The sequence below is a fragment of the Thalassophryne amazonica genome, chromosome 4 (assembly GCF_902500255.1).
Source record: "Thalassophryne amazonica chromosome 4, fThaAma1.1, whole genome shotgun sequence".
In the NCBI taxonomy this organism is placed as follows: domain Eukaryota; kingdom Metazoa; phylum Chordata; class Actinopteri; order Batrachoidiformes; family Batrachoididae; genus Thalassophryne; species Thalassophryne amazonica.
Window position 1 is genome coordinate 10264248 of NC_047106.1, and position 72089 is coordinate 10336336.

Here is a 72089-nt window from a genome sequence, read left to right on the forward strand (position 1 = left end):
TTTAAGACTAAAATATCCAAATGGAAACAGTTTGAAGCACATTAGAACAATTTGTGTTTTATGTCAAAAAGAGATTATTTTCCCAACTTAAATATTAGAAGTCAATTTAAACGATATTTATTCATTTATGGAAAGAGGATCATTTGAAGAGTTCATTCAAACTTATTGCAGATCCAAGCAATACTCATTTCTGTCATTCTTGCCTTATAACATGAAACTTAGTTTTTACGTTTTAAAAAAATTGACAATGTGTGCATGCGGTCCGTGTAGCGCACACACACGCACTCATCATGTCACAGAGAGCAGCCAGACCACAGGAATCAAAAACACTGCAAAAAAGCTGCAAAGAAGTTTCTTTAATGAAAAAAAAAACAATTAAATAATTCCATCACAAATGGTTCAGATCTCATTGATAAAACCTCCAAACATCTCGCGGAGAGCTGCAGGTTCTCTGCACTTTGGTTGATTATGTTAATTTTGGCGTTGATTGCGAAAGTTGATGGGTGGAGTAAGAATGTTGCAGCAATTACTGTGCTGATAGTAACCTGCCTGGACATGGTAATATGAAGGGCTTCATATTACCATGTCCAGAAAAAAAGTCTTTCTCTGGAAGAGATGTTACATTTGTAGTGTTTTTATTAATAAAGTCTAAAGGTTTTAAGGTTAAAACATTCATAGTTCTCAGTAAAAATGTCAACATACATGCAACAAAGTATTTTTTCAACATTAGAGGCTTCTTCTTCTTCATCTACAGAATCAAATCAAATCAAATCAAATCAATTTTATTTATACAGCGCCAAATCACAACAAACAGTTGCCCCAAGGCGCCTTATATTGTAAGGCAAGGCCATACAATAATTACGGAAAAATCCCAGCGGTCAAAACGACCCCCTGTGAGCAAGCACTTGGCGACAGTGGGAAGGAAAAACTCCCTTTTAACAGGAAGAAACCTCCAGCAGAACCAGGCTCAGGGAGGGGCAGTCTTCTGCTGGGACTGGTTGGGGCTGAGGGAGAGAACCAGGAAAAAGACATGCTGTGGAGGGGAGCAGAGATCAATCACTAATGATTAAATGCAGAGTGGTGCATACAGAGCAAAAAGAGAAAGAAACACTCAGTGCATCATGGGAACCCCCCAGCAGTCTAAGTCTATAGCAGCATAACTAAGGGATGGTTCAGGGTCACCTGATCCAGCCCTAACTATAAGCTTTAGCAAAAAGGAAAGTTTTAAGCCTAATCTTAAAAGTAGAGAGGGTGTCTGTCTCCCTGATCTGAATTGGGAGCTGGTTCCACAGGAGATGAGCCTGAAAGCTGAAGGCTCTGCCTCCCATTCTACTCTTACAAACCCTAGGAACTACAAGTAAGCCTGCAGTCTGAGAGCGAAGTGCTCTATTGGGGTGATATGATACTATGAGGTCCCTAAGATAAGATGGGACCTGATTATTCAAAACCTTATAAGTAAGAAGAAGAATTTTAAATTCTATTCTAGAATTAACAGGAAGCCAATGAAGAGAGGCCAATATGGGTGAGATATGCTCTCTCCTTCTAGTCCCCGTTAGTACTCTAGCTGCAGCATTTTGAATTAAGTGAAGGCTTTTCAGGGAACTTTTAGGACAACCTGATAATAATGAATTACAGTAGTCCAGCCTAGAGGAAATAAATGCAGGAATTAGTTTTTCAGCATCACTCTGAGACAAGACCTTTCTAATTTTAGAGATATTGCGCAAATGCAAAAAAGCAGTCCTACATATTTGTTTAATATGTGCTTTGAATGACATATCCTGATCAAAAATGACTCCAAGATTTCTCACAGTATTACTAGAGGTCAGGGTAATGCCATCCAGAGTAAGGATCTGGTTAGACACCATGTTTCTAAGATTTGTGGGGCCAAGTGCAATAACTTCAGTTTTATCTGAGTTTAAAAGCAGGAAATTAGAGGTCATCCATGTCTTTATGTCTGTAAGACAATCCTGCAGTTTAGCTAATTGGTGTGTGTCCTCTGGCTTCATGGATAGATAAAGCTGGTTATCATCTGCGTAACAATGAAAATTTAAGCAATGCTGTCTAATAATACTGCCTAAGGCAGGGGTGGGCATCGAGGGCCGAGACACTGCAGGTTTTCCATGCAACCATTCACCTCAGCAGGTGCGTTGCTGATGAGTTTCTCCTCTGAACATAAACACCTGGTTGTCAATGAAATCACCTGCTGAGACACCTGATCATTAATGAAATCACCTGCTGAGGTGACTGGTTGCACGGAAAACCTGCAGTGTCTCGGCCCTTTATGGCACATGATTGCCCACCCCTGGCCTAAGGGAAACATGTATAAAGTGAATAAAATTGGTCCTAGCACAGAACCTTGTGGAATTCCATAATTAACCTTAGTCTGTAAAGAAGATTCCCCATTTACATGAACAAATTGTAATCTATTAGATAAATATGATTCAAACCACCGCAGCGCAGTGCCTTTAATACCTATGGCATGCTCTAATCTCTGTAATAAAATTTTATGGTCAACAGTATCAAAAGCAGCACTGAGGTCTAACAGAACAAGCACAGAGATGAGTCCACTGTCTGAGGCCATACGAAGATCATTTGTAACCTTCACTAATGCTGTTTCTGTACTATGATGAATTCTAAAACCTGACTGAAACTCTTCAAATAGACCATTCCTCTGCAGATGATCAGTTAGCTGTTTTACAAGAATTTTTGAGAGAAAAGGAAGGAAGGTTGGAGATTGGCCTATAATTAGCTAAGATAGCTGGGTCAAGTGATGGCTTTTTAAGTAATGGTTTATTTACTGCCACCTTAAAAGCCTGTGGTACATAGCCAACTAATAAAGATAGATTGATCATATTTAAGATCGAAGCATTAAATAATGGTAGGGCTTCCTTGAGCAGCCTGGTAGGAATGGGATCTAATAGACATGTTGATGGTTTGGATGAAGTAACTAATGAAAATAACTCAGACAGAACAATCGGAGAGAAAGAGTCTAACCAAATACCGGCATCACCAGATACGTCTTTGGGATGGTTATGAGTATTTTTTTCTCTAATAGTTAAAATTTTATTAGCAAAGAAAGTCATGAAGTCATTACTAGTTAAAGTTAAAGGAATACTCGGCTCAGTAGAGCTCTGACTCTTTCTCAGCCTGGCTACAGCGCTGAAAAGAAACCTAGGGTTGTTCTTATTTTCTTCAATTAGTGATGAGTAGTAAGATGTCCTAGCTTTACAGAGGGCTTTTTTATAGAGCAACAGACTCTTTTTCCAGGCTAAGTGAAGATCTTCTAAATTAGTGAGATGCCATTTCCTCTCCATCTTACGGGTTATCTGCTTTAAGCTGCGAGTTTGTGAGTTATACCACGGAGTCAGGCACTTCTGATTTAAAGCTCTCTTTTTCAGAGGAGCTACAGCATCCAAAGTTGTCTTCAATGAGGATGTAAAACTATTGATGAGATACTCTATCTCACTTACAGAGTTTAGGTAGCTACTCTGCACTGTGTTGGTATATGGCATTAGAGAACATAAAGAAGGAATCATATCCTTAAACCTAGTTACAGCGCTTTCTGAAAGACTTCTAGTGTAATGAAACTTATTCCCCACTGCTGGGTAGTCCATCAGAGTAAATGTAAATGTTATTAAGAAATGATCAGACAGAAGGGAGTTTTCAGGGAATACTGTTAAGTCTTCAATTTCCATACCATAAGTCAGAACAAGATCTAAGATATGATTAAAGTGGTGGGTGGACTCATTTACATTTTGAACAAAGCCAATTGAGTCTAATAATAGATTAAATTCAGTGTTGAGGCTGTCATTCTCAGCATCTGTGTGGATGTTAAAATCGCCCACTATAATTATCTTATCTGAGCTAAGCACTAAGTCAGACAAAAGGTCTGAAAATTCACAGAGAAACTCACAGTAACGACCAGGTGGACGATAGATAATAACAAATAAAACTGTTTTTTGGGACTTCCAATTTAGATGCACAAGACTAAGAGTCAAGCTTCCAAATGAATTAAAGCTCTGTCTGGGTTTTTGATTAATTAATAAGCTGGAATGGAAGATTGCTGCTAATCCTCCGCCTCGGCCCGTGCTACGAGCATTCTGGCAGTTAGTGTGACTCGGGGGTGTTGACTCATTTAAACTAACATATTCATCCTGCTGTAACCAGGTTTCTGTAAGGCAGAATAAATCAATATGTTGATCAATTATTATATCATTTACTAACAGGGACTTAGAAGAGAGAGACCTAATGTTTAATAGACCACATTTAACTGTTTTAGTCTGTGGTGCAGTTGAAGGTGCTATATTATTTTTTCTTTTTGAATTTTTATGCTTAAATAGATTTTTACTGGTTATTGGTGGTCTGGGAGCAGGCACCGTCTCTACGGGGATGGGGTAATGAGGGGATGGCAGGGGGAGAGAAGCTGCAGAGAGGTGTGTAAGACTACAACTCTGCTTCCTGGTCCCAACCCTGGATAGTCACGGTTTGGAGGATTTAAGAAAATTGGCCATATTTCTAGAAATGAGAGCTGCTCCATCCAAAGTGGGATGGATGCCGTCTCTCCTAACAAGACCAGGTTTTCCCCAGAAGCTTTGCCAATTATCTATGAAGCCCACCTCATTTTTTGGACACCACTCAGACAGCCAGCAATTCAAGGAGAACATGCAGCTAAACATGTCACTCCCGGTCCGATTGGGGAGGGGCCCAGAGAAAACTATAGAGTCCGACATTGTTTTTGCAAAGTTACACACAGATTCAATGTTAATTTTAGTGACCTCCGATTTGCGTAACCGGGTGTCATTACTCCCGACGTGAATTACAATCTTACCACATTTACGCTTAGCCTTAGCCAGCAGTTTCAAATTTCCTTCAGTGTCGCCTGCTCTGGCCCCCGGAAGACAATTGACTATGGTTGCTGGTGTCGCTAACTTCACATTTCTCAAAACAGAGTCGCCAATAACCAGAGTTTGATCCTAGGTGGGTGTGTTGCCGAGTGGGAAAGCTTCTTCCTCACAGTCACCCAGTCGGACTGCTTTCCCGGCTGCTCGGGATCTGCTTGAAGGGAACTAATGGCAGCTAAGCTACCTTGGTCCGCACCGACTACAGGGGCCTGGCTAGCTGTAGAATTTTCCACTGTGTGGAGCCGAGTCTCCAATTCGCCCAGCCTGGCCTCCAAAGCTACGAATAAGCTACACTTATTACAAGTACCATTACTGCTAAAGGAGGCCGAGGAATAACTAAACATTTCACACCCAGAGCAGAAAAGTGCAGGAGAGACAGGAGAAGCCGCCATGCTAAACCAGCTAAGAGCTAGTAGCTGCGCTAAGCTAGCGGATTCCTAAAAACACACAAAGTGAATAATGTGTAAATAATTTAGAGGTGATTCAGCAGAGGGAGTGCTTTAGTTAAGGCACGTGAAGATTACACTGTGAAACAAATTGTTATCTAGTTAACTAGATCAATCTAACTGCGCAGATTAAACAGCTAACAGATACAGAAAAACACCGCTGTGCTCCGGAACAGGAAGTGATGCAATACCGCAGTGAGAGCCAACCACCAGTAGAGGCCAGAACATGGTCTAAAGTATGGACAAGCATTTGGGACGTGTCCACCACATGTCTTCTATTCATACGGCACATGACATGAGTGCAACGTAAGGGACGAGGGTACTAAGGTTTTCTCACCAAGTATGTCATGAGTATGTTTAGGTGTAAACAGTCTGTTATCTGTCATTGTCTTTCAGTTGTGCAGGTAGAAATTGTACATTACTCTGTTTATGACAGAGGTGAGAGGTTTTCTGGCAAGGGAGCAGTTAGACTAGTAGCATCCATACTTGTGTGATCATCTCAACAATTGCACCTTGTTTTGCATTGATTTCCTGATTTCTGTTTCTTCACCTTTTAAAAACCTGTTAAAAACCTTGTAACAGTTCAACTGGCCTAAGCAGTGGGTCACCCCTCTGCGTCTGGTCTGCTTGAGGTTTCTTCATCATGTGAGGGAGTTTTCCCTTACCACTGTCGGCTGTCTGCTTGCTGTCTGTGTTGGTAAGGTTAGACCTTACTTGTGTTAAGTGCTTTGAGGCAGCTTTGTTGTGATTTGGGACTATATAAAATGAAATAAATTGAAAATCCACCACAGCTCCCTGAGATGAAGCAGATGAGTCCTGCAACACCTCGATCCCTCCATTCATTCTGTTTCCTGCACACCCCCGCTCCTGAATGCTCCTGTGTGGAAGGGGGTGATCTCTGTCCCAGTGATCATTGGACAAGAGGCGGAGATCACCCTGGACAGGCTGCCAATCTGTTGCAGGGCCGACACTGAGACAAACACATTCACACCTGTGGCAGTTGAAAACTTCCGTTCACCTAACCTGCCTATTGTTGGAGGTTGAATGAAGCCAGAGCAACTGGAAGGAACCAAGAACATGCAAACTCCACACAGAAAGGACCAGGCAGGAATCGATCACATGATCTTCCAGCTGTGAAACAAGTGTGCTAACCACTAATCCACCATGCAGTGTTAATGCAACTCTGCTAAATCAAAGCTGCAAGACTAATCTGACTGACATCCGCCTGATTTATTCAGACAGAATGATTTGTAAATTAGAAATGAAATTCTTTTGGACAAGAAAATTTGAATGATCATCCTCTCATTGTTATGGCTACTTTTTATGTTGAAACAATATAATTTAGTCTGTCTTTTAAAAAAATGTATTTAGCTGTAACTTGTAGTTACTTTCTCCTCATGTTGATTTGTGTTTTATTGAAGCTGCAGTGTGCAGGGTGGAAGTGTGTGTATTAGCAGAAATGGAGTACTGGATTCATAACTACCTTTTCTTTAGTGTATAATTATCTGCAACTGGTTTTCACAAGGTTATAACGGGTTGAATGTTGTGTGCGGTGACGCCTGTGTGAACATACATCCAGTCAGGCAATGGAAGTCGAAAGGTTGAAAATCCAGCCATGATGAGTCTGCATGACCAGGCCTGTAGGGGGCACCCATAACAGCCACAGATGGCACAGCATCAAGTGCGAGTGCGACGGCATAGTCCTTACAAAGTTTTTGGAACTCCAACCAAAGTGTGGACACTTTGCAAACACTGCTCAAATGCTTGAAGCGGCTTCATCCTGGAAAAGACGCATTTCTTCAGCATGACGATGTTCATCCACACACAAGTTGAGAAACACAGGATGCATTGCAGCAGCCCAAATCTTACCACACCCGGCCTACAGTCTGGATCTCGCTCCATCCAACTTTTTTCCTTTTCCCAAGTTGAAAGAACACCTGAAGGGACACTGCTACACTAAAGCTGCAGAGGTGCAAGCAACTGTGTGTCAATGATGCCAAGAGAAGTCACTCGATTTCTCCACTGGCAGAATAGAAAAACTTGACCAGTGTTGGTGTAAATTGGTAGAAATGGAAGGTGACTACGTAGAAGAGAAATGGCACTGTCTGATAGAGAACATTCATGGATCTTACTTATTATTGAAATACTCATCTAGGAGGCAGAGCTTTTCTGAAGACCCTCATAAATGGAAGATGGCTCCCTCCTGAAGGCCATCATGTTGATACAGTAGCCCAAAAAGGACTTACTACTTCTTTAGCATTTTGCAAGGTGGCCGGAAGACTAAAATGAAAAAGAGGAATAGTAAATGGACTGCATTTATCATGTTTTCCATTGTGTAAGTCACAACTGTCAAAAAATGCCTCTTGAAGTGGAAAAACAAAGACATATCCTCAGCATACTTCTCCATATGTACTAAGACGGTCCCTGAGTCCTTCCTCTGCACAGGCATAAGCCATCTCAATCTCACCTCTCTGACTTTGTCTCCCACCTGAGCTGTCCCACTGACATTATGTTCGTTGCTAATGTTGTCCATCCTCATCACTCCCAAAGACAATCATAACATCTTTAGCTTTGGCTCCTGTCTTTTTCTTAGTGCCACAGTCTCAACATAGCTGGTCTCACTACTGTCTTGTAGACTTTCCCCTTCACTCTTGCCGTTGTCCTTCTATCACAAGTCACTCCAGCCACCTTTCTCCACCAACACGAGTTAAAAAAGGCATTAGTCAAAAAATACCTCCATAATCCCCCCCCCCCCCCAAAAAAAAATGCTTTATCATAATCCCTCACCCAGTAGGCAAAAAAATGTAAATTCAACATCAACTAATCAACATTTTCTGTCATCTAACCCTCAAGCAAACATCAAAGTTTTAATTGGTACGGATCAACAATCTTGAAAGTCACATCAATGACTGGCATCCCCTTAAAAAAAAATATGACAAGCCAACCTCCCGAATCCCTAGACCATGAAGTCCAGTTGTACATCCAGTGATTTGTTACCTGAAGACACCTACCTTTTATATATGCAATTATCAGCCACTGCAAGTATCACTGTCAATGTACATCATGTATATGTTGACCTTTCTGTATCTTTGTCAAAATTTGTTAAGTATACTAAGATTTTTGTTTTTTGTGTACTTGCCAGTCTCAAGTAACCATACTTTAAGTAGAATCTGATAGGTACATAACAAATTAATTGAAAGTAAACTCACGTATGTCTGTTTAAAAGTGCCGGTGAACTTAGGTAAAAATCAGGGTGACTTAAGTTTTCAAGGTCAAATAAAGATCGATTGCAGATATTGTTTCAAACCCAATTCAGTAACACAAATTTTCTTTAAAATTTTAGTAAATGCAAATTCAAGAAATATTTTTATACATCAAAAATCACTCCTCAGTCAAGTCTGTACATTGTAATATCTTTTGACAGTTAAATATGTATCACAACTCCTTGAAATTCTGGAAATTTGAAAGTTGAGGGACCTGAATATTTTCAGTTATTTCCTTTGTGGGAAACCCTGAATATCATTAGCAAGTATATTTTACCATTATTATTTAGTCTTACATTGATGGATGACCATGAACCTGCAGGTATGCTTGAGAACGGTGTAAAAGTTTTACATTTTTACATTCGGAATGCAGCATAAGGAGCTTACCCAAAGGAACTTCATGATTTATTTCATGTTTTATTAATGTTTTGGATTTTGAACCAAGCCCCCTCTCCCCCTGGATACTGTCTACTGGTTGCAATCTAACAAATTTACAAACGCTCATTGTTGTGAAATGAAAGTACGCATATTGCTCATCACAAGAGGAGGCCGGGAAGCACGAATCCCTGTCACCAACAGAACACAATTATCACTGGTGGCTGCATAATGCAGTCTGCAAATTCACCACTAGATGACACTAAATCCCGCACACTGTAGCTTTAAAAATGTTTGGAGAAGATGGGGTGCATCAGTGACTTTCTTTATTCGGTACAACACACAGTTATGTTTATGAAAATAAATCCAATGTTTTTATTATTATTTTTGTCAAAGCAGTATGAAATGGAAGCACATATTGAAATGCAAAATGGATTTTGTCGCCCTGATGAAGTGATATTTACAGTACATCAAAAATGGGGGAAAAAATTAATGCCGTGGTGCCATCATAACACATTATAGCACATCTCTGGAGTCAGATCCCGCCTGAGACAGGAGTCGTCCCCGGCGTAGGGGTAGAGATAGTCTGTGGGGCTGTAGTAAGGCACATACTCGGGGGTGGTGAGGTTCTCCTGCTGGGCCGGCCAGCAGGGCGGCAGGCAGTAAGAGTCCTGAAGCGTGCAGTGCTGATAGTGCAAGTGCTCTGAGGCCACGCCCACACAGCTGGACTCCATCCTGGTGGGCGAGTCATAGTAGGAGGAAGAGGAGGAGGAGAAGGAGTCCTGCGAGGAGTAGCTGTTGTGCTCCATGGGGCTGCAGAGCTTCAGCGAGTCTGGAGAGCAGGGAGCCTGAAAGAGGAGACGGCGTCAGTACGAACATCAAATTACAGCGCCAGCATTCCACGCTCGGCACGCTCTGACTGCTTTACCTGCACGTTTGTGCAACAGTTACAAATATCAGGAATATGCTGAAATAATTTCCTCCAAACCAAGATAAAGGGGCGGAGTCACAACATGAAAATATCTTTGTGTGTCATTGATCTGATATTTCACAGGGGAATTAACTTTTACTAAACTTGTAGAAAATGTTCATCCTGGCTTGCAAGAGATTAAAAAAATGGGAGAGGCGCTAGAATTTTCTGGATATTTCTTTTCTCATATTGTGGAATGGGTTGTTTTTTTTTTGTTTTGTTTTGTTTTTTGTTTTTTTTGCATTGGCACAAGACTGCCCTCTGAGTGCCCCGCTAGTTTCTACAGTACAGACGGCACTTTGGACGCGTTAGTTTCTGTATTTTTGTAATGTTGCGTATGTAATGTAAGTACATCACTTTTGAAGTAACATCCTATGTTTTGTCAGTGATTAGTCGTTGATTTTACATAAACTGAATTTCTAAATTTTGTGAGGGTCGGAGTTAAATTGACTCCGCAGGGAGTGCAAACATTACCATTCAAAACAGTGTTCAGCTCTATTGTGGTGTTAAATCATGTTGATCAACTCCATTAGAGTTGATATGACATTGACAAAACTCATTTACAGTGGTTTGGAGTGGGACCATAAGCACTCACTACAGAGTTAATTCAACTCTGCAAAATTTACAGTGTTGCTGGACAAAATAAGCTATGACAGGAAAAACGGGTCACACTTATTTAATGTCTTGTTTTTTTTTCTTTTTTTTTAACACTGGTGCTGAACAGTCTTGCAAATCTAGTTTTTCAGAATTGATCATATCAGTGTTGATTCAACTCTTTACATGTTATTGAACCCTAACTTGTCGTTTTAACTCTGATCGGGAAATGACTGATATTTCTATGGTGCTGTTTCTTCACAACCAGCAGGTTGTGGGTTCACATCAGTCCTGCTCTTTGTATGTTCCCATCATCAGATCCCAAGGAATTTGGACAGTGTAAAGTACTCTTTATAGTGTTGAAAATTACACTTAGTGGAGTTAAAATGTTGAACATTGAAGAAAAGTGTAGAATATATATGACTTGGATAGTGTTAATTTAACGCTGGAGTCGAACGTGTTCATAGGTTGTATAACACACTTTAACCATGCTGTGAGAGTTAATTTAACACTGAGTAAAGGTTAGTTGTTGAGCCAACATTAAGCTCCAGCTCTGTTGCTGTACTCGGTGCATCTGCAGTTGAAAGTAAAGCAGATTTCCTTGTTATGTTTTGGTTAAAACGATGACTCTGGCCTCGGTGTGAGTGTTCTCTTTAGTGCCCCTCTACTTTACACAACGCTGCATTACGAGACAAACAAATAAAATACAAACAATACAGCCTATCCATCCATCCATCCATCCATCCATCTTCTACCGCTTAGTCCAATTAAGGGTCGCGGGGGGCTGGAGCCTAAAATTGTCTGTAGGTGTGTGTGTCGGTGTGTCTGTGTTTAATTGTCTATTTGTGGCCCTGCGACAGACTAGCATCCTGTCCTGGGTGTACCCCGCCTCGCGCTCTATGACTGCTGGGATAGGCTCCAGCCCCCCCGCAATACAGCCTATTTTCATGAAAAATAAATTAGAGGAAAAGTTGCGAAAAAAAAACTGGTGCACAACATTTTGTACATATTTGTACTGAATAGGGCAGCGCAGTCTCGTTTGGGATGCGGGTGCTAAAAGGGTCAAATATGACGCATATGACAGAATTTCTCTACTTCCGGGGTACTAGCATTTTCAGTAAGGTTTTTAGCAAATTACAAAAAAGTGAAAATTCTAAGAAAAAGTGACGATGCGGTGGGAAAATGGATGTGTGTTGTGGTTTGTTTATGATCCGGAGCACAAACGTGTCGAGGTGGTTTTGCAGGTGCGAGAACGGAGCTACTCTGGTTAGCTGTGTAGGCTAACACTTACCGACACGACCTCTCCTACCTCCTCACCTTTTCTTCTCCACCGGGAACAAACAAGCAAAAAAAATAATAATAATTTTTGCGACTGCTTCGGTGATTGCAGCCAAAAACAAAACCGTACACCATTTATCTGTGTAAAGTTATGTTGTGTATATATTAAATGGAGGTCCCCGTAAGTGGTCAAATCCTATGATATCATGGAGGGTTCAAATGAGACTACAATCTCCAGTTGCATACACATCTCATGTATCCCACGTTTTTTCCACCAGGAGGCAGTGATGATATCATTAACCCAAAGATGGTGGATTATTCCAGCAAAAATAAGAAGTGGCAAGTGCGTTTTACCTTATTATGCTTATTCTAACACCAACCTTCTCCAAAAAGCACCATGAGAATATGTTGAATAGGAATATGTGACTGAAAATGGATTTTAAAATAATGGCTTATACCAAAAACTTTTCTTCCACTAAAATTATACATAATTTTTTTTAAACATATGATTTATTTTAAGAAGTTATATTAAATGGTTTCATGCATATGTTTAGTAACTCTACAGTATTGAGGGACAATTATTATTAAAATGACAAACTGTATTTTGCCTTAAATATTGCGTTGACTCAATGAAAATCCACTGAGTTAATCTGCAAAAACACAATTTCTTTCAAATAACATAACTGACTCAATTACATTTAGGAAAAGCCATTTGTTGAGTAAATCCAACAAAAGAGGATTCTTTAAAATCAGAAATTTAATTCTTTGAGTCTATTTTTCCTGTAATTCATGCTTTTGTACTGAAATAATTGTCATTTTTTTCAATAATCAGTCACTTATTTGGGTCAAAACAACAAATATGATTGAATTATGGCTTGTCAACGACCAAAACGTGTTGATTTTTTTTCCCACATTTTTAGATTACATTACATTATTTATCAATGCATTAAAAACAATGAAATTTTAGATGCATTCAAGAGCCAGTCTCAAATAAAATTAATAAACAGATGCTTCCCAAAAGGTCCATATCACCTATAATAAATGAGAATACAATTCTTGGGTAATTATAAAAAAAGTCCATTTTGCCTCCAATAAATGACAATACAATACCTGGGATTATAAAACGGTCTGCCTTATTTCACAGAGTGATTCAACATCACGAAATATATGTTAATCTATTGGTTACTGATATTGCCACGAAAAGTGCAATAGGGGAGCATGAATTTATTCCAATACATTCTGTGACGAGTGCACGAAATTGAAAGTGCTGCAGGAGGGTTTGGGGGATTTAGGGTTAGGGGTTAGGGGAAGGGGTGGTTAGGGTTAGGGGGAGGAAAAATTTGTGAGACTGGGTTGAAAAAGCTCCATATTGCCCTTAATAAATAACAACAAAACTGGGTTATAAGAACGTTCTAGCCCAGTTTCATGTTTTCTTCATGCCCCATCACGAAAAGTGCCACATTTTTGTGACACTTTTATTTTTTATTTTGCTATTTCTAATCCTCTCCCTTCTCCTTACTCTACCCATAGTGTAAGTGTCTCCTTTTCCCTAATAATAACCCTTAACCCCCCCCCCCCCCCGACCACCCCTCTTCACCCCACATTTTCTGCCCTTTCACAAAATGAATTTGTGCCCTGGTAACGAAAAGCATCCCATTTTCATGCTCCCATCACGAACCACTAGATGAATGTACTTTGCATAATGCAATCACAAACTGTTGTGAAGCTGGCTCCATATTGCGCATAATAAATGAAAATAAACTACTTCCACATAAATTATATTTCCATATTACTGCCATATTATTATTGTGTGTGTGTGTGTGTGTGTGTGTGTGTGTGTGTGTGTGTGTGTGTGTGTGTGTGCGTGTGTGCATGTGTGCGTGTATGGCTTCGATGACGGAGAAACTGGGGAGAGCTGACATTTTCTGTTTGGTCTGCTTACATATTTTGGGTCAAGGATGAACAGCGCGGAAACGGAAAGTTGACAAGACAAATATTTTTGGAGTAATTAGGGATATTAGGTATTAACAGTGAACAATGGACAGTGATAATTAAATTCTAGACTCGCATGCCATTCCAACAGTAAATCATCTATACTCAACAAAAATATAAACGCAACACTTTTGGTTTTGCTCCCATTTTGTATGAGATGAACTCAAAGATCTAAAACTTTTTCCACATACACAATATCACCATTTCCCTCAAATATTGTTCACAAACCAGTCTAAATCTGTGATAGTTTGCTGAGATAATCCATCCCACCTCACAGGTGTGCCATACCAAGATGCTGATTAGACACCATGATTAGTGCACAGGTGTGCCTTAGACTGCCCACAATAAAAGGCCACTCTGAAAGGTGCAGTTTTGTTTTATTGGGGGGGGGATACCAGTTAGTATCTGGTGTGACCACCATTTGCCTCATGCAGTGCAACACATCTCCTTCGCATCATCCGTGAAGAGAACACCTCTCCAATGTGCCAAACACAAGCGAATGTGAGCATTTGCCCACTCAAGTCGGTTACAACGACGAACTGGAGTCAGGTTGAGACCCCGATGAGGATGATGAGCATGCAGATGAGCTTCCCTGAGACGGTTTCTGACAGTTTGTGCAGAAATTCTTTGGTTATGCAAACCGATTGTTTCAGCAGCTGTCTGAGTGGCTGGTCTCAGACGATCTTGGAGGTGAACATGCTGGATGTGGAGGTCCTGGGCTGGTGTGGTTACACGTGGTCTGCGGTTGTGAGGCTGGTTGGATGTACTGCCAAATTCTCTGAAACGCCTTTGGAGACGGCTTATGGACGTCGCCTGGAAGCGCTGCGCGATGTCCCGCTCCGTGGGAAGTCCTTACACCGACAGAAACACCCCATAATCTCTCATCAGCCGTTAAACTTTTCACTGAAAACCAGCTTAATTTCTCGAATAGTGTCCACTCGGATATTCCTCACAGGTCCAGAAAAATTTTTGATAAAGCAATGCGCGCCGTCTCAAGCAGCGTGTGAAACAAAGGAATTCAGCCGAGAGGGCTGGACCACATCTCACTCAAGGCCTGCCCACAGGGAAATGACGACACCGACACGCGTGAAAAAACTCATGCATGCGCACGAGGGTTCAAGCATGATTGATGTAATCGCACGTCATTCAAATCCATATAGTTAAAAAAAAGGTGTCAGTTTCTTATCTAATAGACCTCGTACAACAGCGTTCCTGCCAATATCCAGCAACTTCGCACAGCCATTGAAGAGGAGTGGACCAACATTCCACAGGCCACAATTGACAACCTGATCAACTCTATGCGAAGGAGATGTGTTGCACTGCATGAGGCAAATGGTGGTCACACCAGATACTGACTGGTATCCCCCCCCAATAAAACAAAACTGCACCTTTCAGAGTGGCCTTTTATTATGGACAGTCTAAGGCACACCTGTGCACTAATCATGGTGTCTAATCAGCATCTTGATATGGCACACCTGTGAGGTGGGATGGATTATCTCAGCAAAGGAGAAGTGCTCACTATCACAGATTTAGACTGGTTTGTGAACAATATTTGAGGGAAATGGTGATATTGTGTATGTGGAAAAAGTTTTAGATCTTTGAGTTCATCTCATACAAAATGGGAGCAAAACCAAAAGTGTTGCATTTCTATTTTTGTTGAGTGTATATATTAAAAGCCAAGTGGCCTCTGTATACGTCTGTGCATGTGTGTAACTTCAGTCATGGAGAAACTGGGGTGAGCTGACAGTTGCTGTTGACTATGCTTCTGTATTTTCCGTCAAACTAGAGCCTGTGGATCCTCGCGGGCAGTGCTCTTGTGGTAAATAAGTTAGAATTTGAGGTTACTGGTCAGTGATTTGGAGCTCTATGGCCAAGTGGTTAGTGGGCTTGTTTCCAGAGCAGATCAAGACCACACCTGCTCCTTCTGTAACATGGAGCGACAGCAGGAAGGGTATCTGGGGTGAAACTTGTGCCAAATCAACATGTAGATCCACAAATGACGTGTGGCGACCCCAAGTGAGGAAAAAGGGGAGAAGCTGAAGGAATTTACTCATTTGAAGCTGTCTGGGATCTTTAGAACAGACTGTAGTTTTTACGATCTTTGGACATTTTATTCTTCTGCAAAGAAAACGTTGGTCACCTTTAACCTGAATGTTTAAACTCCTTCAGCAGCACATGAATAAGAAATTAGAGTGTATTAGCATTAAATCAGGTCTAAACTTTTTAAAATTCATTATTTACACGTTAATAATCATTAACATTAATATAAATTTGTCTCATGGACAAAACGTCACTTTTCTGCTGTGTGTGTGATGAAATGTGCGCAGCTTTTTTGTTTGTTTGTTAGTTTGTTTTTTATGGAGCTTGGTTACCAGGGAAACGTACCATTCCGTGACCATAGAAGTCCGCGTCAGAGGAGAGTCCGTGGCACCACGACAGCGGAGCTGCGGGAGGCAGCGGCGGCGGCGGCGGCGGCATGGTGGCGCTGTAGGGGCTGCCGCAGGTGTTGTTACCGCAGTATCCGTTGCCGGGCAACATGTCCCCAAACTGCTGCTGGCTGTCACTAACGCCGCTCTCCTGCATCTGGATGCTGCACGAGCCGTCCGGCACAGGGAACGAGGCGGTGCGCAGCTGCAACTGTGGCGCACCGCACGCGCTCCCGTCCTGCGTGGGCAGGATGGCAGGCGCGTCCACGCAGTGACCTACCAGAGCAAAATCAGAATAAGTGTCCACACTTGGTTACCCATTACGCACGGTCCTGTCGGCTTTTACACGTCACTTTAACCTGCATTTCAAATTTAAAGCGGCTCATATTTCTCCCGGACACTTAAATAAGAACGCACGTGCACAAAGACGCACGCGGTGTGTGCAGCGCTGCGTACAGTGCGCAGGAAGACATTTAAATAAGCCTAGGCTATAAGTTTGACAGTGATGTCATAAGATCATCAGCCAGCACATTTGAATGTACCACGTTTATAAGAAGGAGCGTGCACGCATCTGGCAACACAGATTTGCTTTCCAGTGTGGGTCTCGTGAGTTTCTCCTGGTTGAAGGGAGTTTAGTAGGTCAATGCATGCAAACTGTGTGCAACTTTGATTCTCAGTCCAATTAATGCGCTTTACGCAGGGATTTTGTGTGCCTGTGCGCATGTTATTTTTGACATATACACATTGAAATTGAAATATGTAGCCAAACTCTTTTCTCGTTATGTTGAATACTTCTGCTTTCAGACTCCTGTTATTTTGCTTTTAATAAGAATTAGTGGTGCTACTGCAAACTTACCTGGCAAAGTGGAGGCACAATGATCCTGAAACTCCAGGCAGCTCTGGGGAATCTTTGCGTCAGAACAAGGAACGAGATAGAAGAAAGCGGATTATTTTCTTGGACATATAATTAGTTTATTTATTATGAGGAAATTTTGGTGTTACACAGCTGTTTAGACCATTTGAAACAAAGACTTTCGGGAAAGGGTGTCAGTTTTTAGTTTTATGTATTTCACTTTTTTTTTTACAGTGATGAACAGTTTATTGCTATTGTCGGGTGTTTCCTGCTTTGTGAGACAGTGAACACTGAAGATGTGAAAGAGAGAGACAGGGAGGGGTGGTGGGTTGAGGGCGGGGTACCGTCTTCTGTTCTTTGCTGTTTGCCTCGCGGGCTCTGTGTCTCTGCAGCAGCTCTTTGACTGTGGTCTTCACTCGGACGCCCTGGTACACTCTGGGTTTGTCTGAGCGGAGAGAACAGCAGCTGTCGTGTTTAGTAAACTCACACACACGCACGCACGCACCCACACACGCACTCCATTTCCCCGACCTCGCAATCCCACAATCACTATTTTTCCAATTTGGAATAAACAATAAAAAATACCAAAGTCTCATACTTTGTGTCCAGTATAGCATTGCATTTATTATTATTATTATTATTATTATTATTATTATTATTATTATTATTATTATTATTATTATTATTATTATTATTATTATTTCAAAATGTTTGTTATAACGTTTGTTGTGGTTTCATTTGATTTTTCTTTATAAGTCAAACTGTATCTTAGAACAAACTGTCCTTTAAATTCACGCGAAGCAATTCATTTCACTGTCCAAACTTATGTTCGAAACCGCGGTGCGTAAAAGCGCATTGGCACCGTGCGTACGAGCGGATTGTCCTGGACTCAGAACCGCCACAGGAATTCGGGTCGTCGCTCTATCTTTACGGCCCCACACGACAAGGCGGCTCCTATTACTCCGTCTGCAGGCTGCGAATTCCTGCAGGAGCGCCGCTTCCGACAGCCACCCCGCCCACAGCAGGAACAAAGGAAAAAACGCTCCAAAAATGTACGAACGTAAGTAGATTTCTGATCGTATAATCAGCGCGTAAATGTTGGAAGTGACAAAGGTGAGTTCTGTGCATAAGATAAAATGCGTTAAAGACCGTTTGTTGGATGTGAGATCAAATTTTCCGGGCTTCCGCGTAAAACGGATCAGAGTGCCATAACAAAGAAAGAGGCTGAAATTGGACTCGGGTCGGTTACAAAACATTCTCACTATTTTATTGACAGTTGTCTCTGTGATTTACATGTAAGTACAGCAGGTGATTCGAAGTGACGAGAAAAATATTTTATCGCGGTAAACGAGCGAAGAGTATCAACGAAAACTGTTTAGTCGTTACGCACATCGGTTCAATGTGAGCGTTTAATAGGTTTGAAGGAAGTGGAGCGTCTAAATCAAAGATTTTCTTTGGGAAAATCCACCATTGTGCTGCGTAAAATTCAACTTTAACGTTCTAATCGCTGTATTCAAATAACTTTTCCTTCCCATAAGTATGTTAAATGCGCTCACTGTACTAATTTGAAGTATTCTTTCTAAGGGAAAAGTTTGAGTAAAGAATCGTTCGCAGTCACGTGTAATTTGGGGCTTAAGGCGGAATTTAAGCGTCGAAAATGCGATTTGATAAGAGACGAAGCCTCGTCTGCGAAACCTCATCTAATAAATATTCATACGGCTAAATACTAGTTCATGATTTGTCTTAAATGTGGCAAATAGAGAGCCAAAATGTCAGACACATCCCACTCCAAGCCGCTTCCTGCGATAACGTCCTCTTTACGCACAGGCAGGACGGGTGAAATAAAGGTTAATTCTCATTATAAAAATGACGTTTTAAACTATAAATCAAACACAACTCCATCAAAGTTGAGCTGTTTGATTGGGAAAAGTCGACTTTTGCAATCCTCTCATTATCTAACAGGTGCCGCAAATAATCAGATATTTATCATTTGTAATAAATATTTAACATTTCACCTTTTGTATGGTTGATATTATTTTAAAGTTCTGATTCAGTGAAGTACTGTGGATTTTTCTTCCATTTTCCACGTGCTTCTTATTTGTTTTTCGTTTTGGGGCTCTAAACATCTTTTTTTTTTCCCCACCTCTTCTTTATTTGTTTAACAGGAGAAAATGCTTCCAAAATTCATTTTCATCTGAAGATCCGACGTCAACTCACCAGACATGACTGCTGAGATGAAGAAAGGCTCCCTGGAGAATACCTGTGGGACTCCACAACGTCCTTTTGTGCCTCAGTAAAAATGGCCAAGAACGAAATTTGTGCAAAAGTCTCCAAAAATCTCTCCACAAATGTGTTCCAGCAGCATCAGAGCATACAACAATATTGTAATAAAGCTGGGGACATATTAGTTTGAGAATTTCTTCCTCGATCCCTACTATTTAAAACCCCAAGAACTCAATGATTTGACAATGATTTGATTGCGCGTTACTTTCAATTTGAATATTCAGAGGCTACTCATTTTTATCGGTTTTTCCACAAAATTCACAACACACAACCCTTGTAAAAGCTGTACTTTAATATATCATCCTATAATTTTACATTTTTACCAAAAATAAACCATACTTTCGTTAATTTCATCTTCCTTTTGTGATATCACAGCATCACACCCACTCATTAGGCTGTTCAGCTCTGCAGCTTGATGCGCGCATCTTCGGCACCCTGCGCGGCCGCATGTGTGCGGACGGACGCGCACTGCGCCTCCGCACACGCAACAAAGTGCGCAAAGAACGTTTTTAATCTTTATTTCCAACAAAAAGAGCATAAAAGTGGACTAGGGGGGTGTGGCAAAGGCTCAGCAGCCATCTTTGGCCTGCAGGTGCTGTGTGCGCACTCACCTGCTCCATCACCTTGGAAACATCAGCTTTTTGGTCAATAAAGCAAAAATTAATTACAGACTAATCAGATAATCAATCCATAAATCATCCCATTAATCACTGTAAATAGTTTTAAAGGCGAACACACTGACTTTCTTTTAATATTAATCCAGAACATCAAACGGCAGCGTCGCCACACTGTGCGTAAATTCTTCATTCATGTTCACGTTTTCATATTCAGGGTTTGACACGCGACCAGAAACATTCGAAATATTATTTTATAAGAAACAGAGTCACATCTACACATATGCAATCAATAAATCCCATAGTATTGCACCTTAAGACTAAATTCACGAATAACTAGATGAGCACTCATACCTCAGCTCAGAAACAGTAATACCTCTGCTAACCAACAGAGGGCAGTCTCAACTTCGATTTATTCCCTTCAGATATTATGACACCATAAATTGACTATTGTCGCAAAACCAGCCGACAAAATATGAAAGATGATGAATAATGATCATTGTAATATTTACACTGCAAGAACACTTGTTATTTTGATTTAGATTTATTTTAACTATTATTATTATTATTAATATATCAATGCCATAATGCTTATTGATTCTTGTAATAATCACAGAATTCCCTATCCAACATTAATATTGATCAAGTTCAATATTAATTTACATAATATTGGGTTGTTGAAATGGAAGGAGTATTTTATACCCCCCACCACCACCACCACTTCAAAAGTATAAATAAACAAGAAGTTTAGATTTTTTTCTTTATGATTAATAATAAGAGGATTTGATCATTACTGCAGTGACTGTTGATATTTGTAAACAATTTTCAGCAACACATTTTTCTCTGTTTTAAATTAGTACCAGGATGAGTAAAATTTATTTCCCAACAAAAAATTAAATATGTGGCTCATTGTTTATTATTCTGTACTGTGATTAATTTTGCAAATAAGTGTTATAGAGAATTTTTACTCTGAGATTTTCGCTTTTTTTTTTTTCTTCATGCAGCACGTTCTTTGTTGGTTTGGTTGTTAATAGAAATAATATTTGTGACCGAGCAACAAATTTCAACATTTTGCTTTAATTTATTTATTGATCTAGTGGCCAAATGGTTCGCGCACTTGGTTTCAATGTGGAAGGTTCCTGGTTCAAGCCCCACCCCTGCCACATTTCTCCATGTGGAGTAGCATCAGGAAAGGCATCTGGCGTAAAACTTGTGCCAAAATCAACATGTAGCTCCACCTTGGACCTGCTATGGTGACCCTGAGTGGAAACAAGAGAGCAGCTGAACTGACTTAATACAAAAGGTAAATAAATAAAGTAAGAGTATTCACTAAATTCACACTGTCCCGTCAGGTCACCACACCACAGACCCACTCCCAGTTCCTGGATGGCAACCACCCAGGCAGAAAACTGGCACATCCCCACGTCTCTTAGGTAAACATTCCTCCATCCACTGCAGCCAGGTGAAATGTGGGTGTGTCCTTGGCCTTCTGCAGTTGCTGCACAGCAAAATCACCAGTGTTAAATTTATACTGCCAGTGTAAAATTAACACTGACAGTGTCTATATGGGTCCACACTGGGTCAGTGAGGAATATATAGACACTGTCAGTGTTAATTTAACACTGGTGATTTTGCTGTGTGGAGTCTTCATCCAGAGCTGCTGTGAACCACTTGGGTGCGGGGGGTGGGTGGGGGTGGGGGGGGGGTGCCTTTGTGTGTGTGGGGGGGGGGGGGGGGGGGGGGGGGGGGGGGGTGTTAAATGTTTTCTCATTTAATCCAAATATAAATATATGTTCAGTGTTGTTTCAAAGAATAAAAATCAGGTTAGAAAAATAACAGATTATAATAAAAAAAAAGCATGCATCTGAGTAGACACATAAGCCACCCCCCCACCAACACACACACACACACACACACACACACACACACACACACACACACACACACACACACACACACACACACACACACACACACACACACACACACACACACACACACACACAGTACCAGCCCAGTCTCATGTTTATTATGCCGTCATGGAATGCATCACGTTTTTGTGACACGGTCAAGTTTAGGTGACTATTTTTAACCCCAGTCCCAGCCCCGTGCCACCCCAAATTTTGTGATACCGTCATGAAAATCTAACACATTTCACAACGGTATCACAAACTAATAGATTAAATCACTTTTCGTGTTGCCATCTTGAACTTGGTGTGAGGTCGAGTTGGGACGTACCTGACAAACTTATGGTCGGTGAAATAAGTAGGCAGCAAGCTGAGAAGATCTGAGATGTTATATTTTAAAAATAGTCAATATCTGTTCTTAGTACATAACTGCTAGCACGAGTTACTGTCAAAGTCAATAACATTAAAGTCTACAAAGCATTTAGCTTGCAGCTAACATTATTTGGGGAGGTGGTGGTCTGGAGGTTAGAGAGGGCGGCTCGAGACCAGAGGATCCTCTGTTCGATGACACGTCAGACAGGAAACTTGCCGATAAGGACTCTTGTGCAAAGTCATTAATCCCCAAGTTGCTCGTGATGTTTGGTTAAGCTGAACGCCTTGAATGGCAACTTGCTGACTGTGTGTGTGTGTGTGTGAGAATCTGAGGCATCATTGTAAAGCACTTTGAGCATTTGCATCAGATTGAAGAGCGCTACAGCAACGGGGTCCACTGACCAAATTCAAATTTATGTATTTTGATTCAGGTCACCTGGACTTGTTTGGTACATTGAAGATGTTTTGCTTTTATTCCAGAAAAGTCTCATCAGTTTTTGTTGAAGGCTGAACTATCTTAATGAAACTACTGACCTCACACAACTTACTTGACTATCATGACCTGGATGACTGCGAATCACCACAGACGCCATGTTTAATCTTTCGTTAGATTCGTTTGGAACAGAGTGGTAATCCTGGCCCACTGAGTTAGGAAGGATGTTTTAATGAGATACACTCATAAAATTATTCAATGACTGAATGCTGAACAGGATAAATATGTGGGGCCAGATATACAGTTGTGCTCAAAAGTTTACATATCTGGGCAGAATTTATGTTTTTTGGCCATTTTTCAGAGAATATGAATGATAACACGTTTTTTTTTTTTTCACTCATGGTTAGTGGTTGGGTGAAGCCATTTATTGCCAAACAACTGTGTTTGCTCTTTTTAAATAATAATGACAGCAGAAAGGACCCAAATGACCCTGATCAAAAGTTTACATCCCCCTGTTCTTAATATCGCATGTTGGCCCCTTTAACGTCACTGACAGCTTGGAGTTTTTTGTGGTTGTTGTGGACGAGGCTCTCTGATGGTGAAGCTGAATATGTCTTGGGCTTTATTTACATTAATTACAAAGAAATACAAACAGTATGGCACTCCGTAGTAAATCTGCATGGAATAGACAGTTCTCAAAAACTGTGCAAGAAGGAGAAGCATGAGGAAAGCCACCAAGACACCCAGACAGCCCAGAAGAAGCTACAGGCTTCTGTGGCTGTGACTGAAGAAATTGTGCACAGTGCATGTTTTGCATGTTGTATCACCAGTTATACAGCTTCATGATGAAGTGATACCGAGGAGGATTTTCTGAAAAAGAAGACCTGAAATTTTAGCCAGAAGGTACATCTGAGATACAAGCCTAGATTTGATGTGTTTTGGTGAAAGAATATCTTTCTCCGCTCTTTTCCACAATGAAGCTGAGTGGTGATGCAAATCGCAAAACTTCATCCACAACGACCACAAAAGACTCCAAGCTGTCAGTGATGTTAAAGGGGCCAACACACGATATTAAGAACAGAGGGATGTAAACTTTTGATCAGGGTCATTTGGGTCATTTCTGTTGTCATTATGATTTAAAAAGAGAAAACAGATGTTTGACAATAAATGGCTTCACCCAACTAACCATGAGTGAAAAAAAGTTTTGTGTTATCATTCATATCCTGTGTAAAATGGCAAAAAAAAAATAAATAAAAATAAATAAATAAATATATATATATATATATATATATATATATTCTGCAAGAGTATGTAAACTTATGAGCACAACTGTATTTATTGGGTACAAATTATGTACAAAATTGTATTGAGTTCATCCAAATGAGTGATGTTTTGAGTGTGAATAAATTAATGCGTATTGGTGATACATCTGGTGATGTGTCACAGAAGTCAAAAATCGGCCATGTGAGGCCTAAATTATGTTTGTAGCAGGAGAATTTCAGTCGGCACAGTTACAGATCTGTAGGACTGTTTAGGGCGGCACGATGTCACTGTTGCCTCATAGCAAGAAGGTGATGAGTTCTCTGCCTGCCTGGTCGTCCCACATCCAAAGGCATGCAGTTTAGGACAACCGGTGACTCTAAATTGACCTTTAACTGAGAATGTTTGTGTCACCCTGAATAATAAGCAGGTTCAGAAGATGGATGGATGGATGGATGTTTAACATGAAACCTTAAAGACAAAAACTTAATTTTACACAATATGACTCCTTTAAAATAAATTTTATTTGATCAAAAGATTCATTTTGACTGCTTTTATTGTCAAATCTGCCCACTGAAAGTTTAAACCTGAATAAAAATGAATAAATAAACAAATAAACACTTGGTTAATTTCAGTTAAAGGCGTTAAATCATTTCCATTGTCTTTGAAACAGTTAACTCGTGTAAAATGCGTTCACAGTGACATGTGGACTTCTGACTTTATTGAGGTTGAATTGTGGCCTGTGGCCCTTAAAACCCCAGAGGACCCCAGAGAAGAGCAATAAAGCACTGCAGACATCCTGCTGTCATTCTGTTGACTCTTAAGGCTCATCATAAAACATTTATTTGCTGTTGCTTATAATTTAATATTTTTTACCTCAATAGAGATTTGTTTTATGGATGTTTAAATTTGATTTTTATTATTATTATTATTATTATTATTATTATTATTATTATTATTATTATTATTATTATTATTATTATTTTATGTCCTGTGTTTTGGATGTGTTACTATAAAGAGCACTTTGATTATTTTTTTTCCTGAAAGTGCTTCATAATAACAATAATAATAATAATAATAATAATAATAGTAATAATAACAATAATAATTAGTATTATTTAATTAATTTGTTCAATTTTATTATTTGTACTGTTGTTATTTTGTTGTCGTTGTTGTTGTTCTCCACAGCATTTTGGTGGGTGACAGTATGGGGCAGATGTAACATTTCTGCCAAAACTTCCAAATCAAGCATTTTGATGAGCATTAGTGGTTATTACCATGATGTTATGACTCATATTATTTACTTTTCCTCTTCAGTCTTTGTAAGTTGAAGGTCGATCACTCATGTTAATAGATTTCATATCAACTTGCCAATTAAATGTTTTGGAATGCAAAGTATATGTGTTATTTTTACACACTTTTATCCCTCAAGCAACTGAGCTATTTTATCAACTAATATGACTGAGTGGGGTTATTTATAACCTCACTGAATTTATATTGGAATACTTCTATAAAAATGATTCTTTTAGGGCTCTTCATATTTATTTCTCTCTCTAATATATTTGTCCATCATCCTTTTCATCCTCACTCTGGGCATCAAGGATCAGTCTCAGTGCTTGTGCAGCTGTAAATGTTGCTGTTCTACATATGTTGGGTAGGCTTCCCTGCAAAACAGTCAAATATAATAATTAGAGTTGGAAAATTACAATACCAGCTGAAGCTATCATGTCAAACATCTCATAGATCTTCTGCGGGGTCATAATTGACTCTGCACAAGATTGGATTATACTTGCCACACTGATCGGCCGATTCTTGTGAAGTTCTATGAACAAATGCAGGACAAACAGACAAACACATGGTAGGAAACTTTTTTCTGATTAAAAGTAGAAAAATGGTGAACAAAATGATATCCCCGGGGTCATAGATGACCCCACTTGGTCACTTGAGGGTAAAGACCATTATGACCAAGATTAGATCACATTTTCTTGTGTTGTTATTTATATTGTTGTTAGTAATGGCAGCAGAATTGATATTTCTTAAAATTTCTAAAATCTCATCCAGATAAACATTAAGTGACATCCTGTGCACCGTTTATCAGTGAGAAATATTAACAGTATCAGTGGCAGTAATTGTTGTTGAAGCATTTTTACTTAAACAAAACATTTACAAGGTGAAAAACGTACTTGGCTTGTTGGACATTTTGAATCTACGGTGGTAAAAAGCAGTTAGTGTGCTGCCTTCTAACCAGAAGGTCCCCCAGTTCAAGTCCCGCTCATGCGCTATTCTCCATGTACATCTGGAGCCATCAGCAACCGCATCTGAAGTCCAACCTGGACCAAGTCGATGTGCAGATCTAGAGATTCCAGCTTTTTCCTCTGTTGACAGACACTGGATTACAAAAGTGCAAAAGATTCCTACAAGTCAGGTGTTTTTGTTTAACATATAGTTTAACAGTTTACCCATAAATGTGTAGCTAATCCTGCTGACATTCTACGACCTTATTTCAGAACTACATGTGTCTCCAGTATCAGCCATACACTGAAAAAAGAGAATGTTTGAACCAACTTAAAAAAGTGTTACATTTTGTAAAAACCTGAATGAATTAAGCAGTTTGAACTTAAGTTTGTAAGTTAGAGTTGATTTAACTTTCAAACTTAAGTTCAAACAACTTAATTCATTCAGGTTTTTTACAAATTATAACACTTTTTAAGTTGGTTCAAATATTCTCTTTTTTCAGTGTATGAACTACTTGGAAACCAGGACCTCGGGTCTGTTTACTGACGATCCGTGGCACTGGAGCCACAACAGAATAGGTTCCTCTTCCAAAGTGCACTTTTACAATTCAGAGTAATCCACTGCATTCACAACTCCAAAACCAAATGAGTTTTTATGTACACCAGTGTGGAACCTTTAAGTGATAAATTCAAAAATGTGCAAGAGGTGACTGAAATGGTTTGAGCCCAAAACCACAACTGAATTCCCCTGCTCACGTCACCAAAACATTGTGTCTGCAGCGCTGCACCCAGTGCACCCTGAGCTGACTACTGGACATCTATCTACAAACTGTGACATAAATCCTTCCCCATTAGATAGAGTCTAAACCTACACCAGATATCTTTGGTGTTGCTCAACACTCAGATTTACGGAAAGCAAAATGTGACCACAGCTTTAAGATAGGGTTACTTTAGTGATGCAACACGGCTACTGCCAATCTGAGTGAATAGTCAGAGTGATACCAGCTGGTTGTTCCATCAAGCAAAATAAATCTGAGATGGTAGAATACACTCCAGAAACACCTGCGTTAGTCTTCAAGTAACTTCTGCTGTCTGATTCATTCATTTGTTTATATTCTTCTTCTTTGTTATGCATTTGTATTTTTACGTCCGCCAAGGATGTAATAAAATCATCTTCATTTATTTATCTATCTGTCTGTCTGTTGGTCTGTCTGTTTGCAGGATGACATCAAAACTACTTCACGGATTTGGATGAAATTTTATAATATTAGGCCATGGAAGAGTCCATTAAATTTTAGAGGTGATCTGGATCCGGATCCAGATTCTGGATCAAGATTTCACTTTATATAGGCTTTCAAAGATTATGTCAAAACTACTTCACGGATTCTCACCAAATTTGCACCACAGATAGATAAAGATATTAGTGCATGGAAGACTCCACTGAATTTTGGAGGTGATGCAGATCCCGATTGGCAGACGTCAGAAGTCTCTTGTTTTAATTATTTTATTTTTTTATTTTTATGTTTTTTTTTTCTTAAAATGAAGCGATATCTGGATATTGTATTTGATTTGACAAATTGGACGCTGTCTGATTTTTTTTTATGTATTTTTTCCTAAAATGAAGCGATATCTGGATATTGTATTTGATTTGACAAATTGGACACTGTCTGCTTTATTTATTTACATGCTTATTTGCTGTTGTTTGGAGCTGTAAGTATCTACAATCAACATTTCTTTTCCTCTGATGCTGCTGTCGTGCTCAGCATTGATAAGCAATAAAAAGACAACTGAAGTAAAAAAAAACAAACAAACAAAACAAATGTTTATTTAGTTGTTGTGGCTAAAACAGTTGTAATACAATATAGTTATATTTGCTCCATCACATTTACTCATTAGAACATTTATCACAGTGATGTTTGTTTATAATGGTGTGTTTGTGTGTTTTTAACAAAATTTGGGGTCACCTTAACCACCGAGTCTGACGTCACTCAGGGATTGTTCCCCTCTACTCTTTTTTTCTCCTTTCAGGTGTAGTGCAGTGTCGCCATCTAGTGGCCTCAACGTGTGTGTGTGTGTGTGTGTGTGTGTGTGTGTGTGTGTGTGTGTGTGTGTGTGTGTGTGTGTGTGTGTGTGTGTGTGTGTGTGTGTGTGTGTGTGTGTGTGTGTGCGTGTTTCAGAAAGATCACAGTGTGATTTCTAACATTAAGACGGATCAATAACTTCTAATCAGAGCTCTGGAACATTAAAAAAGAAAACCAGCCACAGAATGATTGTGTTTATTCCTGAATCACACACGCTGGCATTTTTTTTCAAATAAATCTGAAAATGATGTATTTTATAAACACACATAAATACAAAAATATTTTTGTTGTGGGTCACTGGGCCTTTTTTGTCAGTATACCCCTTGATTTCAATTAAAAAAATGTAAAATGAAACTCAAGAGAATCATATAAATAAAAGGTTGTTATGTTACCTGACTATTAGTTTTATTTATGTTTTAATTAAATATTATTAACTATAATAACATCTATGGTGTTACGGGTCAGTTTTGACCCATATTTACTTCAAGAAAAAGGCAAAAAGTCTCTTTTTTCAGCAACAGAACTTTAGTACAAACACAAAATGAAAAGCAGAACAAATATATAGATTATATGCAGACACATCAAGGATGTTGTAAAACACAACCATTGGCCATCTCCTGGTCATTTGCTGGCAAGTGTAGGTGGCAGTCAGCCTGTCCAGGTTGTCCACTCCTCCTTTTTTTTTTTGTTACAATCAGGCTTTTTGTCACTTCCTGATGACACAGCTGCATCTTTGTGAAGAGTAGACATAAGTATCACATTCCGTTTTTTTTTTTTTTTTGACAATATGAGACAACAGTGGTGGTGTCTGTAAAAGCAAACTTTGTGGAAAGTGCAGCCCTGTCCTTCACCTGCAAGATTTCAGCAGGTAGTTCAGGTTTATTTTTCTTCACTGTGCCCACCATGGTAAGTTTCCTCCTGAGAAGTTCTTGTCCAAGGTCATAGCTGGTAAAAAAAAAATTGTCACAAGTGATATTGTGACCCTGCAGTCCAGTAGTCATATCGAGGACCACACGTGTTCCTGGTTTTTCTCAGGGATGTAGATTTACACAGGCAAAGCTAGTTTTTGCATCACAGGCTGCCCATATTTTTATGCCGTACTTCCCTGGCTTACTGGGTATGTATTGCCGGAAGGGGCATTTTCCTCGGAAAGGGACAAGATGTTTATCCACTGTCACCTCTGGCCATGGGTTGAACGTCAGTGGAAGAAGTTGCACCCATCTCTCCCAGACATCCCTGATGGGGCAAGTTTGTCAGATCTAGCTCTGGTATCTCTGTTGTCAAATCTGAGGACTCTTGATATCATTTGAAAGGTCTGAAGTGACATTGTTGCAATGGGGAGACCATTGCAGATCAGAGCAAACTCATTTGTACCTAAACTTAATTCATTCATGGGTTTAAGATTCAAAATGGCGTCAAAAATGCCAGCCAATAGACCCTTATCATTGAATCTCTGTGATATTTAAGTTGTTTATATGTTGTTTAAATGTGTGTTGGTGAAAAACTCTATTTTGGCAGCCATCTCGGACGCCATCTTGGCGCTGTTTCTTGTGTTATTCTGTTAGTGAGTGTGGCCAATGAGAGGCCACTAGTACAGTTAATTAGAACATTTTCCCCCCCATTTAAACAACCAGGATTAGTGGAACCCGGTTACATAACTGTTATAGTAAATTTTATATTTAATTTCTTGCCGTTTCACATTTTTACATGATATTGTTTTTTTGGAGAAAATAACAGTTGAAATAAGATGAGTTGTGGTTGTTTATCAGAATAAACATATTCTAGAAAACCTGCTGCTGGACTGGTGGAGATGGTTCCTGTCTGTGTGAGTGAGTCGAACCCGTCCACTCTGTAAGTGTTGTTAATGTCCCGAAGCGTTCGTCAGCAGCTGTCTGTGGGCGTCCCTCGATCGCCTTATCGGTTCTCAGACTGACCCTTCATCTGGTCAGAAGCCCCTCCTGACCTCATAGGGAGACCAGGCACTGACGCTGTCCTCTTTGACCCAGGATGACTGAGCCTCACTGTTTGAAGCCAGGCTGCCGTGACTCTCAGCCGCATCCTCTGTCACCATCTTAGACACCAGGTCAGTGACGGAGCTGCTCATGTAAGGCGGGCAGGGGAAGGGGGCCGGATATGAGCCGCTGGTGCTCAGGGAGTGATAGTGGGCGTCCTCCAGGGGGTGCAGGGTGTAGCTGCTGGATGTGGGGCCCATGGAGGAACCTCGACTGGAGGGGCGATACTGGGACGGGCTTTCCGGAGGATCTGGGCTGGGCATGGAGGATGGGACAGAGACGGAGGCCAAGCTGTCTGAACAGAGAGGATCCACCTGAATCACTGGCTCTGGAATGGACGGGTCCCAGGAATCTCTCTGGAACCAGAAGGAGAAAAGACATCAGAAACACAACGCTGAGTGTCGGTCAACAACGATCCAGTGAAAATGGCAGACCTGAGGTAATAGAAAGCCGATTATCAAGAGTCCCAAACTGGTGGTCTGTGGGCCAGATAAGGCCATGCGCGACAACACTTAATGCTGTCATTCTAAGCATTAAAAGATATTGTGGTTTGGCACTGTAGAAATACACTGATTTGAATTAAAATACGAGTAACACTGAAAAAGTGAACACTTTCACGGTTTCATTTACTAAAAGTTTGTGTATGTGTTCAAAACAGTACAAAAACATGCATGCTGAATTAACAACAGAGGCATTGAGGACTGTGTCTGTTAAATGTGTAAAATAGCGCATTTTGTCCATTTAGCACATTTGGCAAAATGGACAATAAAAAAATGTATTTTTCACACAATTTCACACAAATTTTTCATTAACCCCTATCAACTATAGCTACCACTGTGGGATGACCATCATATGTTTTTGTGCAGGCCACAGAACACTGAGGCTGGGCTGGAAGTGTCATTTAGTCCCCTTTAGTGGTCTGATTATGTCAAAATTGACTACCGGTTCATGGACTAATAAATTCCAAAATCCTACAATCTCACAACCTCACCAGAAACAGATGAGATGATTCTCCAGGGAAAGGAGGCAGGAGGGATGAGAGGGTTGAAGAGGGCAGGAAGGATCCACCAGAGCTGGAGAAGGCACTGGTGCTGCGGTAATCACCAAAGGTCTCTGGGTAATAGCTGTCAATCAGGGAGGAGTAGCTGGACACTGTGGAGGGTTCACAGCCCAGAGGCTTCCCCGCCAACGTGGAGGAATACATGTCCGAGGAGAACTGTTTGGTGGATGTGCAGAAGTCTGAGTCAGAGATGAAGGGACGCCTCATGCTGTAGTAACCAGGCAACATGTGAGAACCTGCAGAGTGACAAGCGAGGTCAGAGGTCATGGAAGTGTGTCGCCGTGGAAGGAGTCTAACAAAGAGCTGAAAATGAGGATTATAGCAATGAACCAAAAATGGAATGACAATTTTTAAAACAGGGCAGCACGGTGGCTTAGTGGTTAGCACTGTTGCCTCACAGTGAGAAGGTCGTGGGTTCAATTCCCGTGGCCTTTCTGTGTGGAGTTTGCACGTTCTCCCCGTGTTTGCATGGGTTTCCTCCAGGTCCTCCGGTTTCCTCCCACATCCAAAGACATGCTGGTTAGGTGGATTGGAATCTTTAAAAATTGTCCGTAGGTGTGTGTGTGGGTGTGTCTGTGTTTGTTTGTCTATTTGTGGCCCTGCGACAGACTGGTGTCCTGTCCTGGGTGTACCCCGCCTCGCGCTCTATGACTGCTGGGATAGGCTCCGGCCCCCCGCGACCCTTAATTGGACTAAGCGGTAGAAGATGAATGAATGAATGAATGAATGAATTTTTAAAACATGAGATGTTGTGCATAGCAACCATTCAGACAGACAGCAAGTCCATCCCCTCCTACCGAAAGTAACCATCAACCTGCTGCAGTCGGGTGAAAAGTGGGTGGGTCCTTGGACTTCCTCACTTGCTGGAGTGCTGTTGCACCTGAGTGCTGGACCCTACCCAGGGAAACACACCACATGTGCAGAATGCTGTAACTGAAGTTCCTTCACAATGTCTATGGACATTCTCAGTCATTGAGCACATGGTATCAAAGTTGGTTGAGTCAGGTCAACTGGTCTTGTTGAGTTCCTTGAAGATGTTTCACTCTTCACCCAGAAAAGCTTCATCAATTCTACTTGGAGTTGCGAGACTCTAATATTTTGACTTCTTCTCCCTCAGCCCCAACCAGTCCCAGCAGAAGACTGCCCCTCCCTGAGCCTGGTTCTGCTGGAGGTTTCTTCCTGTTAAAAGGGAGTTTTTCCTTCCCACTGTCACCAAGTGCTTGCTCACAGGGGGTCGTTTTGACAGTTGGGGTTTTTCTGTAATTATTGTATGGCTTTGCCTTGCAATATGAAGCACCTTGGGGCAACTGTTTGTTGTGATTTGGCACTATATAAATGAAATTGATTTGATTTGAATTGATTTGATTTGATTCTTGGATTTCCTCATCGTCTGTGGAGATTCTCAGTCATCCAGGTGAGGGTATCAAAGTAAGATGAGTCAGGACAAGTGGACTTGTTTTTAGTTTTGTGAAGATGTTTCACTTTTCTTACAGAATGGTTTCATCAGGTCTAGTTGGAGCAGTGAGACTCAAAGATTGAAATTATGACTTGGATTCTCTCACAGTGAAAGTCGTGCTTCATGTCTGAGTCTTACTTGTTTGACACAAAGTCAGTCCAGCAATTTCCAAGAATCCTGAGAGGAGATCTAGTATGAAAGACATCCAGTCATTGCCGAAGATCACTGGTTAGCATCCAAATCTAACAACCATACAGTGGGATAGGGAACTTCAGAACTGTAAAGACCTGAACCTTCATTCTCCCGCAAAGATGTCAACATCACCAAATACCTCTGTCCAGCGACCTCGCCACTCCACGATCTGTTCTCTGGGTCCTTGGCTTTTGAGATACACAAATGTCACTACAAGATAAGTGAATCCTCAAGTTCAACAGTTTCACCACATACAGAGACACTTCTAATGGCCGAGTCCAGGAAGTCATTGAAGATCTGAATCTTGATCCAGGACAATCACAAACCCAGGACCTCCAATCAACATCAATCAATCAACATGTATTTCCATAGCTATTTAAAGCAGCCAGACGGTGTCCAAAGTGCTTTACAGTAAAATCAAAGATCAAGAATTGACCATAATAAAACAAACATACAATAGATCCAATCCCCCACTCAGCTTAAGTGCTGGAATGAATTTCAATTTTCAATTTCAATTTATTGTCATTTATATAGTGCCAAATAACAAGGTTGCAGCAAGGCGCTTCACAGAAGTAAGGTCTAACCTTACCAACCCCCAGAGCAACAGTGGTAAGGGAAAAACTCCCTCTGAGGAAGAAACCTCAAGCAGACCAGACTCAAAGGGGTGACCCTCTGCTTGCACCATGCTGCAGACACAAATTACAAAACAATTCACAAAATGAACATGCAGCAAATGTTGCCGGTGCACAGGATGGTTTCTGGAACAGATACCACACCCATGTCTGGATGGAGCTGGACCTCAAACTGAGAGAAAAGAAAAAAGCAGAATCAGGCATTAGAAAGACAAATACAGAATAATTTGCCAGCATTAAGCAACAAGAAAAACAGTAGAAATACTAAGGTGATCAATGGCCACTAGCCCTAAACTTCACTAAAAGAACCAGAATTTAGATAAAGTTGATGCCGCAGCACGCTCCGCTTCCTAATAAAATGAATTAAAAGAGTAATAAGCATAGAAACATACTATGCCAGCATGCGAGCCATACGAAAGGGAAAATCAATCAATCAATCAATTTTTTTATATAGCGCCAAATCACAACAAACAGTTGCCCCAAGGCGCTTTATATTGTAAGGCAAGGCCATACAATAATTATGTAAAACCCCAACAGTCAAAACGACCCCCTGTGAGCAAGCACTTGGCTACAGTGGGAAGGAAAAACTCCCTTTTAACAGGAAGAAACCTCCAGCAGAACCAGGCTCAGGGAGGGGCAGTCTTCTGCTGGGACTGGTTGGGGCTGAGGGAGAGAACCAGGAAAAAGACATGCTGTGGAGGGGAGCAGAGATCGATCACTAATGATTAAATGCAGAGTGGTGCATACATAGCAAAAAGAGAAAGAAACAGTGCATCATGGGAACCCCCCAGCAGTCTACGTCTATAGCAGCATAACTAAGGGATGGTTCAGGGTCACCTGATCCAGCCCTAACTATAAGCTTTAGCAAAAAGGAAAGTTTTAAGCCTAATCTTAAAAGTAGAGAGGGTGTCTGTCTCCCTGATCTGAATTGGGAGCTGGTTCCACAGGAGAGGAGCCTGAAAGCTGAAGGCTCTGCCTCCCATTCTACTCTTACAAACCCTAGGAACTACAAGTAAGCCTGCAGTCTGAGAGCGAAGCGCTCTATTGGGGTGATATGGTACTACGAGGTCCCTAAGATAAGATGGGACCTGATTATTCAAAACCTTATAAGTAAGAAGAAGAATTTTAAATTCTATTCTAGAATTAACAGGAAGCCAATGAAGAGAGGCCAATATGGGTGAGATATGCTCTCTCCTTCTAGTCCCCGTCAGTACTCTAGCTGCAGCATTTTGAATTAACTGAAGGCTTTTTAGGGAACTTTTAGGACAACCTGATAATAATGAATTAAAATAGTCCAGCCTAGAGGAAATAAATGCATGAATTAGTTTTTCAGCATCACTCTGAGACAAGACCTTTCTGATTTTAGAGATATTGCGTAAATGCAAAAAAGCAGTCATACATATTTGTTTAATATGCGCTTTGAATGACATATCCTGATCAAAAATGACTCCAAGATTTCTCACAGTATTACTAGAGGTCAGGGTAATGCCATCCAGAGTAAGGATCTGGTTAGACACCATGTTTCTAAGATTTGTGGGGCCAAGTACAATAACTTCAGTTTTATCTGAGTTTAAAAGCAGGAAATTAGAGGTCATCCATGTCTTTATGTCTGTAAGACAATCCTGCAGTTTAGCTAATTGGTGTGTGTCCTCTGGCTTCATGGAAAATTTAAGCAATACCGTCTAATAATACTGCCTAAGGGAAGCATGTATAAAGTGAATAAAATTGGTCCTAGCACAAACCTTGTGGAACTCCATAATTAACTTTAGTCTGTGAAGAAGATTCCCCATTTACATGAACAAATTGTAATCTATTAGACAAATATGATTCAAACCACCGCAGCGCAGTGCCTTTAATACCTATGGCATGCTCTAATCTCTGTAATAAAATTTTATGGTCAACAGTATCAAAAGCAGCACTGAGGTCTAACAGAACAAGCACAGAGATGAGTCCACTGTCCGAGGCCATAAGAAGATCATTTGTAACCTTCACTAATGCTGTTTCTGTACTATGATGAATTCTAAAACCTGACTGAAACTCTTCAAATAGACCATTCCTCTGCAGATGATCAGTTAGCTGTTTTACAACTACCCTTTCAAGAATTTTTGAGAGAAAAGGAAGATTGGAGATTGGCCTATAATTAGCTAAGATAGCTGGGTCAAGTGATGGCTTTTTAAGTAATGGTTTAATTACTGCCACCTTAAAAGCCTGTGGTACATAGCCAACTAATAAAGATAGATTGATCATATTTAAGATCGAAGCATTAAATAATGGCAGGGCTTCCTTGAGCAGCCTGGTAGGAATGGGGTCTAATAAACATGTTGATGGTTTGCATGAAGTAACTAATGAAAATAACTCAGACAGAACAATCGGAGAGAAAGAGTCTAACCAAATACCGGTTGGAATAATGGAATACTCAGCTCAATAGAGCTCTGACTCTTTGTCAGCCTGGCTACAGTGCTGAAAAGAAACCTGGGGTTGTTCTTATTTTCTTCAATTAGTGATGAGTAGAAAGATGTCCTAGCTTTACGGAGGGCTTTTTTTATAGAGCAACAGACTCTTTTTCCAGGCTAAGTGAAGATCTTCGAAATTAGTGAGACGCCATTTCCTCTCCAACTTACGGGTTATCTGCTTTAAGCTACGAGTTTGTGAGTTATACCACGGAGTCAGACACTTCTGATTTAAAGCTCTCTTTTTCAGAGGAGCTACAGCATCCAAAGTTGTCTTCAATGAGGATGTAAAACTATTGACGAGATACTCTATCTCCTTTACAGAGTTTAGGTAGCTACTCTGCACTGTGTTGGTATATGGCATTAGAGAACATAAAGAAGGAATCATATCCTTAAACCTAGTTACAGCGCTTTCTGAAAGACTTCTAGTGTAATGAAACTTATTCCCCACTGCTGGGTAGTCCATCAGAGTAAATGTAAATGTTATTAAGAAATGATCAGACAGAAGGGAGTTTTCAGGGAATACTGTTAAGTCTTCTATTTCCATACCATAAGTCAGAACAAGATCTAAGATATGATTAAAGTGGTGGGTGGACTCATTTACTTTTTGAGCAAAGCCAATAGAGTCTAATAATAGATTAAATGCAGTGTTGAGGCTGTCATTCTCAGCATCTGTGTGGATGTTAAAATCGCCCACTATAATTATCTTATCTGAGCTAAGCACTAAGTCAGACAAAAGGTCTGAAAATTCACAGAGAAACTCACAGTAACGACCAGGTGGACGATAGATAATAACAAATAAAACTGGTTTTTGGGACTTCCAATTTGGATGGACAAGACTAAGAGACAAGCTTTCAAATGAATTAAAGCTCTGTCTGGGTTTTTGATTAATTAATAAGCTGGAATGGAAGATTGCTGCTAATCCTCCGCCCCGGCCCGTGCTACGAGCATTCTGATAGTTAGTGTGACTCGGGGGTGTTGACTCATTTAAACTAACATATTCATCCTGCTGTAACCAGGTTTCTGTTAGGCAGAATAAATCAATATGTTGATCAATTATTATATCATTTACCAACAGGGACTTAGAAGAGAGAGACCTAATGTTTAATAGACCACATTTAACTGTTTTAGTCTGTGGTGCAGTTGAAGGTGCTATATTATTTTTTCTTTTTGAATTTTTATGCTTAAATAGATTTTTGCTGGTTATTGGTGGTCTGGGAGCAGGCACCGTCTCTACGGGGATGGGGTAATGAGGGGATGGCAGGGGGAGAGAAGCTGCAGAGAGGTGTGTAAGACTACAACTCTGCTTCCTGGTCCCAACCCTGGATAGTCACGGTTTGGAGGATTTAAGAAAATTGGCCAGATTTCTAGAAATGAGAGCTGCTCCATCCAAAGTGGGATGGATGCCATCTCTCCTAACAAGACCAGGTTTTCCCCAGAAGCTTTGCCAATTATCTATGAAGCCCACCTCATTTTTTGGACACCACTCAGACAGCCAGCAATTCAAGGAGAACATGCGGCTAAACATGTCACTCCCGGTCCGATTGGGGAGGGGCCCAGAGAAAACTACAGAGTCCGACATTGTTTTTGCAAAGTTACACACTGATTTAATGTTAATTTTAGTGACCTCCGATTGGCGTAACCGGGTGTCATTACTGCCGACGTGAATTACAATCTTACCAAATTTACGCTTAGCCTTAGCCAGCAGTTTCAAATTTCCTTCAATGTCGCCTGCTCTGGCCCCCGGAAGACAATTGACTATGGTTGCTGGTGTCGCTAACTTCACATTTCTCAAAACAGAGTCGCCAATAACCAGAGTTTGATCCTCGGCGGGTGTGTCGTCGAGTGGGGAAAAATGGTTAGAGATGTGAACGGGTTGGCGGTGTACACGGGGCTTCTGTTTAGGGCTACGCTTCCTCCTCGCAGTCACCCAGTCAGCCTGCTTTCCCGGCTGCTCGGGATCTGCCAGGGGGGAACTAACGGCGGCTAAGCTACCTTGGTCCGCACCGACTACAGGGGCCTGGCTAGCTGTAGAATTTTCCACAGTGCGGAGCCGAGTCTCCAATTCGCCCAGCCTGGCCTCCAAAGCTATGAATAAGCTACACTTATTACAAGTACCGTTACTGCTAAAGGAGGCCGAGGAATAACTAAACATTTCACACCCAGAGCAGAAAAGTGCGGGAGAGACAGGAGAAGCCGCCATGCTAAATCGGCCAAGAGCTAGTAGCTACGCTAACCTAGCGGATTCCTAAAAACACGCAAAGTGAATAATGTGTAAATAATTTAGAGGTGATTCAGCAGAAGGAGTGCTTTAGTTAAGGCACGTAAAGATTACACTGGGAAACAAATCGTAATCTAGATAACAAGATCAATCTAACTGCGCAGATTAAACAGCTAACAGATACAGAAAAACACCGCTGTGCTCCGGAACAGGAAGTGATACAATACCGCAGTGAGAGCCAACCACCAGTAGAGGCAAGCAAGAGGATCCAACAAGAGTGTCCAAATAAGTGTGTCTTAAGTCTGGACTTGAAAGTCTCCACACAATCTGTTTTATTGGCACAGGGAGATTATTCCACAGAACAGGTGCATGATAAGAGAAAGCTCTGTGACCCATAGGCTTTTTATTCACTCTAGGGACACAAAGTAGTCCTGCACCTTGAGAATGCAAAGCCTGGGTCGGTACGTAGGGTTTAATTAGGTCAGCTAGGTAGGGAGGTGCCAGTCCGTGAACAATTTTATAGACTAGTAGCAGAACCTTAAAATCTGATCTCACTGGGACAGGAAGCCAGTGAAGGGATGCCAAAATGGTGTAATGTGGTCGAACTTTCTGCTTCGTGTCAAAACTCTGGCAGCAGCATTTTGAACCAATTGGAGAGCCTTAATGCTGTACTGCAGTAAACCAGAAAATAGAATATTGCAATATTCCAATCTAGAAGAGACAAACACATGAATCAGGGTCTCAGCATCAGCCATAGACAGGATGGGAGGAATCTTCGCTATATTTTGCAGGTGGAAGAAAGCAGTCCTTGTAATATTTCTAATGTGGAGGTCAAAGGACAGTGTAGGATCAAAAATTACCCCAAGATTCCTCAATTTGTCAGTGTGATGTATGACACACGAGCCTAGACTAAGCATTAACTGGTCAAATTGATGCTGATGTCTCACTGGACCAAGAACCATCATTTCAGTCTTATCAGAGTTTAAAAGTTGGAAGTTGCTAGACATCCAGCTTCTCACTGAGGCAAGGCAATCTTCTAAGGATTTTATGTGGATGAGATTACCAGTAGTTATCGGCATGTATAACTGAGTATCATCAGCATAGCAGTGAAGGGTAATCCCAAAACGCTGCAATATGTGCCCAAGGGGTGCTATATAAAGGGAGAAAAGCAGTGATATGACAAAGTTCACAACATCAAGCACAAAGTCAAGGTCAGTAAGCCTTTCCTTGCCACCAAAACTACCAAAACCACTGGTTCCCACAACCCCACCCACCACCCAATCCGTGCAAAGATCAAGCAGAGCAGGAGCCAGAACACACTCCTGACTGAAATAAGAAAGCATAACATAAAGCATGCTGCATTAAAAAAACAAAAAACAAATCAATTAATTTTAATTCTTATATGTGCAGACAACTGTATCAAATATTACACAGTAAATTATGCAGTCTTAAATTAACATTGTAAGAAGTGCACATGGTCAAATTCAAAATAATGTTAATTAAAACATAGCATGCTGTAAATTAAGTTTATACAGTTCATTTTAAATCATAACAAACTAAATTATTTTTGGATCTCGCATTATTTGATCTCACCTGGCATCTGAACAAATGAAGGCGGTGTGGTTGTTCCTCCCTGTGAGACAAAAATTAAAAACTAGCATTAGAACACAGCTGGAGGAGAAGAACATCTTCAAAGCTGGAAAAGTTTGTCATTTTAATCTTTACCTTTTCCTGCTGTAAACATATATAATTATGTCCTTTAATTTTTTTTCTCTGCTGAAGCATGTTGGTGCTGTCATTATCTGCAGCTTTATCAAGCTTCCAGTGCACATAATCTTTTTTTTACAAAGTTACCCGCTGTCACCAAGCACTTCACATGGACATCAGACAACAGAATACAGATACAAGAAGGTGAACATCAGTTCATTCAAAATGCTAATAAATACATAAATAAAAAAATATTGAAACACTGACTGTAATTCAACTGATGGCGTCAATCAGTTCAACACAGTCACATTTTTAGTAATAAATAAATAAGTTACACAATCCACCTCACTCACCTTCATGAGTGTAGAACATTAAGGCAGGTTCAGATGTCGATATGTACATGGTTTTATGGAGACAAATCACAACATAAGTCATCCCAAGGTGCTACACCATGAGTAATACTTTGGTATCAGGCTATTCAGATTATGGGAAGAAACCTCAAGCAGACCAAACTCAGTGGGCTGACCATCTGCACTGGTCAAACTAATTAATAAAACAAAATAAAGAACTGTTAAAATATGCAGTTATAAAGGTGTTGCAGCGAAACAACTATATATACGAGGTCTGTGAGAAAAGTAATGTACCTTTTTATTTTTTTCAAAAACTATATGGATTTGAATCACGTGCGATTATATCAGCCAACCTTGAACCCTCGTGCGCATGCGTGAGTTTTTTCACGCCTGTCGGTTACGTCATTCGCCTGTGGGCAGGCTTTGAGTGAGGAGTGGTCCACCCCTCCCGTCGGAATTCCTTTGTCTAACAATTTGCTGAGAGACTGGCACTTTGCTTTATCAAAATTTTTTCAGAACCTGTGAGGCAGATCAAAGTGGACACCATTCGAGAAATTCAGCTGGTTTTCGGTGAAAATTTTAATGGCTGATGAGAGATTATGGAGTGTTACTGTCGCTTTAAGGACTTCCCACGGAGCGGGACGTCGCGCCGCGCTCTGAGGCACCGTCGTCAGCCTGTTTCTAGCTGAAAACCTCCAAAATTAAGCCTCTGTTGACCCGTGATGTCGTGAGAGAACAGAGAACTTTCAGAAGAGGTCGGGATCAGCAGTTTATACGATACGATACGATACGATACGATACGATACACTTTATTGTCCCCTCAGGGAAATTTGTCTTGGACTCATGCTAGGTGCCTTACAAGAAAAGAGAAAACAAACAATACAGATAAAAACACAACCACATCCATAACAAATTAACATGACAGGAGTCAGGAGAAACACCATAAATATTGCATAATTCCAATTTTAAACATTATTGTTTAACAATTTAATAGACATGGGGACGAATGAATTTTTAAATCTATTCAGTCTACTCCGAGGAACTCTGTACCTTCTCCCAGAAGGAAGGAGAGTGTACTCTGCATGAAGAACATGAACTGAATCCATCAGTATCCTCTGAGCTGCTTTCAAAACAGACTCTTCATAGAGTGAATTGAGGGACTGATATTGTTTCTTTCCGATTATCTTCATTGCATCATCAATTTGTCTGTTAAGTTTCGTTATAAATTGTACAGAAAGATTGCCGTACCAGGCAGTCATGCCATACCTAACTAGGCTCTCTAACACTGCCTGGTAAAACAACAACATAATTTTCTGATTGACTCCATACAAACGAAGTCTATGAAGGAAATAAAGTCTTTGATGGAATCGGGAGCACAAACTGTCCACATGTGCAGTCCAGCTGAAGGTATTGTCTATGTGCAGCCCCAAGTACTTGTATGAGTTGACCTGGTCAATGGGAATACCATGTATGACCACAGGAGTATGGTCCCCAACAGTCCTTGGATCCAGAATCATTTCCTTGGTTTTATTGACATTTAAAACCAAGTGGTTGTCATCACACCACTGCACAAAGTGTTTCACTTCAAGGAAGTACTTTGTTTGACTTGAATCTTTGTGCAGTAGGCTCAAAATAGCTGTATCATCAGAAAATTTAAAAACAAAGTTATTGCAGTAGTTATTTGTACAGTTATTAGTATAAAGAGTGAAGAGAACAGGAGAACTGACACAGCCTTGTGGTACACCTGTATTTGATGATTTGAGTACCGAAAGAGCTTGATTAACGCTAACTTGTTGTAATCTATTAGTTAAAAAGGAATGATACCATCTGATGAAAAGTGGGTTAACATTCATTTCCTTTAACTTGGACAACAACAGGTATGGCTGTAATGTATTAAAGGCTGAGCTGAAATCAACCAATAAAATCCGTGCATAAGCAGTAGGATCTTCCAAGTGCTTAAGTGAAAAGTGGGTGAAATCCAGATATTCCACTGTTTAAAGGAGATTTTGTAATGAAAGACGTGCGGACGGATTGGCACGTCAGCAGGCAGCCGGCGCAGCGCGCCGCCACATTTGTAATAACCAGGTGGCTTTTGATGGCTTTCAGTAGAGTGAGTATCTGAGAAATTCTTTAACAGCTGGACATGTTCCAACTTGTCCTTAAGGCTTCCACCACCATGTGGTGGTGATCTGCCAGGAAGGATAGAATTGGGTGTCATCTGAGTAGTAGTGATATGAGAATCCATAAGACTGGACAGGGAGGTGGTGCTTATGGCGAAGAGACGGGGCCCCAGCAAGGAACCAATAGTGTGTGCGTGTGTGTGTGTGTGTGTGTGCATGTGTGTGTGTGTGTGTAGAGCCTAGTGTCGAGCCCAGAGCTGAACACTAGTGCAAAACAAATTGTATGAGTAAATTAGGGAATGGAACTGTCGTGGAGACTAAGGAGAAGTATCTTCTTACAGGTGCCCACAAAAGTCAGAGAAAAGTCAAAGTCCCAAAGCAACAGTTTTTATTTTGCCGGCAAAAGGAAGCAAAATTCAGAGTCTTTAAAAAACAGCAGAACAGCTTTGAAACACAATAGTTTGCAGTCATCTTTTATACCTTAAAGGGGTCAGTTTCTCTGCCCCAAACTTAGCCAATCTTACACCAATAAAAACAGCTTTTAATAATATCATTTTTTTTCAGCTATATGCAGGTGTGGTGGGATCACTTCTTGGAAAAGGCCTGGAGAGTTCACTTCTGTGTCATGGAAATTCACTCAGATTAATTGGAATTAAGATTCCAATTTCTGGCCTCATAGTTTCCTTTAAACCAAACATACATTTTGCACACAACATATGTTTTTGCGTACACCGTTTGAAGATATTAGCTGTGTTTTTCTAAATGCTATTACACATTTGGTCCAAAAGGAGTACAGGGAGACCAAAAAAGATCAGAACCCCAAAAAATTGCAAGAAATCCTACAAATGACAATTGGAATAATAGTCTTCCCCAACATGTCTTGGTCAACCAAGGGAAAGACATTTTGCCTGGAAGTCCATGTCGCCAATGAATCACACTATTTGGAAAGAACATTTATGCAAAGCAACCAAGATAACTAAAACTTTGGGAAATGACCGCACACAGACTGAATTTAGTAGGATTTATTACAATTTTTATGGTTCCTGGGGTTTTGGGGTCACCTTGCAAATACTTTATCCTTCTAAACATTTGTTATATGCCATCATTAGTACACAGCACAGTCATCTTGTGGCATTTGAATTTCATCATAAGATGTTCTTTTGTTAGCACATCACCCGTCTCTAGTAAAATTACACCACAGAACGATGACATCACTGTAAGAGTCCATTCCTCACTTTTCACCTCAATCCCGACAAATCTCGAATATCCAACAAAATGCTGCATATCTTGTGAGAAAGTTCAGGGGTTCAAATGTTTTAATGTCGACTGCACACACCTCCATGCTGAGGAGTCACACGAAGAGGTGATTCTTTAATGCTGATGATCCTCTTCAGTATGTGTGTTTGCTTAATTCCCATTTATTTCTGCTGTAACCTGGTAATGAATTACATGTTTGCACAATGTGAACTCCTGGCAGCTGCTGATGTTCTTGGAGGGGCACAGGGAGGGCAGTGAGCCGGCGTGCAGACGGGGCTCAACAGGATGGGCTCTGTTGTTTGCATACTGCCAACATGAAAGAGTTGATATAATGGCCGTGTTGGCTGGGCAGCAAACAAATTTTGAGGTTTGAATTTGAATGTGATTTGCCAGTGCCAAGACTTCCTCGTGTGACGCAGGTACGGCTCAGCGCATCTCTGAAGGCTGTGTATGGAAATGGACTGTGCACGTTTGTGCATGAGAACAACGTCTTCTGTACAGATATACTTCATGCTAATCTTAATTATAAATATAGAGCAGGTAGCTGAGTGGATAAGGAGCTGGCCTGCCTATATGTAGACCTGGGTTCAAATCCCGCTCGCTTCCTGTTTGCATCTTTGGACAAAACACTTAATTTAAATTGTCTCAGTCCACCCAGCTGTAATTGGGTAGTGGTCTTGGCTGGGGAAGTAACCTGTGTCCCCTCCAGGGGGAGTCGTAGACTTTAATCCGCTTGATGCTACGGAATCTGGAGTTAAACGCCAACAGACTTTCTGCTTCTTAATTTACAAGCAAGTTTAGTTCTGACTTCTTGGTTTGCTTTTTCAAAGATTAGGTCTGGCAACACTGGTAAGGTGATGTGTCATTGCAACACTCACAAATGGAATGCAATTATAGCTCTTTTCCATGTGAATCAGAAGCTCAAACTGCTTTACAGTGATGCCTCACATTCATCCAATCACACAGACACCAATGTCAAGGTGCTACCATGCAAGGTACTCACAACACACTAGGAGCAATGTAGGGAATACGGGCATTGCCTAAGTGCCCTTAGTGATTTTCTGGCCTGACGAGGGTTTGAACTGAGGACCCTCTGGTCTCAAGCCCACCGCTTAACTGCTAGACCATTACCTGCCCCAGACCAGAAATAATATCTCTATTTGAACAGATCTGCATGTACAGAGCAACTCACATTTAAATGCATTAATCATCATTTTAAGAGGGGCATGCGTGTACCCTTTTCACGTTATAATTACTTTTAAATCCTGTTTTTCTGAAAGTTCTTTTATGAGAGGGGGAAAAAAACTTACACAGTACAAGAATAATTCTGAGTTTGATGTTAAAACTGAACAGTGCTCTATATTGTATTGAGCATATTGTAATATTCACATCCTGAACATCAGCAATATACAACACCTGGCAAAAATTATGGAATCACCGGCCTCGGAGGATGTTCATTCAGTTGTTTAATTTTGTAGAAAAAAAGCAGATCACAGACATGACACAAAACTAAAGTAATTTCAAATGGCAACTTTCTGGCTTTAAGAAACACTATAAGAAATCAAGAAAAAAAGATTGTGGCAGTCAGTAACGGTTACTTTTTTAGACCAAGCAGAGGAAAAAATATGGACTCACTCAATTCTGAGGAAAAAATTATGGAATCACCCTGTAAATTTTCATCCCCCAAATTAACACCTGCATCAAATCAGATCTGCTCATTGACATTGACCCTATGCCATGACATTGACCCTATGTGTCTTTTTGCAAGGAATGTTTTTGCAGTTTTTGCTCTATGGCAAGATGCATTATCATCTTGAAAAATGATTTCATCATCCCCAAACATCCTTTCAATTGTCCAAAATATCAACATAAACTTGTGCATTTATTGATAATGTAATGACAGCCATCTCCCCAGTGCCTTTACCTGACATGCAGCCCCATATCATCAATGACTGGAAATTTACATGTTCTCTTCAGGCAGTCATCTTTATAAATCTCATTGGAACAGCACCAAACAAAAGTTCCAGCATCATCACCTTGCCCAATGCAGATTCGAGATTCATCACTGAATATGACTTTCATCCAGTCATCCACAGTCCACAATTGCTTTTCCTTAGCCCATTGTAACCTTGTTTTTTTCTGTTTAGGTCTTAATGATGCCTTTCGTTTAGCTTTTCTGTATGTAAATCCCATTTCCTTTAGGCGGTTTCTTATAGTTCGGTCACAGACGTTGACTCCAGTTTCCTCCCATTCGTTCCTCATTTGTTTTGTTGTACATTTTTCGATTTTTGAGACATATTGCTTTAAGTTTTCTGTCTTGACGCTTTGATGTCTTCCTTGGTCTACCAGTATGTTTGCCTTTAACAACCTTCCCATGTTGTTTGTATTTGGTCCAGAGTTTAGACACAGCTGACTGTGAACAACCAACATCTTTTGCAACATTGCGTGATGATTTACTCTCTTTTAAGAGTTTGATAATCCTCTCCTTTGTTTCAATTGACATCTCTCGTGTTGGAGCCATGATTCATGTCAGTCCACTTGGTGCAACAGCTCTCCAAGGTGTGTTCACTCCTTTTTAGATGCAGACTAACGAGCAGATCTGATATGATGCAGGTGTTAGTTTTGGGGATGAAAATTTACAGGGTGATTCCATAATTTTTTCCTCAGAATTGAGTGAGTCCATATGTTTTTCCTCTGCTTGGTCTAAAAAAGTAACCGTTACTGACTGCCACAATCTTTTTTTCTTCATTTCTTATAGTGTTTCTTAAAGCCAGGAAGTTGCCATTTGAAATGACTTTAGTTTTGTGTCATGTCTGTGATCTGCTTTTTTTCTACAAAATTAAACAACTGAATGAACATCCTCCGAGGCCGGTGATTCCATAATTTTTGCCAGGGGTTGTATATAATACAACCACAATTCCAATGAAGTTGTGACGTTGTGTAAAATGTAAATAAAAACAGAATACAATGATTTGCAAATCCTCTTCAACCTATATTCAACTGAATACACCACAAAGACAAGATATTTAATGTGCAAACTGATGAACTTTTGTTTTTGTGCAAATATTTGCTCATTTTGAAATGGATGCCTGCAACACATTTCAAAAAAGCTGGGACAGGGGTATGTTTACCACTGTGTTACATCACCTTTCCTTCTAACAACACTCAAGAAGCCTTTGGGAACTGAGGACGCCAATTGTTGAAGCTTTGTAGGTGGAATTCTTTCCCATTCTTTCTTGATGTACAACTTCAGTTGTTCAACAGTCTGGAGTCTCCGTTGTCATATTTTGCGTTTCATAATGCGTTACACATTTTCAATGGGTGACAGGTCTGGACTGCAGGCAGACCAGTCTAGTACCCGCACTCTTTTACTAAGAAGCCACACTGTTGTAACATGTGCAGAATGTTGCTTGGCATTGTCTTGCTGAAATAAGCAGGGACGTCCCTGAAAGAGACATTGCTTGGATGGCAGCATGTCTTGCTCCAAAACCTGGATGTACCTTTCAGCATTGATGGTGCCATCACAGATGTGTAAGTTGTCCATGCCATGGGCACTAACACACCCCCATACATCACAGATGCTGGCTTTTGAACTTTGCGCTGGTAACAAACTGGATGGTCTTTTTCCTCTTTTGTCCAGAGGACACAACGTCCATGATTTCCAAAAACAATTTGAAATGTGGACTCATCAGACCACAGCACACTTTTTCACTTTGTGTCTGTCCATTTCAAAAGAGCTCGGGCCCAGAGAAGGTGGTGGCGTTTCTGGATGTTGTTGATGTATGACTTTCACTTTGCATGGTAGAGTTTTAACTTGCACTTGCAGATGTAGCGACAAACTGTGCTACCTGACAATGGTTTTCTGAAGTGTTCCTGAGGCCACGCGGTAAGATCCTTTACACAATGATGTTGGTTTTTAATGCAGTGCCGCCTGAGGGATCAAAGGCATTCAATGTCGGTTTTCGGCCTTGCCGCTTATGTGTAGAAAGTTCTCCAGATTCTCTGAAACTTCTGATTATATTATGGACTGTAGATGATGGAAACCCTAAATTCCTTGCAACTGAATGTTGAGAAACATTGTTCTTAAACGTTTGGACTATTTTTTCATGCAGTTGTTCACAAAGTGGTGATCCTCACCCCATCTTTGCTTGTGACAGACAGCCACATTCACACCCACATGCACACCAATGTGCAATTTAAAGTTTTCAATCCACCTAACCTTCATGTCTTTGGATGTGGGAGGAAGCCGAAGCACCCAGAGGGAACCCACACAAACACAGGACGACATGCAAACTCCACACAGAAAGGACACAGGTGGGCAGCAATCCCACAACCTTCTTGCTGTGAGGCAACAGTGCTAATCACTATGCTGCCGTGCTGCCAGGAACAAGTCAATTGCAAAAATAATTTAGTTGTAATCTGATACAGTTACTGGGAAAACAATAAGTAATTAAATTACAGTTACTAGTTAAAATATTATAATAAATGCATAACAAATCAGATGTGTATAATTCATTTGACCTATGTTGTGTTCCATCTTTGCTGCTCAGGAACGGCATATTTCGGAACAACACAGGCCATCAAAAGCCCCTGAGACTTATTTGATTGGTCATTATTTTGAATTTGCACCACCACAAGCAACCTCTGTCTAAGTTTTTTTTCTAATTTAGTAACTTTGTAACTCTGGAGATTTGGTGACTTTTTGACTTTCCCTAGTGACGAGCGGTACGGTACATTTTGCGACCTTTATTCCTCACAGACTGGGCAATTTTGCAACAATGGGATTATTTGTAATATTGTTGCTCATGTCATATCTGGGGGCATGCACGGGTGCCACACTGCTCTACGTCCATGGCACCATGGAACTGCCTTGCATCCTAGATGGCCACAACCCAAACAGACAGCCAGTCCATCTCTACAATAACCATCTGTCTACTGCAGCCAGATCACGTGTGGACCTCCCCTTGACCACTGTGAGGTCCTCAACATTCGGGCATTTTTAATAAACTTTTTAATAAAACTTTGACAGTAATCGTTGTGACGTCTGTTGTGTGGGCCGCTGAAGAGGAGGTACTGCTGGCCGACTACCACCAGAGGGCGCCCTGCTTGGAGTGCGGGCTCCAACCACGAGAGGGCGCCAGACCCAGAGGAAGTGACAGCTGTCACTCATCACTCCAGCTGTCACTCATCTACACCACTATATAAGCCGGACTGCAACTCCACCTCCCCGCCGAGAAATCGACTACCAGTACCAAGGTAATTTCTCTGCTGAATGACACATTGTGTAACAATCTGAACTTCTGTTGCAGCCGTTTTCCTGAAGTGTTGCCTTGTCTGGAGGATTGGCGTTTGGTGTGACAGTGACGGCTTCACCTCACACCCCATCCCAGATAAGTGGTTGACCAGGAGCTGCACGAGTGTGTGTGATTTGGAGGTGGAGGTGCTCCCTCCTAACGGTGTCTGGACTGTGAATTACTGAGTGTGCGGACTCACACTCACACATCATATTTCTGCTTTCTGCCAGCAGTACCAGGGTCGACAGCCGAAGACAGAGGCCACCTGGGGACTCAGGACTTGGCGGCTCCGGTGTTCTTCAGACCGTTGGTGGTGGAAGCCGTGTGGGACGCGGCTTCTCTCTCGTCGGGCGTCTTCTATCTTCAAGCCTGCCCACACGTCACCTGGTGTTTATTGACTGTGAAAATTACGACACATTTCGTTGTGTATTATCACAACATTAAATTGTTACCTTTTGGCTTACTCATTGTCCGTTCATTTGCGCCCCCTGTTGTGGGTCCGTGCTACGACACCTTCCCAACAGACGTCTACACAAAAAAAGTAATATGTTTAATTACACTGAAGTAATAAATATAATTATTACTTAGTACTTTTTTAACTGAGTAATTTGTAATCTGTAACATATTGCATTTCAAAAGCAACGTTCCCAATGCTCATCACAATGCAAGTCTCTCATATTTACCACTTATTTGATTGTAGAAGAAGCCAAGAATTCTCCAGAGAACCTCCAGTCACTGGTTAGAGTCCAAATGTCACAACCATCCACTAAGACAGGATGTTAAAGGACACAAAAGACTTTGACCTTTGTTTTCCTGTAAAGTCATCAGCATCACCAAACACCTCTGTGCAGCATCCTCACGGCTCCATAAGCACTTCCTATCTGTTTCCCAAAATCATAGGCAGAGGTCCCATAGACCTGCACTTGGAAGGATTTGTTTAAGAGATGTCAAATTCCAGCTACATGGAAGACCCAAACCTTGATCTTGTCTGTTTTCTTGTATAAAAATCCTTCTCTGAAGTTGTAACTGGTGGTGCAGCAGACAAAAGCTGCAGTATGCACAGCTTGGCCCTTCACAATGACAGAAGCCTGTAAGTCCAGCAGAGTCCTTTTGGTGTCTTGGTGTCTTCCCTCACTAGTCTCCTTCTTGCACGGTAACTCAGGTTTTGAGTACTTCCTGCTCCAGACTGATTTACCATACAGAGCCACAATGTGTGTGTTTATTTGTGATTGATGTAAATAAAATCCTAGACAATGTTTATGTATCCATCCCCTGATTTGTCTACATGATTTTTGTAATGAACCTACTTCGGATGTAGTTTGTCCAATTACTTATGGCCTTTAAAAATGGAGGGACTGTCCAGAGATTTGGCTGTAATTCATAAACGTAATGTGATCTCATCTATTTTTTTAAGGAAAAATTTTTTTTGTGGGTCAAAATCATAATTTTATTTATTTATTTTGGGGTGGGGGATAAATTAATACATTTTTTTAAAACTACTTTACACACTTTTGCTGACAAAACTGTCTTTGTTATGATCTCAGCTGCAGCTATGCTTGGCCCGGCTTATGACTGGACTTTAAAGCTGTACCGCCTTTTAAATTTCACAGAACTAACACAATTTAATTACTACCAAAATTCAAGTATTATAAGGTCTTTTTATTTTTGGAACATGTTGCAAAATTACAGCTAATTTTAATTAAGAGAATATCTTCATCTGGTGGGAATTCCATGGCGAATATCATCTTTTCCTTCTCACACCATTGTACAAATGAACACGCATGTGTGTGTGTGTGTGTGTGTGTGTGTGTGTGTGTGTGTGTGTGCGCGCATGTGACCTGACCCACATGCATGATGCACATTCCCGGGGTGTGCACACCGTCTTGTAGATCACTTCAGAGGTGTTATCTGGTTTAAAAAAACAGCATTTTTAGATTTTGAAGTGTTTTTTTCTTGCTAACCTTTACAAAATATATGAGAAACAGATTTATACAGAATCAAGCTGTTTCAGAGAGTCTTGTGCTATATTGGTTCTAGGCCATGGCATCTGAGCACTTGAATTTCTCCCCTTCAGGGGTCAAAATCCTAAATTGTTTCCAGACAGTGCAAATTTAGATAATATTGACAATATCATATTATGAATCCCTTATTTAAATGGTAAGTTATAACATTACAGTGGTCGCAAAGATAAATCATTTCATGACTTACATTTTTAAAAAATCCAAAGGCTGTACAGCTTTAATAGTCACTGTAATTTCTCATAGTGCAAAGTGATATTTAGAGTGGTTATTTTGTAATATTAACTTTGTGGTCCACATGTTCAAGCACTGCACCTTTTTAAAAAGATGGGCTGGTGATGACTGCAGCATAGACATTTGATCTTGATATTTATCTGCCTCTCCGTGTCCAAACATTTACTCTTTGGCCACAGTTTGCAAATAAAAGAGGCACTGAGAAAGAGAGAAGGGCAGAGACAAAAGGAAGTGCTTGCTCAAAAAGAGGCGTGGAAGGCTTTAGTTACTGTGCATCATGTATACAAACATACAACTAAAGCTACGGATAAGTACAGAAGCGTAAAGAGACAACCTGCAGAGCGAGGTGTAAACATGGACTATTTTGTGCCAGTCAGAATTAGTAAAGCAAAGATAAAATGACATTCAAATATTTGTTCATTATTGTAACTCCAGACGACAGTGTCACATGACTTTACTTCATCCAGCCTCTGCGGAACAGCCGCTGTATTCCGTGCATAGATTTTGACTTCTATTTCTTTACAGACCGTATGAACCAAATATATCTAATGTTTTGTGGAGACATCTTCATCTGATTTGTTAATATATGTGCATCCATTCCTGCATTCCAGGCCTGCAACACATTTTAAAAATATTTGGGATCCTAAAGCATTTACTGCTTTGTAATATTGCCATGAATGTCCAAACACTGTAAAGAGGTTTTGCATTGAGGAAACAAAGACAGGAATTGTTTCAGGTGTTATTTTGTCCTTTTCTTACTGCGAACATCACTTATGGCCCCTTCACACATAGTACGAATGTGGTTGAATTGTGCATGAATTGCACATGAAGCAGGACTCATATGCAATATGTGTAAAATCGGAGCTGCCTCCAACGCCTCGTACACCTCTTGCTACAACTATTTGCTCACACTAATGGCTGAAAGACAGAGTGTGCCCTGTGAGAGCCCATTCGATCCCTCTCGCAGGTGTTGGTCACATTCCAGGTGATACACATGAACAGCTAACACTGTTCGCTATTAGCACGAAAACAGTCAGCAGACGATCACTTTCGAGCTGGAAGTGAAATTTGTTTAAGTGCCCCCAAGAGTGCGGTGTTGCAAAAAGCAACACACACGTGGTGCATGTGTTTTGCACGTGTACACATGTATCACGTCTCCCCCCCACTCCCTCCAACACATGCCGGGGGGGGGGGGGGGGGGGCACACTTGCATAAAATGCTTATATGTATGTACAGACCTGATTACGTGGGGGGCCAGACAGCGAGGTCTCAGATGATCACAGCACACTGACAGCTGGATGATGGCTCAGTGCCCACATTAAAAACACAGAAACCACAGCCAGGACAGTTATATAAATAATTATGACAATACCTACATATGCAATTACATAACACAGAGAGTGACACGTTGGTCTGGGCGCTGAATGGACAGGGGGACATGTCTGCTCACAGCGGCTGCTGTTGTGATCAGCTGGAGAATATGTACCATGTTTTGAAGGACATGACGTACAACATTCCTCTGTGAGGCACGTGTCTCTGCCTGCTGTCCTCATGTGGAAATACATAAAACATGTTTTGCCTTTCCACCAGGCTGCAGTGACTGCATACAGTCCATGTCCTTGTTGATTTCAGGCATTTTTCCGCACCATTTATAAGCCAGTGATGGTAGCACAGTGGCAAAGTTTCTGGCTGGCAATCAGAACTTTTGTAAATTGCAGGTTCGAATCCCGTGGGTGGCATGTATTTTTCATTTTTTTTTCACAGCAGCTGCATGATGTGGTTACACATGCTCCAGCTGCTCACACTGTGTTCTCGCTGCTACGGTTTCATGCATGCTTGTGCATGACACCGCTGTGTGCACGAAACCCTCACAACGGGATCGTTCACGCCTGCCTGTCGGCTTGATGTTTTCATGGTTTGCTCGTAAGAGCTGTTCTGTCGTGATGCGCCCTGACTTGTACTTTTTCATACTTATGGCATGCAACAGTATGGGATCATCATTGTCATTGCTGCATTTTTCATTTTTAAAAATGCTCACACATTTCTACCATGGACATGTCAGGAATGCAGGCAGGCCAGTCCAGTAACTGTAGCCTCTTCTACAGCAGCCACACCTTTGCATTGTGTGCAGAATAAGCTTTTGCATTGTCTTTTTGGAAAAATGCATGGATGTTCCTGGACAAGATGTTATCTTGATGGCCTGATGTGTTGTCCTAAAATGTCAGTCTACTTTTCTATATTAATGCTACCATTACAGAAGTGCAAATTATCTTTGCCAGGGGTTAGTGACATTTTGCTCGGTCGAGGGAGGAAAATGCAAATCCCTTCCAGTCGTTCTTTGAATTTTAAATATTTCCATCATTTTCTCATGCATTTATTGGCAAATTGGCAAACTGCCCAGTCAGACAAATGGCTCACTTTTTTTCATTTTCAAGTTTATTTCTGAACACTGATTAAATAAAGCATGGTTTATAAAATGAGAAGCTTTACAATGGGGAAAAAAATTTTCTGACTCATCTTTGTTGGATCTGATGTTATCTTCTATTTTGTCTGCCACACAACCCCCTCATTACCAGAGTCGTTAGCGGCCTGCATATCTATAGAGTGGACATCCCAATGCCAACGGAAAACAAATAGCAAATGGCGTCCTGCAAAAGCCCATTGACAGGAGGTTTGGAGATGAATAGCAAGTCTAGTGTATGCACACAGACGCACACAGAAAGCAAAGCCTGGTTTTTCTCAGTGTATGTGTGCGTGTCAGGGTGTGATGCCATGTGGTACCCAGACAACAATAGATGGTTTATCTGTGGCCTGTACATGGCAGAGGACAATGTTGGCTGGCAGGTGTGTACGGATAAAACTTTGCATAGGCAGCCTCCTGCAAAGCTCTTTTCTATACCTGCCCACCTCAGTCCTCTCCTCCCCCCTCACCTTAGAGATTTGGCCGTCACCATTGCAAGTTCTGTTATAGAGTTCTATTGTGAGGTTGAGATGGGATTGCATGCTTTGTGCTTTTCCCTACACATCATGCTTCAGGCTTCGCAAGAACTTGAGGGTTTTCTAAGTGGAGAAAGAATGGGGGAGGTACAGGCGGTCAATGGATCAATGTGGATCACAAGTCCTCAAAACAAACCCGAAATGTAAACACATTTCGGTTTTGGAAAGGTATTTAAAAGACAGCCTCATAATATTGCCACCAACAGAATGTCAACTGTGGCTGTCTGTTGTTTGGTTTGGAAGGAAAATGAAGTGGACAGAGATTGAATGGGACAAAAGCTGCACAAAGTGTACTTACGCTGTATCTCGGGCCGTTTGTCTGCCGGGACCGTTTCTCCGCCAGCAGGTCTTTCACTGTGTGCTTCACTCGTACACCTTGGTAGACTCTCTTCGAATATTCTAGAGCAAGCAGCATGACAAAAGTTATATTTTATTCATGGTACTTCAGAAAATGGCTAATCCACAAAGTATTTTAACACAAACCTAAAAACAGTTGAACTTCATACAAATTTTCATCTGTCCCCACAAATGTGTGTTCATTTGAATGTTTCACAGTTTTATGCATATAGGTGAATGACTCTTTGGGATTCATGTGTAAATGTCATGGAAATTGCCTTTGGTTTGGGCAATGCAAATGGGCTAAAAGGAGGCAATTCCATACAAACACCAATCAAAACCTCACAATAAAACCACACTTAATGATTTAGAGAAAACTAAACACTGAAAAGCACTTTCATAGTGGTGTTTGGGATATTAGTTATTTTAATTTAGCTCTAGGTATATGCAGATGATGCTAAACACTATATTGATGAACTCTGTTACTGTAATGTTTCTTCTGAAGCTAAACCTCAATGTCAAATGTGCGTTGGTGTGATTTGAGGACATTCCTCGGAGGCAGCAACATAAACTCAATGAAAATGCTTTATTATGCAAAGGGGTATTGCATGCAAAAAAAACTTTATGTAAAATATGGCATCTTTTTGAATTAATATTTTAGATAAGACCAGCCATTATTTCAGATGAAGGTATGTTGTCTAAATCTAAATGTCTTCTGGACATTTGGGGGGGGGGCACCCATATATATATATATATATATATATATATATATATATATATATATATATATATATATATATATATATATATATATATATATATATATATATATATATATATATATATATATAAAATTTTCCCTCCACATCTTAAACAAGAGCAATCAGAGATTTCTGACATCTGCCAAGGGTTGCTGAGGACTCAAAATAAAAGATATGCGATTCAGATCGTGACCCGGACTTTACATGGATCCAGATTCCACAACACAATGAAATAATTGATACTGATCCAGAATGGTCCGACTGATCACGATATTGCAATCTAATATTTAATTCACATGCTGAAAGAAAATAATGTCTTCCTGGTCTTGGTTTTACATCATGTCACCAATGTTTTGTGAAAATTTCATGAAAATCCATTAAGTACTTTTGACGTAATCCTTAAACGTCTATATAAAGTGAAATCTTGATTCAGAATCCAGATCCGGATAAAGATCCCTTCCAAAATTTAATGGCGTCTTCCATCGCCTAATATATATCTGTGGTGAAAACGTCATCAAAATCTATGCAGTCGTTTTGACACAATCCTGCTAACAATCAGACAAATAAATAAATGCAGACTTGGCGGACATAAAACAAACAAAAAAAGTTATGCAAAATATCAGAAACAGATTTCTCCACAAATTATACACAACTAATTTTGCAAAAGGTAAAATTCCTTCTTTTTTTTCCCCCACAACCTTATGAGACTGCATTTGTTAAGAATAAAGACACAGCTGTGTTGTGTGTGTGTGGGAGTTTCTTACCTGTGTCCATGATGCTGCTGAGTGTTCTGACGTGCACACACACACCTGTCTGTTGTATTTGCCTACTGTACCTGAATCCCGGCTCCGAGCACCATTCTGAGTGTGCGGTCAGGATGGAGGCTTTAACCATGCTCTGAGGAGGGCAGGGACACACGGAACGTGTCACCTCACTCTGCTGCCATGAAAAGGCAGCGCTTCAAAATGACCTTTATCTATTTGTTTAAATGCAAATATTTGGTAGGGACATTTTTTGGACTATTTGCATCGGCAGTCAAGATTAGGGGTTTGTAAGTATCCAAAGCTAGGAGGCAAACTTGGAAAAGCCCATCGCCCCACAGAAAAGGATCTGCTGTTTAAAAATATTAAATAATCATTCTGATTGAAGATTGCTGTTTAAAGTTCTAATCTTCTTTTCTACTGCACCATGTTAGCATTTAGCTGGCCAGTGTGGTTCGCCATCACCTTTTTTTTTTTTTTTTTTGGATTCATGCAGGTAAGTGAGGAGAATCAGGGGCTGGGCTGCCAGTATGCAAACCAGGGTTCAGTGTCTCTGTCCTTCGGCAAGACATTTCATCTGCAATGTCCCAGTTCATCCAGATGTAAATGGCTACCAGCCTTGGTAGGGGAAGTAACCTGCAACGGACTGGTGTCCCATCCAGACAGAGTCATAAGCTGAGTTTCCATTACAGATTTGCTTAAAATTTTCATAATTTCAACAAAGTTGTCTGAATATTGCTATTTTGCTTTTTTCTTTTCAAATTCTGTATTGCTGTGATGCCATCTCTTCCTTTGTCCATATGCACCACACAATGTATTTGAGAATGTTATGTAATGTCAGAAAGGATTTCTGGATTTTTTTTGGGATGTTTTTTCAAAATTCATGTGTTTTCATTAAGTGTATTTCCAACTTGAGATTTAAAATTGTGCAGCTTGGAGGGTAATGGAAGCCTGCATGTACAATGACACTCACTTGTTTCACACTATAAAATCTGAAGGCAAGTACTGGCACCAACGGGACTCTGAGCCCATATAAGTCATTTTATATACACACACACAGCAGATAAAATAAGTATTGTTAGGTCACTATTTTTCTCAGTAAATACAATTCTAAAGGTTCTACTGACATGAAATTTTCACCAGGTGTCAGTAAGAACCCAAGTAATACAAAGAAATCAAACCATAGATGTCCATAAATTAATTCATGTTTAATAATGTGAAATGACACAAGGAAAAAGTATTAAACACCTAAAAAAAACGGAAGTGCAAAATGGCAGGGAAAGCTAAGACACCAGCTGAAATCTGTCAGTAATTAGAAAGTAGTCCTGCTCCTTATCAGTGCTAATTAATATCAGCTGGTTCAGTCCCAACTGATGGCCTATAAAAGGTGTCACATTACCAAGGTGTCACACAAGAAATATCGCATGATAGGTAAAAGCAAAGAACTTGCTCAAAATCTTCACAACCTTATTGTTGCAAAACATACTGATGGCAAAGGATTTCTAAACTCCTGAATATTTCAGTGAGCACTGTTGGGGCCATAATCTGGAAGTGGAAAGAACATTATTTCACCATAAACTGGCCATGACCAGATGCTCCTTGCAAGATTTCTGACAGAAAAATGAAAGGAATTATCAGACGAGTTATCCAAGAGCCAAGGACCACTTCAGAAAAGAGCTGCAGCCTCATGTATCAGCCTCATGTCTGATGCAGATGGAAAAGCGCTATATAAATGCAGTCCATTTATGTACAAACGTATATGCACAAAAATGTGGCAAACGTCCCTTCTTCACTTTAACATCCAGCTGTACCAAAAGTAAAATGACCGTGGAAATGTGCAGTGCTCCATGCCAAGTTCATGGCTGGCGTCCGTGCGTTTCTACTTTTATTGTTCCTTTGGTGACACTTAGTGATGCTGGCAAACTGTGAATAATGTCAAAACAAGAAGTCATCAGAGTGAAGTGCACATCTATTCCCATACTTGGACAGCAGTGGAGACACGGCCAGTCGGCGTGGACATCAGCCACTGGGCCAACCGGGCCAACGGGGTGAAGCTGGGGAAGGAGTCTGTGCCCTCTCCTGGCTCATTGTCTATTCAAAAAATAATAATAATAATAAATAATGACGTATTTAAACATGAGTCAAAGTGTTTAATATGCTGGCATCTTTATGCACGATCTATGTGTACTTTATGACATCAGCATGGGATGATCTGTGTCACTTACATGGGCTCTCACCACTCCTGTGAGAGCTGTGTCACCCACTATCATGGCCCCTTTTTGTTGAAAGGGGAGAATTCCCCCACTCTGTGCCCCCAGCTGTTGTGGCCATGCTTTGGCAGTGGGCAAAAATCTCCTATCTGACCATTTATTTTATTTCAGTGTGTGTGCACTGCTCTGAGACTCAGCATTTATATACTCATTTCTTTTTCTTTTCACATTGTGGTGAACTGCGTGGGAGAACAAAGACCAAGCCACAGCTTTCGTCTTTTCCGCACCAGAGTGCAGAAAAGACGAAAGCATGATGTTGTTGTGTGCATTTTTACACACAACAACACAGAGACAACAGACACACTACACATCACACTTATGGTACCGGCAACATAACACAACCAAACTATTTAAATAAATTTGCATATTCAGATGGGGGCATGACCAGGGAGGAGTTTGGTACTTCTGCATGTGCGGCCAATTCCACATTGTTTGGGATGTACCAAAGGAACTTGCTTGGATCCATGCGTACGCACACTATCATGCATCTGAATTATTTTGTGCATTCAACAGTTTCTGGGTTTTAGCATACATCATGTTTCAGTTGGAAATCCATGCAAGTCTTTGTATATGAGGCCCCTGGAATGAGCAGGTACAATTGTTTAAAAGAAAACAATAAGTAATGCACTCAACCGCCATGGCCTGTGTGCACTCTCACCACGCAAGACTCCATTGCTGAAGAAAAAGCCTGTTGAGGATTGTTTAAAGTTTGCTGCGCAACATTTAGACAAGCCTGTGAAAAACTGGGAGAATATAGTCTGGTCAGATGAGACCAAAACTGAACTCTTTGGATGTCATAATACACACAATAAATGCCACTGTACATCAGCCAAATACACCACACCAACACTGAAGTTTGTAGGTGGAACATCATGGTGTGGGGCACTTTTTCAGCATACAAGACTGGCAAACTAAAAATGTACCGACACGTTCTTGCTAAAAATCTGCCAAGATGGTGAAGATGAAACGAGGGTGGACATTTCAGCAAGAAAATGATCCCAAACACACAGCCAAGGAAACACTCAGCTGGTTTCAGAGAATGAAATTAAAGCTGCTAGAATGGTCCAGCCAATCACCAGACTGGAATCCAACAGAAAATCTATGGAAAGAGCAAAAGATCAGAGTTCATAGTAGAGGTTCACGGAGTCTTCAAGATTTGAAGTCTGTTTGTGTGGAAGAATGAACCAAAATCAGTCACACCTGGGCAATTAATGTGACTAGTTTCTCCATACAGGAGGTGTCTTGAAGCTTCATTACCAACTAAAGGCTTTTGTACAAAGTATTAAATAAATTTCAGTAAGCGTGTTCAATACTTCTTCCCTGTGTCATTCCATTTTATTACAATTCATTTCTGAACTTATTTGTCTTTGCATGTGTGGTTATTTGAGTTATCCTTTCAAGCCCAGATCGGCCTCATCAGCCACCTTCGGACGCACTGCGAACGTTCATCCATCTGTTTTTTTGTTTGTTTGTTTGTTTGTTTGTTTGTTTTCCTTCAGTGGAGCCATGGTCACCTTCCACCTCGAAGGACGAGCAAGAAGATTTGAGTTGTCACAGACATCTGGTAAAAATTTCATGTCAGTAGCACCTTGGTTAATTGAACAACTAATTGAAAAACTAACTAGTGTACTTGACTGTGAAAATAGTGACACTTGAAAAAGTCGCAACTGTTTTTTGTATTATCAGACTCTATTTTTGGAGTGTTTGTGCATTGTTTTTTTTTAAACATATCTTTATTATTGTTATTCAAAACTTCATCATGTCACAGATTAGTCTTTTGTTTTTTACTCTTTTCTTTTCAATTTATGCCCCCCCCCCCCCCCCCCCCAACAACTTCAAAACAAACCCCACAGCACAGTCATATTTAACAAATATAGTGGTAAGTAAAAAAAAGGGTACATATAATGTTCTCAAAAGTACACAAAAAAGAGAGAAACAGAAAAAGTGAGAAATTACAGACAACCAAGGCTCCCATACAAATTCAGTTATGTTATGTTGAAGTGTATGACTGAATTAATAAATGAATTCATTTGGCACACACAGGTCCAACACAACAAAAAAACTTACAAAGAAAGAGAGAAGGAAAATAGTCCAACAATGCACCCATGCGCCCGAAAGGGTGTAGGCAGAAGCAAAATCTTGTAAACCCATCATAACTAACACAAAGTTTAAATTGATCCACGAATTTGTTATGTGCAGATGCAGGTTGAGGAGCGGACCAACGTCTGACCGAACCCAGCGCTAAATAACCAGAAAGCGGTTCCACAAACAAAACGATTTTATTTCCCCTCCAGTGCAATAATTAGTGTACAACATAAATATTTAGTTTGTCTGGCGGAGTGAAGGACGGCGCGCTCTCCAGCGCCCAAAAGGATCGAAGCCTCGGCGCTTCTGGACTCAGATTCACCGCCAAACACCCCCCAGGTGGACACGACAAACTGACTCTGTGAAGGATGGAAAAGGTGAGGTAAGTCAACAGAGCTACAGCAAATATCTTTCAGAGGCACACACTATCAGCAACACATTCAGGTCTGAATTTAAGCTTTATGTAAATGAGCAGCTTCTCACAACAGGTGGAGGATCATCAGTCCGTACGCCACGGCAGTGAGAAGCAAACTGCACAATTCTCATCAATGTTCAAATATACTGCGTAACAAAATGCCAAATTACTATTAACGATCATTCAGACAATAATCACCTCTGATGTGTGCTGACAGCATGTGTCCCTCACCCGTCCTCCTTCACAGGCACGATGTGTCAAACCCTGGCGCGGTCCTCAACGTCTCACAACCGAACGTCACAAGGTCGAGTTCCCGGCAATTCTGCTTGAACCACTCATGGCTTAAATGCAGAACGCCATCTCATTATCTGCTTCAGCTGAAAGTCTTTAAGTTTACACGTGAGCATCATCCACAGGTGCTGCGAGTCAGTAGGCCTGCACGTGAACATCCTCCACAGGTGCAGCTAATAATGCTGATGAGGGTGAAGGACTCTTCTGCCAGCACCGTCTCCACAGACAAAAACCAGTCTGCATACCACCTGGAGAGCAAAGAAAAGAAAACAACACAAAAACATCCAGCCAAACCCCCCAACACACAACAGAATTAGAATAAAAAAAACATGAACATGCCAGCAGCAGTGCACCCCCCCCCAAAACAGAATCAATAAACCTAGTTTAACATGCCATAGCAAGTAATCAAATAATTTTTATATAAGTGAAGCGTGGCACAGCAGCGCGAAGTTCACTTGTGGTATGGGGTGTTCTAAACAGGAAGTGCCAAAATTCAAACACTTCCTGGTTTGACAAACGAGATCCCATGGAATCTCGAGGGAACTTAGTGACAAGCAAACACTCAAACAGGAAGTGTCAATTTATTAGTCACAGTGAAACAGGAAATGTCCAATGTTGAACACTTCCTGGTGTGGGTGGAGCTAGAGCGGAGGCCGGGGTTTCACTGGACTCCCCTGAAATCTGATTGGACACAGACGACTGACATGTCACAGCACCACACGTCTGGTTGAAAGAGCTGCATTTTCAATTCAGTGAGTCACATTGACTGCTAGGTTCATCCTGTTCAGTAGTTGGTGCTGTGTACCACAAAAAGTTGTAGTCCACCTTAGTAGAAGAAGAAAAATGTTTGCTCCAGATATGAACTGAACACATCCTTTAAACTATGGACTTCTAATCACACCAAACTTGTATTGGTGAGTAAACAAAGAATGAAATTCCTGTTGGTCTGGATATTAAATATGTATTCTGACAGAAGTGTATATTCTTTGGCTTCCTACTCTTTGCTTAATCAATCTAATATATACCTGTTTATCATATGCTGGACATATCTGAGATTGCTGCAGAGAATTTATCATCACATGCATGATGGAAATTAGGAACAGGTGTGGTTGAAGTTGCATGCACAGTACTTGTTTATAGATCCAACTGATATGGATTTTGTTTTTGGGTACCAATAGTGATATGCAAAAGTAAAAAAAATAATGATACTGATATCTGTTGATATATACACAAACATGGTAATGATTCCTAACATTTCAATATCAAAGCCTTATGAGAAAGAATACTTGTATAATTAAGGCTTGATATTTTACATTTAAACATGAGCTTTATTATAAATAACTATAAATATAGCCAACCAGATATGTGAAGATATGTGTTATACTTTCACTTTGTACAAATGACAGACTTAACAATGTAGTTAAACTATCTGTATTAATTTGGTTTATAAATCAAAACCATAAGTCAAACCTGCTTTCCTTTTGAGGACTTCGGCCTCATGGCTGGACCGCTATATGCTGTAAAGGGACATTACTTTTTTGTTTGTTTTTTCTTTGTAGCAGCCTGGCGGCCAGGCCCCTTCTGCTGGGGTAGAGTTGAGCTCAGCTCCTCTCAGCTGCCTCACTGCTGCAAAATACGTAGCAGACAGGAGCCAACAGTCTTTTTTATTGTTACTATGTAAATAAAACGTTAGTGGTCTAAAAGTTATCAGAACTAAATTTATTGGAAGATAAATGGACCGTTGATGGTTTTTGAAATTAGCTGAAAAGCTAATCCACTAACAAAAAAAGTTAGCTTCGATAATTAGCGGTTAGTGGATTAGTGGAACTGTGCCCGCCACTGCCCTGAGCCCACCAAACTGGAGACCCTCTTCCCCCCGACAATGCCTCGATATCCTGTCCATGAACATCACAAACACGATTGGCGACAAGGTGCAGCCCTGGCTTAGGCCAACCCCCACCGGAAATGAGTCTGACTTACTGCCGAGCACCTGAACACAGCTCTCCCTTTGTGAGTACAGAGATCGGATGGCCCTGAGGAGGGATCCCCTCACTTCATACTCCTGCAGCACCTCTCACAGTATCTCCCAGGGTACCCGATCATGTGTCTTCACCAAGTCCAACAAACATATGTAGACTGGATGGGCATACTCCCAGGCCCCCTTCAGGATCCTTGAGAGAATGAAGAGCTGGTCAGTTGTTTCACGGCCAGGACAGAACCTGCATTGTTGGTCTTCAATCAAAGGTTTGACTATCGGCCAAACCCTCCTTTCCATCACCCTGGAGTAGACTTTACCAGGGACGCTGAGTCGTGTGATGCACCTGTAGTTTGCACACTGCACACACTCTCTGGTCTCGTTTTTTAAATATGTGTTACACTCGTACAATGACTACGACGTCCCACCTGGGGTGCCAGTGACTTTATTGTACGGTTCACAATGTAAAACTGTAAAACAGAAAATAGAAGCAGCCTTCAGTGAGTATCGGCTTTCTGTGCTGCTATCTTGACCGTCTTCTGCTTAATGACTGAGCTTGCTTCCTGCTACAACAGGATTACAGCGCCAGTCAGCTTCATTACAAAGCCATTACTGCCACCCTCTGACGCAAATGGGAATTGCCCTACAATTACTTCCGGTAAAACAGGTGAGTCTACGAGTGACACAAAGCATTTTAAACTATATTAATGAGAAAAATAAGGGTGGGGGGACCAAATAAATTGCAAGCACTAATAAAGAAATCATTCTGGACATAATTTAAACAATTTGAACTAATAACATGTCCAGGGTGCCACATATGGGGACCACCACCCCAGTTTGCCAGTCCTTAGGCACTGTCCCAGACCTCAACGCAGTGTTGAAGAGACACCATCTAAGACAGTTCCTCCACACCCATACTGTGTACACAAAAAGATCTTTCTTATTCTATAAGTGAAACAGTGATGAGGTAAACATTCAAGTACTGAGATTCATGCTGAAATTCATTTTCATGCTAATCAAAATAAGAGGCTGGAAGCAGACAAACATGTTTATATAAGAGCGTAAAGCAGTTGCAAGAAAGTCAGTTAAAGCCGGATGCAGAGGGGGCCTTAAGCGGCTCAGTTCTTTATTGTTTTTTTTCTGGAGGTACAGCTAAATCAGGGGCCCCTGTTGATGGCTTTGCCTCCCTTCACAGAATTACAACCCCCAGCATTTGGGTCATAATGTCAGAGAAAATTAATACTTTGGTGTTAAACTGAGATATGCAAAACAGTTTAACATGTCGTCTGCGCTCCAAAATAAAAGAGTCCCCGTGCAATAATGAATGTGGTTCTTGCACTTTCCAAAGATTTAAAGTAGATTCAGGCAGCTGGAACTTATCACAGGGGTTGACTGGGATATTTCTTTGGAACTGACATAAACATGAGTGTTGACTTCTGGATTTGTCACAGGCTTTTGTATTTACAGTGAGATTACAGCTGGCGACTTTCCAGTCAGTGGTATCATTGTGGATCCCTGACGTTTTTAGCGCTGTGGCATTTGTGCTGATCATATGTGGAGTTTTTATCACTTAATTGCTCTTTCTCTGCAACTGACGTGTGACAAAAGAAGAAGGAAGAGACATGGTTGTATACTGTCTTATTTTTACAATCAACAACCAGGCTGCAGATGTACATGTCCATAACTGCATGTAACCGTATTATATTCACCCTAAATGTTTTGAGGGTGTTTCACATCTAGAAACAATTGGTGTTGCATACACAGTCCGTAGCTATAGGTTTACCTTTACAAAACAAACGTCTTCCAGTGTTGCACATGTGCACACCACAGCCTCTGCTGTTACTTTACATAAGGACTTTTAAATTCAATTCAATTTCAATTTCAATTTTAATTTATTTTCATTTATATAGCGCCAAATCACAACAGAGTTGCCTCAAAGCGCTTCACACAGGTAAGGTCTAACCTTACCAATTCCAAAAATAAGCAAAACAAACACATCATCTGAATGCTAATTGGGGCAGTTTGGACAAAATGTATTGCCAGGTGGACATGGATGTAGAAGTGAACAGTAGATTTATGCAGGAAGCCCTCAGCCAGTGGTGTGTATCATACAGTGGTGGGCACTGGGATAATCCGATAACTGCTAATTATCGAAGCTAATGTTTTTGTTAGCGGTTTAGCTTTTTTCAGATACATTTAAAAACCATCAGCGGACCAATTATCTTCCGATAAATTTAGTTCTGATAACTTTCAGTCCACTAACATTTTTTTTTTTTTTTGCTGGTAAAATGAGCAAAGTTTAATGGTCAAAAACGTTTGTAAACCCTAAAATCAAACATTTTAGTCTCTGTCGTGTGTAGACCAGTGGTTTGTGGTAGAGGTGGGCAATACCGGGACTTTTAGTATTGATCCGATACCAAGTAAATACAGTCCCAGTATCGCCGATATCGATACCGACACTTTTTCATATTTAAGCTTCATAGATCCAAAGGATCCAAAAGAACTAGGATAGATTTTCGCCAAACATTGTACGTGACAAGAAAATACTTTATTATCACAATCAACATTTTTGTTTAAAAAAATATCACTCAACACAACTTAAAACAAAATCTCCTGAGGTAGAGGGCTGACAAACCACAATACAACAAAATTAACACACCACAACAAAATTGGCTGGCGCCACTGAGCCACGTGACAGCACAACAACAAAAGACCAGAGGGGGAGGGTGCGCTGTTCTTTATTGTGTGACACAGCACAGCGCTGCTCTTACAGACAGTAGACTTTGATGAATCTGCGTGCGCAGCAGTCAATGTGTGCGGGAGAGGATAAAAGCTTGAGTATCGATCTTTTTACACGAGGATTGTTCAATATCAATACCAGCGTTGGTATCGATATTATCAATATTAGGATCGATCCGCCCACCTCTAGTTTGTGGCAGACTGACTGTTGCTTGCTGATGATGTCATCATTAAGTACAAGATGTGATTGGCTGGTCGCCGCAGGGAGCATTGTGGGTAGTGTAGTTCAGGTTCAATTTGGACGTTACACTGTTACTGTCTACTCGACACAAACAAAACAGACTAATTTTATCATTATTTTATTTCTCTGTGGCTGACTGGATAATTTAATCACCAAGACTCTGTGGGAGAGAGGAGCTCTCTCGGCGCAGCTGTGTTACAGAGGGACTTTTCTTCACTGTTTTAGACTCCGCTATGGACAATCAGGACACTTTATATGGATTATTTTCTTCATGAATCCCACTGAAACTAACAGGTAAGAATTTATATTTACTACATGTATTTTACTCTGCCAATCAATGCATTAAAGGACGTTTTCCGGTTGTTTAAGCCGCAGGGTTCAATGCGCGCGAAAAAGCAGCAGCTTTTAGTTTGTAAATGAAGGTGTATATAATACCGAGATAAACTGTGACTTCTAATACTGTGTTTTGCAGCTTTTGAAAGATGATGACAGTGTTTGGGGTTTTATTTTTTTATTCATTAATTTTTTGTGCGTTCTTTTTGTCTTTGTGATCCTTGAATTTACCCAGCAGCCCCTGCGGAATTTAAAGTGAAACTGGTTCATCAGGAGCCGACAGTGTAATCTGATGTGGCTACGTCCGAATCAGTACTGAAAGTTATCAGTTATCTGTAATAAATATCTTTTTTTTTTTAGCAGTTTATCGGTTTTGCGTCATAAAAGATAACATTTCATTTATCGGATTAATGGTTATCGAAGCTAACTTTTTGGTTAGCTGTGCCCAACACTGGGGTCATAAGTACTCTTAAATAACAAAAATGCACGAGATGGACAAATAAATGTGTGTTCAACAACATAGTGGATGTTCTTTGATGTTGTTTCACCTTGCTACACTAGCTTGGTCACTACATCAAAAACTTCTTGAAAACTTGAAAGGAATGTATTCGTATCACCATGTTTGTCTACAACATAATTCAAAAAATGACTCCCAACAGCTGGATTGGATTTTACAAAATTAATTAGCTCCCTCAATTCTGGACCCTACCTTCTTCCATTTCTTCTGTAGACAACCTGCAATTAGCATCTGCTTAATAAGCCACAGCCATAAGAACTAATAATTATGGGTTTGTTCTCTAACAGAGAAATCAGCTTTTTCCTCACTTTGATAAACTCAGATCCATGTCCTTCGAAAGTTAAACACAGTCCTCAGTGTTGTTGATGGCAACACCAAGAGATGGACTGTTCAGGTCTGGCACCTTGATTAGGTCCTTATACTCATGGTGACATCTTCAGCTGGTCTTCACACCGGTGTCATACTTTATCCTTTGAGTCTATGTTTCTCTATAAGTGGAGAGAACAGAAGAGCAGTTGGGATAGGAGCTGGTCTATGACTGTATAGACTGCAGTTTGATTCCAGTTCTGTGCGTTGGACAAGATACTTAATCTGCATTGTCTCCCTCCACACAGCTGTAAATGTGTCCGGGCCTTGGCTGGAGAAGTGTCCTACCATGGACTGGGGTCCCATCCAGGTCGAGATGTTCACTCTCATCCACTGCAGTGATATTTGGTGAAAAGCACCTGCCCTATGGGCGTCCAGGCCTGTATAGGACTACTACTAGTATTACGTCTGTCACACACAGTTTTTGCAAATGGAATTCTCTTCATTCCATAAAAAATTCCTTGGCTACAATAAAATTATTGTGATGTGATTTTAAAATTATATGCTCTCTTTTTTAAATTAAAAATTGTGTGCTTACAATGTGACTTCCAGTAGATAACTTTGGCCATTGCAGGTGAAGTACTCTGCAGTTCATCCACTAGATGGCAGTAAAGTACCCAATGAGGAACATAACACTATGTAACACGATTTTTGTTCCTGGCAAATAAGTGTCTTTTTCCAACTACATTTATTGCAAAACAATAGAAAAAAGCCCATTTTTCATGCCAAGCTTAGGTTTTTTTGGACTGCACAGCAATTTTATCCCCTCAAAACAGCTATTTTTGGCAATTTTCTGACTTTTTCACAATAAAACTAAAATACGGAACATAACTGCAGCAAGGTTTATTTTCAAACATTTGAAAACAATTTTATGAAAAATGAACAGTTTTCCTTGATTTGCGAATGTGCAAGGAATCACTTTCCCTGATCAGACCCCAAATGTAGTCCCCCATCATGTGTTCAGTGTAAGACCCCTGATATCTGATACCTGATATCTTATTAGTCCATGAGCCAGTCATGAATTTTGACCTAATCGGTACCACTTAAGGGGAAAAAATGATACTTAGAATCCAGCCTCAGTGTATCATGGCTTACACAAAAATGTATGATAGTCATCCCAGGGTGGTAGCTGTAGCCAGGTAGGGGTCAGTGATGAATCACACAGAGGTCAAACTTTAAAAATGCTCCACTCATGTTGAAACCTAATCACATTATTTGTCTGATCATAACGATTCCAAAAAGGTATAGTTTGGACTATCTATGATGGAATGTTCTGGAGTTATGTGGTAAAAACAGCAAAAATGGTGCCAAAGGTCAATTTCAGTTTGTACAGGGGTCAAAAGTTAAAGTTGCTCCAATTTCAGCAAAAAATGATGCAAATTATTGGTTGAAATGAAAGGATCAATAAATGGAATAGTTTTGACTGTGCTGAATGCTTTGTCTCCAAAGTAAAGGTCAAACAAGGTCAACATCCATTGAACTGTTACCCTGTAACATGATAACTAAGCATGACAGATGGTGCAAACTTTTCCCTTTTAGAACCCTATTAACCCAAACAATAATTTGCATATTTTTTTACTGAAATTGGAGCAACTTTAATATTTGACCCCTCTACAAACTGAAATTGAACTCAGCCACATGTGGTGTGCAGCCAGTACATTCTGAGTGCCGGTCCCAAGCCCGGATAAATGAGGAGGGTTGCGTCAGGAAGGGCATCCGGCGTAAAACAAGCCAACCGAACTATGCAGACTCAGAATCGAATTCCCATACCGGATCGGTCGTGGCCCAGGTTAACAACGTCCGCCACCGGTGCTGTTGCCCAACAGGGTGCCGGTGGAAATTGGGCTACTGCTGGGCGAAGACGACGAAGAAGAGGAGGAAAACGTTGCCATGAACAGCGGGAGAAGAAGAAAACTAGAAGGGTGGAAATGAGAGTGGGAACTTTGAATGTTGGTAGTATGACTGGTAAAGGGAGAGAGCTGGCTGATATGATGGAGAGGAGAAAGGTAGACATATTGTGTGTGCAAGAGACCAAGTGGAAGGGAAGTAAGAGCAGGAGCATCGGCGGTGGGTACAAGTTGTTGTACCATGGTGAGGACAGGAAGAGAAATGGTGTTGGGGTCATTTTAAAGGAAGAGTATGTTAAAAGTGTGTTGGAGGTTAAGCGAGTGTCTGACAGGGTGATGAGTGTGAAGTTGGAAATTGAAGGGGTGATGATGAATATCATCAGTGCATATGCCCCACAGGTAGGTTGTGAGATGAAGGAGAAAGAAGATTTCTGGAGTGTGTTAGATGAGGTGGTGGAGAGTGTGCCCAAGCATGAAAGAGTGGTGATAGGAGCAGACTTCAATGGGCATGTTGGTGAAGGGAACAGAGGTGATGAGGAAGTAATGGGTAGATATGGTATCAAGGATAGGAATGGGGAAGGACAGATGGTAGTTGATTTTGCAAAAAGGATGGAAATGGCTGTGGTGAATACCTACTTTAAGAAAAGGGAGGAGCACAGGGTAACATATAAGAGTGGAGGGAAGGTGCACACAGGTGGACTACATTCTTTATAGGAGATGCAAGCTAAAAGAAATCACAGACTGTAAGGTGGTAGCAGGAGAGAGTGTCACTAGACAGCATAGGATGGTTGTTTGTAGGATGACTTTAGAGGTAAAGAAGAAGAAGAGAGTGAGAGCTCAACAAAGGATCAGATGTGGAAGCTGAAGGAGGAAGACTGTTGTGTGAAATTTAGTGAGGCAGGTGAGAGAAGCACTGGTTGGAGGGGAAGCAATTTTGGACAACTGGAAAAGTACTGCAGATGTGGTGAGGAGACAGCTAGGGCAGTACTGGGTATGACATCTGGACAGTGGAAGGAAGACAAGGAGACTTGGTGTGGAATGAAGAGGTCCAGGAAAGCATAAGGAGAAAGAGGTTGGCGGAAAAAGTTTGGGATAGTCGGGAGAGATGAAGAAAGTAGACAGGAGTACAAGGAGGATGCGGCATAAGGCGAAAAGAGAAGTGGCAAAAGCAAAGGAAAAGGCATATTGCGAGCTGTACAAGAAGTTGAATAGTAAGGAAGGAGAAAAGGACTTGTACCGATTGGCCAGACAAAGGGACAGAGCTGGAAAGGATGTGCAGCAGGTTAGGGTGGTAAAAGATGCACATGGTAATGTGCTGACACGTGAGGAGTGTGTGCTGAGAAGGTGGAGGGAATATTTTGAGAGTTGATGAATAAAGAAAATGAGCGAGAGAAAAGGCTGGATGATGTGGTGAGAGTAAATCAGGAAGTACAAGAGATTAGCAAGGAAGAAGTGAGGGCTGCTATGAAGAGGATGAAGAGTGGAAAGGCAGTCGGTCCAGATGACATTCCAGTGGAGGCATGGAAATGTCTAGGAGAGATGGCAGTAGAGTTTCTAACCAGATTGTTTAATAAAATCTTGGAAAGTGAGAGCATGCCTGAGGAGTGGAGACGAAGTGTGCTGGTTCCTATTTTCAAGAACAAGGGTGATGTGCAGAGCTGCAGTAACTACAGAGGCATAAAGCTGATCAGCCACAGCATGAGTTTATGGGAAAGAGTAGTAGAAGCTAGGCTTAGAAAACAGGTGAAGATCTGTGAGCAGCAATATGGTTTCATGCCGAGAAAGACCACTACAGATGCAATGTTTGCTCTGAGAATACTGTTGGAAAAGTACAGAGAAGGACAGAAAGAGTTATAATGTGTGTTTGTGGACTTAGAAAAAGCTTATGATAGGGTGCCAAGAGAAGAGTTGTGGTATTGTATGAGGAAGTCTGGAGTGGCACAGAAGTATGTTAGGGTAGTGCAGGACATGTACAAGAATAGTGTGACAGTGGTGAGATGCGCAGTCGGAATGACAGACTCAAGGTGGAGGTGGGATTACACCAAGGATCAGCTCTGAGTCCTTTCTTGTTTGCAGTGGTGATGGACAGGTTGACGGATGAGATCAGACAGGAGTCCCCATGGACTATGATGTTTGCAGATGACATTGTGATCTGTAGTTAGAGTAAGAGCAAGTTGAGTCTAGTCTGGAGAAGTGGAGATATGCTTTGGAGAGAAGGGGAATGAAAGTCAGTAGAAGCAAGATTGAGTACATGTGTGTGAATGAGAGGGAGCCCAGTGGAATAGTGCAGTTACAAGGAGTAGAAGTGGTGAAAGTAGATGAGTTTAAATATTTGGGGTCAACTGTTCAAAGTAATGGAGAGTGTGGTAGAGAGGTGAAGAAGAGAGTGCAGGCAGGGTGGAGTGGGTGGAGAAAGGTGGCAGGAGTGATTTGTGACCGAAGAATATCAGCAAGGGTGAAGGGGAAAGTTTACAAAACAGTAGTGAGACCAGCTATGCTGTACGGCTTAGAGACGGTGGCACTAACAAAAAGACAGGAGGCAGAGCTGGAGGTGGCAGAGCTGAAGATGTTGAGATTCTCTTTGGGAGTGACAAGAATGGACAAGATTAGGAATGAACATATCAGAGGGACAGCTCAGGTGGGACGGTTTGGAGACAAAGTTAGAGAGGCGAGATTGAGATGGTTTGGACATGTGCAGAGGAGGGACCCAGGGTATATAGGGAGAAGGATGCTGAGGATGGAGCCACCAGGCAGGAGGAGAAGAGGGAGACCAAAGAGGAGGTTCATGGATGTGCTGAGAGAGGACATGCAGGTGGTTGGTGTGACAGAGGAAGATACAGAGGACAGGGTGAGATGGAAATGATTGATCT

The 72089-nt window shown here is 40.9% G+C and overlaps 2 protein-coding genes across 2 annotated transcripts; both read right to left on the bottom strand.

Moving 5' to 3' along the window:
- Nucleotides 1-9269: 9269 nt before the first annotated feature.
- Nucleotides 9270-19585, bottom strand: colca2 (colorectal cancer associated 2). Its single transcript, XM_034169063.1, has 5 exons — nt 19316-19585; nt 17443-17543; nt 17102-17153; nt 16205-16521; nt 9270-9833 (listed from the first exon to the last, which is right to left on the bottom strand). The coding sequence occupies exons 1-5, from the start codon at nt 19320-19322 to the stop codon at nt 9492-9494; spliced, it is 819 nt and encodes a 272-aa protein (XP_034024954.1). The 5' UTR covers nt 19323-19585; the 3' UTR covers nt 9270-9491.
- Nucleotides 19586-29930: 10345 nt separating this feature from the next.
- On the bottom strand, nt 29931-55317 carry LOC117509394 (uncharacterized protein C11orf53 homolog). Its single transcript, XM_034169064.1, has 4 exons — nt 54581-55317; nt 39899-39938; nt 31286-31590; nt 29931-30650 (listed from the first exon to the last, which is right to left on the bottom strand). Exons 1-4 carry the CDS (start codon nt 54695-54697, stop codon nt 30228-30230), a joined length of 885 nt encoding a protein of 294 aa, XP_034024955.1. The 5' UTR covers nt 54698-55317; the 3' UTR covers nt 29931-30227.
- Between the last annotated feature and the right edge of the window lie 16772 nt (nt 55318-72089).

Coding starts and splice junctions, on each gene's coding strand:
- colca2 (XM_034169063.1), bottom strand. Junction 16,522..17,101: donor TTGTGCCTCCACTTTGCCAG/GTAAGTTTGCAG, acceptor TTGCTCTGGTAG/GTCACTGCGTGGACGCGCCT. Junction 9,834..16,204: donor ACTTCTATGGTCACGGAATG/GTACGTTTCCCT, acceptor CTCCTCTTTCAG/GCTCCCTGCTCTCCAGACTC.
- LOC117509394 (XM_034169064.1), bottom strand. CDS start 54,697: ATGCTGCTTGCTCTAGAATATTCGAAGAGAGTCTACCAAGGTGTACGA. Junction 39,939..54,580: donor CAAACGGCCCGAGATACAGC/GTAAGTACACTT, acceptor TTTGTCTCACAG/GGAGGAACAACCACACCGCC. Junction 30,651..31,285: donor AATCATCTCATCTGTTTCTG/GTGAGGTTGTGA, acceptor TTCTGGTTCCAG/AGAGATTCCTGGGACCCGTC.